General features: G+C 34.1%; 3 protein-coding genes across 6 annotated transcripts; all 3 read right to left on the reverse strand.

Moving 5' to 3' along the window:
* Positions 1-579: 579 nt before the first annotated feature.
* Positions 580-14,011, reverse strand: LOC106665747. The gene is made up of 12 exons (XM_014392438.2): positions 13,596-14,011; positions 11,197-11,361; positions 10,378-10,478; positions 10,204-10,310; positions 9,831-10,144; positions 7,329-7,619; positions 7,218-7,265; positions 2,218-2,289; positions 2,014-2,151; positions 1,651-1,808; positions 1,502-1,574; positions 580-1,437 (listed from the first exon to the last, which is right to left on the reverse strand). The coding sequence occupies exons 1-12, from the start codon at positions 13,597-13,599 to the stop codon at positions 1,289-1,291; spliced, it is 1,620 nt and encodes a 539-aa protein (XP_014247924.1). The 5' UTR covers positions 13,600-14,011; the 3' UTR covers positions 580-1,288.
* Positions 14,012-20,104: 6,093 nt separating this feature from the next.
* On the reverse strand, positions 20,105-28,620 carry LOC106665718 (peptidoglycan-recognition protein SB2-like). Of its 4 annotated transcripts, none has more exons than XM_014392370.2 (4): positions 28,105-28,620; positions 22,571-22,723; positions 21,743-22,206; positions 20,278-20,689 (listed from the first exon to the last, which is right to left on the reverse strand). In XM_014392370.2, the coding sequence occupies exons 1-4, from the start codon at positions 28,421-28,423 to the stop codon at positions 20,591-20,593; spliced, it is 1,035 nt and encodes a 344-aa protein (XP_014247856.1). In that variant the 5' UTR covers positions 28,424-28,620; the 3' UTR covers positions 20,278-20,590. The 4 variants fall into 4 exon arrangements, with proteins under 4 accessions (XP_014247859.1, XP_014247857.1, XP_014247856.1 ...); XM_014392372.2 differs by lacking the exon at positions 28,105-28,620 and adding an exon at positions 26,172-26,530; XM_014392373.2 differs by lacking the exons at positions 21,743-22,206; positions 28,105-28,620 and adding an exon at positions 26,172-26,502 and having other exon boundaries at positions 20,105-20,689.
* A 5,407-nt stretch (positions 28,621-34,027) lies between these two features.
* Positions 34,028-42,627, reverse strand: LOC106665595. Its single transcript, XM_024226497.1, has 4 exons — positions 42,494-42,627; positions 42,235-42,384; positions 36,754-36,915; positions 34,028-35,156 (listed from the first exon to the last, which is right to left on the reverse strand). The coding sequence occupies exons 1-4, from the start codon at positions 42,624-42,626 to the stop codon at positions 35,128-35,130; spliced, it is 474 nt and encodes a 157-aa protein (XP_024082265.1). The 5' UTR covers position 42,627; the 3' UTR covers positions 34,028-35,127.
* Between the last annotated feature and the right edge of the window lie 29,462 nt (positions 42,628-72,089).

The following is a 72,089-nucleotide window of genomic DNA, read 5'->3' on the forward strand; positions in this document are numbered from 1 at the left end:
ACCACATCCAAAGCGACCTCAAAATACTCTGCAAATAAATTAAGCCCCACCAAATTTTCTAAGTGTGGGCTTTGGCCCGAAAGTAAGTCTCTGTGTGTCAACCTTGCCCGATCTATTTTTTACTCATGTAAGGATGACCCTTCTATAAGTTGGGTCCTCCTAGGGCTATCGATCATGCTCTTGATACACATGAGATTTTCTGCCAATCTGGCCCACCAACTCTAATTTTTTTTATTGCATTTTTAACGGCAGAGGGCTGGTGTTTTAATGAAGTGCTCTAAGTTTTTCTGTAATATTGAGTTTTATAGAATCCATGCCCTCTTTTTCAACTGTTTATCTTTAACCTTATTCAAATAAGAAGCTTTATCAACCTCAATCGTACCGGTCTCTGATTATTATTTCTGTCTCTTGGTCAAATGCATTTCACCATTTTTCGTAACCAATCTGCATTCTTGAGAAAATATTAATTAATTAAAGAATTCAAAAACCACCATGACAACTTGTCAAATAGTTTGTTACCAACAGATTCAAATATAAAATGGGATATTTTCAGAAGAATAATACATCAGATATTTTTTAAAAACATTTTTTATTAGAGGAACCGATTTTCTCATGTGACTGCTCTTGGCAAAACAGCACAAACTTTCTAAATTTTTACATTAACATTACAAAAATACAATTTGTCTTCAACAGCAAAAAGCACATAGAACTGTACTAATTTTAACTCAGATTGACCTTAAATAAATTATTCAATTACATCAGATTAACAAGAAAGACAACTTAAAATGGATGAACAAATAAGTTAAGTTGTAATTTTATTTTAAAAAAATTATAAATGTATTTGTTTGTTGTAAGTAATATAAATAAATGAAATTTAAAAAATATATATATAATTACAGAAATTCCAATGTCAATTTTTGAAAAATTTAAAAGATTTATAATTTGAGCCTTACCGGTAATCTTACTCTGTTCCATGCTGTGATCGTAATTTAAACTTCAAAGGGTCTGCAGCGAGGATAGAGGACAAAGATAAGGTAAGGATCAAATTACGTTTTCATCATCCTCAACAGGAAATCTCATGATTTAAAAACATTTTTTCTAATACCTTAATTTATTTAACTTTGTTGTATTATCTCACATGGTAGAAATACATGCACCATGTTCATACTAAAAATTGACAATGGATCCTAAAAACGAAAAAACAAGCAGTACGACTTATCTTAATGATGGAATAATAATACAATTTTGTTTTTATGGTTAAAAATGTCTTTGTGTATTATTAACGCTTTCAATCACCTGCAAGTTGTTTTTCTAAAATTCTGTTCTGTAACTTTAACCGTTCATTTTGAAGTTGAATTTGTTCATTTTTTAATCTCAGGTTTTTAATAATTAAACGTTCTTTTAAATAATACAACTTTCTCTTCTGCTTTTTAATGGCTAAAAAAAAGTAAACTCATATTAAAGCCAACTGATAAAATTGCTGATAAAAGTAAGTACATACTTCGCCTGTCACTAATTCCACTAGACGTTGGAGTATTTTCAGCTGGTTTTTCAGTGTGAATCTTAAATGGTTTCTTGTGATCATAAAAAAAATAACATTAATTACATTTAATTAGGCCATAAAAATAAAAATGCACATGTACAACATACTTGTAGTTTTTGGATAGGAGCTAGTTTTTTCAAACGAACAGATGCTACACTAGGACAGGCGTCTAATTTTAAAGTTGACCCGGCAGTTCCGGATACAAAGTCATTTGGTTTTCTAAAATGTGACAAACAAACGACAAATCTATCGGAGTCCCAGTTTTCTGAAATCAATTTGAAATTAAATTCAGTAGAAATTATTATCAATTATATATTTGAATGTATATCTTATTTTTTGTATGGTAAACTCCGGGATAAGGAAAATTTGAAACAAAAGAAAAACACTAAGTCTTCAAGCTTTCAAAGAATGTATCATCTTAATCAGAACTTTGGAACTTTCTGATTTTGTAAGGTTTTCTCGGTTCTTACCTGGTTTCCCCAGTATTTTCTTCCATTTAGACTTTATTTCTTGTACCGTTGGGAAATAAACATAAGAATCCTTCTTGTCATTTTTAGTATTGTACAACTGTGAGCAAGATCTAACAGCACATGCTACAAACCCTAATCCTAAATTAAAGAGAGAAAAAAAGTGTTATAACAATGTAATATATTAAAAATAATTTAAAAACAAACCTGCACATGACACACATATAACTTGACCTTCTTTACAAAATTTTGAGCAATTTGGCATTGCAATACACTGAACTGGAAAGAAAAAAAGATTGTTTGATTAAGAATCACAATACTCGTACAACATATATAACACCAGAAGGACGATAAAACCATCGAGAGTAATCTGACTGAAGTACACTTCACTAATGCTCTCCATTGCCATTTCATTTGTCGTCGAGAATCCAATCCGATTACACGACATTTGAAAAATGGCAAAAAGGAGGGAAAACTCATAAGGTGGGGTTGAGATGGGAAGTTAGTGTCCGAGTGGATCGAGGTCACGATAGCTCAAGTGGTAGAGCAGCGGCGTATCTAGCTGAAGATCATGGGTTCGAATCCCGCTCGTGCCATTAACTTTTTTTATCTCAACTAAAAACCTTAATTAATTGTAATATATTAAAAATTGGCCAAGTGGACCAGGAAATTAGTGAATTTAAGTAATCTGAATATTTTTTTTTCTTTTTACTCTAGTTGATCTGGTTTAATAATAGTTACAATTAATTAAGGTTTTTAGTTGAGATAAAAAAGTCAATGGCACGAGCAGGATTCGAACCCACGATCTTCGGCTAGATACGCTGCTGCTCTACCACTTGAGCTATTGTGACCTCGATCCACTCGGACACTAACTTCCCATCTCAATCCCACCCACCTTTTGAATTTTCCCTCCTTTTTGACATTTTTCAAGGGGAGATGGGGTTGAAATGGGAAGTTAGTGTCCGAGTGGATCAAGGTCACGATAGCTCAAGTGGTAGAGCAGCAGCATGTCTAGCCGAAGATCATGGGTTGGAATCACGCTTGTGCCATCGACTTTTTTATCTCAACTAAAAACCTTAATTAATTGTAATATATTAATTGGTCAAGCGGACCACAAAATTAGTGAATTTAATGAATTTAAATGAAGTATATCTCACTAAAGCTCTCCGTGGCCATTTCATTTGTCGCCGAGAATTTAATCCGATTACATGACATTTTAAAAAATGGCAAAAAGGAGGGAATATTCAAAAGGTGGGGTTGAGATGGGAAGTTAGTGTCCGAGTGGATCGAGGTCACGATAGCTCAAGTGGTAGAGCAGCGGCGTGTCTAGCTGAAGATCGTGGGTTCAAATCCTGCTCGTGCCATTGACTTTTTTATCTCAACTAAAAACCGTAATTAATTGTAATATATTAATTGGTCAAGAGGACCACGAAATTAGTGAATTTAATAATAGCATTCAGTCGGATATGGATTAGGACTAATTAGTGTGTCATTTTAAGTCAGTAGTATTAATGGCATCTTGGAAAACATGGTTAAATTTATCGCTCATCTATTGTCAACATAGCCACTGCAGACAAGAAATAATTCAGAAAAAGTTTCTTGGTGGAAGCCACTTCAATATTTCGCCAATTTGCATGTTTTTTCATATGGTCTTTTTTCTCCTGATTCTTCGTCATGTCCTTCCCATCATTGACATCGCCTAATTACCAGGGCTACTCTGACAAAAGGAATCATCTATCTAAACGTTCACCGTATTTAAGAGAAGTGGTACCAGTGGTATTTTTAATCTCATATACTGGTTTATATAATTAGTAATTGTAATGTACATAACATTAATTATTTAATTCATTCATTTATTACATTTAACATTAAATAAATGATTAGATATTTTTAATTCAACATTTTCCAACCATTTGTTGTGACCCACGAGCGTGCACATGGCAAAACGAAACGCCATATCTCTCATGTTGAGCATGTTCAAAATGAAAAAACCACAACTTTTATTATGCACCAACTCGCTCATTGCAGTCAGGAAAACAGCATCTGTGGACCCTTTAATAAATAAGACGCTACATAGAGATAACTGGGAACGAATATAAGACTTCATGCTTCTGAAACCGTATGCCCAGCAGATTTAAAACTATTAATTTCAAAGACAGTAAAAGAAGAGCGGCTAGCATTTTTTTAGGCTAGGTTATCGACGTAGTATACGTATAAAATTAGAGAGTCGGTAACCACATCGAGAAGCTCAAATGGCTGCGGTTGAAAAATAGCCATGAACAACCAGAAAAAGAGGAAAACACACAGAGGGCCGGAGATGACCTCACCTTTTTGTCAGCTCCTAAACTTCCCACATTATTATTATTTTTGTAATTATGAAGTTATTGAGTTCAACCAATAACCACAATTAAATATAAATTTTGGTTATTTTTGTATTTCTTTATTTTTATACACCTGCATGTTTGATTTTTTTTACCGAATTATTATTTTTTAAATTTTAATTTATTTACATCTAATTTTAACACATTCACCTAGTCAATTATTTATATTACTTTGATAATCAAACTATTTTGTAAACAACACCACTTCATCAAGGTTTCCTTTTGGGGTATTAAATCTATATTTGGGGACAGCAGTCTCTCCTCTTGGCTCTGGGCTTTTTTCACGATACTTCCCCCCCCCCCCCAAATACACACACGCATAATAATCGTCTCCTTCGCTAATATGCTCGATCTAAGGCCATTAAAAAATAACAAAATAAAAAACTATATTTTTCATCACTTTCTGCCACTTTGTTCAAGTCATCATGGAAAACTAGCAGCTTTGTAAAAATTTGCTCTAACAAAAATTTGAAAGATGAAAGGCCGAAGATTGTCAAAAGTGACTCGACCCAGTTCTCGACAAACTGTGGAAAATGCCCCTTGGAAGGGCCTGATCCACTCGTGAGGTGTTTTTTTCTCTTTTTTCTGCTGTCCGAGGGTATGACTAAACCATAAAACGTGAATTACTACGACTAAGCAGTTATATGAATCTAAGTAGTCATATCAACCCTTGGGGTGTCAGTGTTTTTTGAGGGGAGGAGGAAGCCCGCTAGTAAAGGTACATTTACATCTGACTGTTTTGTATGGAAATATATGTTGAGTGTCATACAGAAAATTGCTTTGACTGTTTACATACTGATAGAAATATATATCATGGATATGTATATGACAGTTCTCAAAATGCAAAACTTGGAATAAATATATAACCTGTCTACATACAAAATAGATTTTTGTATACACTGGTGTACTATATACTTGTATCTCTTTCATTCTGTCCACAGTTGATTTTATGTTGACATGATGAAAGCACCGAATTTGCGTGTAATTATTCTAAAGATAAAAAGGAAGAAAAAACATTCTGTATGGGTTCGAGAGCGGGTTTTGAGACGTGGAAAAGTCGGTGCCTATATCAATTAACGTCTGAGCTCAGTATTGAGGATCCTGTTTAGTTTTCGAATTTTTGAAGAATGAAACCGGCTGAAAATTTTGAGAAGTTGCTTATAAACGGACCCCTTATATCAAAGCAAGATACCAAATTCAGAAAAGTTATTAGTGTGTCACAAATCATTTTCATAATTTATGACAATAAAGTTTGTGTAAATAATTTTAAAAAAATGGCTAACTCATTTTTAATCAATCTTAAAACTTAGCCTTTTAAAAAATAAAATATATTATTTTTAATCATTTCAGCGCACTAAGTATTTAAATATGCATTTTATTTTAAATATAATTTTAATAATTTCTGAGTAAATCTATTTTTTAGCATAATGATTTAATCTAAAAAAAGTATATTTTATAACAACTGTTTAATCCTCAGTATATCTTTGTTTTTTTAATTCTTAATATAAATAAAATAGTGAAATAATAATAAAAATAAAATACATTATAACAAATAAAATTACTCTCTCATAATAAGGACTGAATGAAGGTAGACCTATGCCACTGGTGCGGACACGTGAGTTAAGCCATTTTTTCCTGTCCTGTCTGGTTTACAAAATTTTGAATTTGTTAATAGTTTATTTCTCTTCAGAAATTTTGTTATTTAGAGATTATAAAAAAAATATAAAAAATTTCACTATAACTTGTTTTTAATAAAAGAAGATTTGTTTTATTTAAAAAAAAGGAATATAATAATTTATAGAAATTTTGAGGTTGTAAATAGTTTATTTCTCTTAGAAATTTTATTTTTTTCTGATAAAAGAGTATATATAAAAATTCAGTATATCTTTGTTTTGTTAATAAAAGAAGATTTGTTTTATTTGATTTTATTCGTTTGACAACAAAAAAAGTTGTAACAGTGTAACAGAACAACTTGCTGTAACTTTGTCATTTTTAAAATCTGGTAAGTAGGTAATTTTATTTGATTTTATGTAATTTTACATTTTTTTAAATATTAAACCACTCCTTTTTATCAATTATGTTTACGCGACACTTATTGCAATGTTAGAAAAGTAGATGAATGGACAACTTTTGTGACAAATAGAGAGAGGTTGAATATAAATCCGACATAAATTCTTCACTGTTTACATTAGCCACGATTTTGTCTGAGATAAATAACTGTCAGGTGTAAACGTACCTTACAGTGCTGAGTTTGTATATAACCTGTTGTGGCCACAAGAACCTCTAGGCTTTCTTTTGGCTTTTCTTTTCTTCCAGTAAAATAATTTTGAAAAATAATAATTTTGTCTAGTCAAAAAATTTTAAATCTACTTCCAAAAGGTCCTTTTTCCATGTTTTTGTATTTATTAATTTAATTGAGTATATTTACTAATTATACCTTTATTCATTATTATACATTTATTTCTTCATGCAATATTAAATCCCATTTCAACATAATTTCTTGCAGTTAGTTTTTTAAAAACAAATTCATGCATGTTGATCTGATCTACACTCGATCGGATCAACATGTTTTCACCAACTTGCAGACCAACAACTGCCACCAAATGCGAATGTAATAATTATTTGAGTGTGTTGCTGGTTAGCATTAATCGGCATAAGACAGGCCCCTATTCAAAAATCCCCCAGCATTCGCATGTCAAGTAAGATTATATAATTTTTGAATAAATGTAAATGTACTCAGTAAAAATAGAAATAAAAATGTGAGTAATATTTAAGTTGAAAATTAAAAAAAAAAAAAAAAAAAAAATAGAAATGTTTAGGTTTTACCTGGCATTTTTCTATTTTTCTTCAATTCACCTTGCATTTGAGAAGGCACTGCAAATATAACAAATACTTAATTAAAGCATTTAATTTGTTTTTCAATGAAAATTTAATTACCTTTGTTTCGTCTTTTCTTTATCAGAATTGAAGATGCTGCAAGTCTCAAAATTTTATTATTCACCTTGTTTTTGTTCAGAGGTCGGGTTTTATCAATCTTGTATTTAGCCGATGGTTCCACTTTCGTTTTCTCTGCAGTCTTACTGGCATTACTACTCACATTATTTGACATTAAATTTTGTTTTTCAATCTTCAACTGATTGTCAATGTATTTACTGTCAAATAATTTGGTTTCGACAACTTCATCAATCACATCTTGACATGTCGTTCCTAGACTTTCTTCCGTTTTGTCTGTAAACAAAGTAACATTTGTTGAAGGTAGTTATTATCTTCGGTGAGGTTAGCCAAATTTAAAATATTACAGTTTTTAATCGTTGACAATGTTTATTGTTACAGTGTAAAAAAAAAGAATAGAAAATTCAATATAATAACATTAGAGAAAAAGGTTGTCAAGTATGTTCCTTTTTTCCTGATTTGGTTTACAAACAAATGTATTTATTCTCTATTCAATACAGATTAATTAGATTCCACTTTCATCCCTAAAAAGATTTACTTCTTAGAATTAAAAATAAAATAAATTAAGCTGTCAATAATCTCTTTGTAAACAATTGTGTAAGCTGACAGGCACTAGAAAATTTATGATTGTGTAACCAGTCCCCGCCTTAGCATAAGTAAGAAATAGCTACTAAAAGAAATTAAAAATAAATAAAAATAAAAATAAATGTAGCAAGTTCAAACATTTGTTAGAAATAAGGGTCACACATCCAGTAAGGAGCAATGAGACGTTTCCCAAACCTGGAAATCATAGACAATTAGTCTGTCGACTAAGTAACCCAAGTTGAAGAGTTTCTGATAGTGTTCTTCCAGTTGTGGGACACTATAAATTTAGGGCCACGTCAGCCGGAAAGATATTGACTTAGACTGGAAGGCTACGTAACAGAAACTCCTAATAATTGCAAACTTTGCAGAAGGAAGTTGGCCATCTGGCCTAGTAGTTTTTGCTTTTCCTTTCCTCACCTACTCTACAGTATAAAAATGGGATGATTTGGAAAGTCAGTCAAGACAAAGAATCAAGTCAAGATGCCACACTTCGTCTGGTACCAGCAAGGATTGGCCATAGCGACAAGTCGAATAGTAACTGTCAAGGTAACTGCAGGAAGAAGATCAAGAAAGAGGCTGAATGATGTGAAAGTTGGTATTAGCGAGCATCGTTTGGAGTAAGTACCCTTGTGAATAGGCTCATCCCAGAATCAATGTTGTGGCTGACTTGCCTTGACTTTAAAAGTCGTTAAAAAGCTACGTTCCTCTACTTTCAAATGGTATGTTTGAAAATGAAATCTTTTTCGCTGTTTTTGAATTATAGCCGTTTTAATCAGATCTTGCAATAATGACTTCTTAATAATTGTAAACATTTTAGTGATCAAAAAATCGATAAATTTAAATTCAAACAAAAATTTATATTTAGGTCACTAGAGGTGCTAAAACAAAATTTCATATTAGTTTCACAAAGAAGAAAAAAAAAGAAAAAGAAAAAAAAAGACCTAGTTTCCTTTGAATTTACTTACGTATATTTACTTTTGTAATCTCCATAAAAAATGGTCTAAAATCTTATGTTCACCTAATTGATTTGAGCAAATAAAAATATTAAAAAAAAAAAAATATATGAAACCAGGGCCAATATTTTTGGGCGTAGAATTACAACAAAAAAACTAGTTTACTTGACAAATATTTTGATTTTAGAATTTTTGTTATTGATAAACTTTGATAGCTTTTGCAGATTTTTTTTTTTTTTTGTAATCTCCATAAAAAATGCTGTAAAATGATATATTCACATTATTGAGTTGAGAAAATAAAAATATTAACAAATGAAAAATATGCTCTAAAAAAATGCTTTTTTGACAAAACCAAGGCCTATTCATAAGAAGTCACATGTCCAATATTTTAGTGTAGAATCACAAAAAAATTGATAAATAGCTTTTACCCTTTTTTTAAAATCTCCATAAAAAATGCTGTAAAGTGATATATTCACTAGCTGATTTGAGTAAATAAAAATATTAAACTGTAAATCAACTTAAATTCTTTTTGGCGAAACCAGGGCCTATTCATAAGAAGTCACCTGTCTGATATTTTAGAGTGCAGAATCACCAAAAAATTTTGTTCTAAATCCATGACACACCAACCTGGTCTCACTCATCCCCTTGTAAGACGGGCCAGTGTAATAAAAATCTTCATAAATGGAACCCTATCTATCCCTTCACAAAAAGAGTTAAGTACATTTAAAGTTATCTTATCTGTTAGCATTAGTGCCCACTTACAACTATAAAATGACTTGTGAAAAAAATAAAATAATTTGTACAAAAAAGCTTAATTAAAATTAATGTAATTTGAAACCGATGCATTCTAATTGTTTATTAAAGCAACATACAATTATTTGATAGCGATTCAAATTGTTCTTTGTCGAAATATAATAGATGATGAACTAATAAATGTTATACTCCTTACCTACTGCCAAGGACTGCACATTTTCAACACCCAAAGGATCCTCCAGATCAACTCCCAGGGGATCGTAGTCTAGCATATGGAAATCATTTTGGTTAGATGGAACGACTGGCGTACTGGCGTTCAACGTCTGAACGGGATCTTTTCTTATTATGAGCGACGGAACCGAGTCCTCTTTAAGCAGTTTATATTCTTTGTCTAAGAACATATTGTCGGCAAAGTGAAGTGCACAAATTAATGTGTACTTTTTTGCAAACTCGATTTTTGCTGGATCTGCCCACTCTGGTTTGCCGCACTGTTTGGCCCAGTTGGTCGCCCTTCAACACATGCAAAAATTGTTCATTTCGACCAATAAACAGTTTATTTTATGGCTTACTTAGTGTTATTGTTGGGAAGTCTAAAAAAAGATAAAGTTGTGTCCTGCGTTGAATCACTGGAGCAATGAGGTACTGAACAAGATTTCCCAGATGAGTCTGATATAGCCTACAAAAATATCTTATTTATGGAAGTTTTCAATATAGGAACGTAGTCGATCAGAAATGATAATTACTTCTATCACACCACTTTCATTATTTGACTTTTCAATGTTTTTATCCGGCTTATTTTTACTACCTTTTTTTAGAAAGTGTGCAAAATCATTTCGTTTCAAACCTAAAATAAATACAATTAATTTTTATTATTTAGTTACATCAAAAAACTAACAAAGCAAATACAGAAACAACTCTATTAATGTACCCCATAATTAAAATATATTTTATCAAACAAAAACAACTAGAATTATTTCAAAAAAATATTGATAGAATAAAAATAACGAGAAAAAAAATCCTAGTTGTTTTTAAATTCACTAATTTCGTGGTCCGCGTGACCAATTAAAATATTACAATTAATTAAGGTTTTTAGTTGAGATAAAAAAAGTCAATGGCACGAGCGGGATTCGAACCCACAATCTTCGGCTTGATACGCCGCTGCTCTACCACTTGATCTATCGTGCCTCGATCCACTCGGACACCAACTTCCCACCTCGTGCCATTGACTTTTTTATCTCAACTAACAACCTTAATTAATTGTAATATTTTAATTGGTCACGCGGACCACAAAATTAGTGAATTTAAAAACAACTAGGATTTTTTTTCTCGTTATTTTTATTCTATCAATATTTTTTGGATTATTTTAAAATGGGATTTTGGCACTGGTTAATAATTATAATACTGTAAAGAGCCGGCAACGGCTTCAGGAACAGTAGAAAGAAAGAAGGCCAAGATGGTTAATAATTATAAAATGGACACAGAAACATAGTTTTTTTAAGTATTGTGAGCGCTGTATATTCTCCCTAAAATAACTTAAATGCAAATATATTTATAAAAATTACCTTTCCTACAAGCAATTTCTATTGGTACACCCAAATGAACCAAATTGCCCCTTCTTTGAACTGTACTTCGTGGGACTTTGAACCATTTTTCAACAACGTTGAGATATCCACCATTAACCATATGCTCTATCGCCTTGTACAAAGACTCCTCAGACCACATTTGAGCTGAAAGAAACAATATATGTTGTAAATATGTATACTGACTTTAGCTACCTAAAATACAATGGACATATGTCTAATATATATAATTAAATTAGAGCAATTTAAGCAACAAGCAATTTAATGCAAATAGCATCAAAAGAATTTTTTTAGCGTCTGTATTTAATAGATAGAACAACTCGAGCTACAAGTGGTCGAACATGTTTCATAATCATGAAGTTCCAGAAGAACTCAAGATACCTTGAGCTCTGCGGTCAAAGAGCCATTCTGTATGATCATCAGTTTGGTATTGTCATGGACGCTGATTCTACCCCATACAATAACTGGTCCTGAAAAGATCATGCATGGCACATGAAGCAAGGCATTCTTCTGTCTTCACGCATGGTCCCATCATATGACTGCCTCAAACCAAACCTGACGTCTGCTTAGAAAACAGCCCTTGTTCAACTGTCCAATGTTAATTTGCAAAAAGTCTTCCTTTTTACTCAATGCCTCTCCAGTAGCTGAGTACCCGATGTCAGTCATCTAGAGACTAGGCTATTCCTACGACTTTCTCATGACTGTTTTAGAGTCCATTTGTAATTGACTACTATTGATCTTTCCAATAAGTACAATAAAACAATCATCTGTAGTCATACATCGTAGTCAATCACAACCCTCTCTTTGACTGAGATTTCCGATGGCTCCAAAACTGCTATAGATCATGGATGGTAGAGTGCGGCAGGCCCAGGACTTGGGCAATGTAACAGACACTCAGATGCTACATTGATTTAAAATGCTTTGTTGCAATAAAAATAAATAATAAATAATTTAAAACAAATAACATTCGACTAGTTGGATACAAAGGATGAAAATTAACTAATTTTCTTTATTTTTCATCTTCAGAGTTTACAAGGATTAAGTAACTCCATAAAAAAATGATGTGGTGGTATATCACTCCTGTTCTCCAAACCTTTTCAAACAAAACCTTGACTCATCCGAATTAGTCCATTCTTGCTGAGACCAATTGATGTGATTTATTGCGAAACTTAAGTGAGCTACTCAATGCCTTGTCAGAAGTTCTGGACCAGTGGCAGGCCTTCTATCATGTAAGCCAGTGCTCAAAAGTCTTCGCCTTACGGAGTGTAAACTGACATTAACATATCTAACTTGTTGAAGTCATTATTTAGTCTCAGCAACGGAAGAATGTTGAATATGGAGTACATTTGAAACAATAAAACCACCATCTTTCTGAGGTATCACGACGGTGACCTGATCCTTCTTGAGTTACCTACGGTATTTTGGTAGCGATGGAAGACCCTGGGACAGTTGATACGCTTGACTTTTTTAATCTTCCAAAAATGCTATGATTCTAGCCGAATCACTTAACACTATCACCCCAAACAAACTTGAAACTTAAAAATGGTACAAGTTAAAAAAATCAATTTGTAAACACAAGTGGGAGATTTTATCTGTTTTATTTAACTCTATTCCTTTAAAATGGACGTAATATTGTTGTAAGATAATCACTCGAGAATTGTCTAAAGATGGCTCCAGACATGCGGTATTCACCGAATGTCGATTGCTGCCGAACATTTGCGAAGTCTCAAGATGCTCGTCTTGACATTCGCCAAGACAATGAACACATACGGGGTTTGTATGAGCCAGTTTGTGAGGAAGAAGCGAATATTAGCCAAATGCTGAGCTCAACTTACTATCAATCGTGATGGACAACAGTGAAACTTACTGTTTCGTGTAGTGGCTACAAACTCAGTCACAGCGTACTGTTACCCCATCTTTTTTCGATACGTTTCCACGCATCAAAAATCTCGTTCCCATTTTTGTGATTCAGAAGAGAACCATTCCAAATATTGGTTCAGCTTGGTACAGATCGAAGAACTCCAAGACTGTCAAGTTGGGCCAACAGAAACCCCCATCCCTAAACACCCTCTCACTAGTGGGATTGCATTGCTCAGCATTTGGCGAATCCCACATGTCTGAAGTCACCTTAAGAGATAATTAAAAATATTAAGTGACCACTTTTTTTTTTCCTGTCAATATATACAACGTTACGATTTATGTATGTCAAGGGAGTTTCGTAAATCACCGGACATAATAATGAAAATTGTTATTGAAAAAATAATATCAATTACTTGGTTTGTTCTATTTCCGACTCGACAAGGGAATCCGGTAAAATGGAAACCATCACTATTTAAAAAGATTTTAAAAATAAAAAATAAAAACTGTTTACATCTACTTACGCATTATTATTGACTTATATGGTTTTGTATTTAGATCCAAGAAGTCTCGAAATAAATTTAAAAAATCACAAGAGTAAGCAGCATTGATTCAAGAACAGCACCGAATAGAAAAATAACGTTACAAAATAAAATACAACGCAAAGTCTGGAATGGGTTGACGGTCCATAGCAATTCACAAACGAGAAATAACCTCGAGATCAAAACATTGCGGCGCGAGAGACCGTTCAGCATTTGTACGATTAGCTACAGCGTCGTCACAGATTTCGTTGACACTTCGAAATCTCTGTTCAAAAATAAATAACTCAACTCTGACACAGTGCTAAACCGAAAAATGTATTTGTATCAAAAGTTACAATAACCCGTTGATTGTTGCGACACGACGACGATTTGGCGCCGTGCAACAAGCAACAATTGGCGCCATAGTTCACGAATGTACGGCAAGCAACGAAAACCTTATTCTTCACTTTTGGTAGGTGGCTGAGTATTGTACTAAACAAATAAATCAAAAACTTATGGAGAACTCTATTAACAATTTTGTAAAAAAATTATGAACTATGATATAATAGAGTAATAGACCTCTTAAATAACTGATGGGCCAAATTAACACACCATACTTAAATTTTTATATTAGGTTTTAGTATTGAGTGAAGAACAAAAAACAAAAATTAAAAAAAAACTTGTTTGTCCTTTTTAATATTGTACAAATCGGCTTTGCATTCCTCGGAAAAGGTTTCTGATAAAATCCTGAAGAATTCTTTCACATTCATAACCGACAGCCTATTCCAGCTCTTCTAAGGTGGGACCTGGGATTCACCGTTGTACTTGTACTTTAAGTTGGTCCCAAATATATTCAACTGGGTTCCAATCTGAACTTCAAGCTGGCCTCACCAAACACCCAGTTTCAACTTCATTAAGGTAGTTAACAATAATAGTCAATATTCTATAGGGCCTGGCATTAGGAAGAATCTCTCACCGATGTGGGGGAGGGCAAATGGTAATACATGTTCTTCAGTTATGTCTTGTAAGTTGTAAGTACCTCTGTGAAGTTAGAGATCTTCCTTGCACCACTGATTCAGTGCGGGCGTTCAAGGAAATGCCACCCCAGAACATCAATGACCCACTGTCGAATGCCACCTGAGGAACCATACATCTTGGGGTAGACCTTTCTCCTGAGCTATATGAAAATGACCATCTGAAGTTTGTGGCCAACCCTCACCTCATCTGTAAATAGAACATCCCCAATCTTCCAACATCCAATTCACATGTTTCCATGCGATTTTTCTGAGCTTTGGTAAGAAGAGGTCCACAGAAGCTGAATCGTGAGGTAATTTTCATTGAGCTTCTTCTTACAGTTCTGGAGGAAACATTTCGGACTTGACATCAGATTTCTTATCCCATTTCTTGAAATGCTGCTCGTAGATAGTGATGTTGGATGGATCTATTGTTTCTTCCATCTATAGACCTAGGTCGACCCTGCCCTGGCTTTCTAGTGTGAAGCCCTGTTTCTTTGAAGCACCAAAGAACTCTTCCTGTCTCCTGGCGACTTCACGCTGGCTGAATCCTTCCTCTAATAATGTTACGACCCTGACACTGCTACACTCACTCAAATGCCTGACTGGAGCCATTGCAAAAGGTTTAAGAACAAGAATAATTTTCAAATGTAATCAATGAAAGGAAAAAAATTAACTGAAAGCAATCCGTAGCTGTAGCAGAATGGAAGAGCATAATGCTACTTTGGGCAAATGGGATTAATCAGTGCAAAAGTAAATAATGAAAGTAAACAAAACATTATTTAACGTTTATTTAGACTACGATAACTCCTAATTACCTTTAACTAAGGTAGAAAGATAATGGATTTAATTTTAAACTAAATAAATTGATTGGTCATTTAAATCTTGGCGCAGAGGGACAACCAACCCCTCCTGGCGGACGGAAAAGGGAATGAGGAGCGGGGATTCTTTTCTGGAGGCCTCTTCCTTTTGAACTTCTGGACGAGAAGGAACGAGTTTTTTTATGAAAGGTCAGAAACATTTATTTAAAAATTCTATTTAAAAGTTTTTATATAAGTTTTTGTTTTAAAGTTTTTATATGACTTTTTAAAAAATTAGAATAGCTTATTGTTTTTCTGCCGTATCTTTTTCAGTTAACTTTTTTAAAATTTGGTTTCATACATATTCTTCGCTAATATCCTGTTAGGAACAAAGACTGCGTTGATAGAAACACTGACTACATATTCAGGTCCATGAACATATTCAATTCTACACTATTTGCCTACTATCTAATTACTGAAAATTTAATGATAAATTTTATGAAATGAAAGGGTTACCGAGGGGCTTCGATGGCCGCAATATGGCCGTTAAGATATTGACATAGTGCTCACCACTGTTCTTCTTTTCAAATCTAATAATAAATTAATTAAATATGCCCTTTTTTTTGGAAACGCTATGTAGACGATATTTTATATATATGGTCGAAAACACTAAATAATATAAAACAATTCCTCCAATTAATTAATTATTTACACCCTAGCATAAATTTTACATTGGAGATAAAAAAAGACGGTTGTTTAAACTTTGTAGACTTAAAACTATACATAATAAATATCCTAATTGAAATAGGTTTTATATTTAGTGGCCTAATTGACCAAATTACTTCTTTTAATTAATTATTATTTTTATATAAGGTCTTGGTTGAGATGATAAAAGTTAGTGTCACAGGCACGATTCGAACCCACAACCTTTGGTTCCATCCATATTGCTCTAACCACTTGAGCTATTGTGACTTCGTAGCTTTGAATCCCGCTCGTGACACTAACTTTTTCATCTCAACCAAGATCTTAAATAAAAATAATAATTAATTGAAATAATTAGTATGGTCAATTATGACTACTAAACATTAACGAATTATTATTAATGGAACCAGCTCATAGCATCGAATGCTTCAGAATGTTTTTTTTCTCACTACCTATTAAAGAGAAAAAAAACGACTAAAAATAATGAATATTAAGCTATATTTATTGATAGTAAAATGAATTAAAAAAAAAAAAAACTTTAAAAGAAGCAACAATCAGTCTCAGCTACACCACCAAAAATGAAATATTAGGTTTTCATTGCTTGGTGAACTATCAGAAAACGTAAGTAAAATTCTTAAAAGAGAATGTTTTATGGTAGCTGTTAGAAGTAATATACCGTCCAAAAATTGGTTGGGGTAGAAATCACAATGTTTGCAGATAACAGGGATAGGATAGGGGATAGGGATAAAAGAGGCGGCCACAAGGCCTACTGCACCTCGACCTGAATAGATCTATTGTCTCCCCTGTTATTTATAACTCATTGGCCAGCTTCTAGTTATTAATCAGCCTCTATAACTTTGTCAGCAGCTCCTTAGTGTAGGATCTTACTTGTGGTTTTTCTTGTCCTAGTTGCAAGAACCTGCACAGACCTTCACAGAATCATAAAATGTCTTCTGCCGTCTCCTCCTCTTCCTGGCAGTGTTTCTTCTGTTTGTACTCATAACTAGTGCATGTGCTTTCTTAAGTGGTAGTGCCCTGTTAGGAGTCCAACCAGAATCCTGGTTTGGTTGCGGTTACCTTCCAGTAATTCTTTGTGGATGGTCCTTCTATGAATCTCTTTGCATGCCTCTTATCTGTGGTATTATTCCACCAGGTTTTGGACTCATTAAGGATCCATTTTAAGATGTATCCTCTTTTGTGGCAGGATGCTAAGCCACAGTAGGGTTCAGGACCCAGAGAGTCCATGTTGGCCCCCTTTTTGGTTAACACATCAACCTTTTTGCTGCCTCTATACCCCGTGTGTCCAGGGACCCATGACAGGATCAGGTCTTTGTGTTTTGTAGTTAATTCACTTCTTCCACAATTCCTCCAAAGTGTATATCAACATAGAAAAACGGAGAATCAGCTTAAATATACACATACATATAGATTTCACAAATATAAAATTGGACTATACCTGTCTCTTATAATGGATGGAGCCATTATATCATACTGATAGCTAAATATTTGAAGACCCCTAGTTGCTATGCTGTGATGGAAATAGTACAAAGAAAAAAAGCACATAAATAGATTTAAGGTATAATAATTGTTTAATGAGACATGGCTCAAACATTAATGTACAAACAAGTACTATGTGGACGTATGTTATTATTAAGCTATGGGGTTTTACCGACATAGTAATACCAAAATTAAAGAAATACTACAAAATAAATTCTATATAAAATAATGGAGCTTGTCCTACGTTTTGAATTCCCTTCCGATAAGTAGGATTTTCCAGTATTTGTTGTGTTCTTTTAGAAACACAAGATTCCAGTCTTTTCAATAAGGCTATAATTTATGTTACAAAATGGATTTAGAACTGCTCCAAGATTCTCTTTTTTAGCTGGTATGTCTGCTGCCTGAAGTTCCGTCATGATTTGAGACACACTTTAATGCAAGGCTATTTTTAGGTCAAATTTCTTTATGGTATTAAGGTAGTCCCAAACAAGTTTTGAGATGAAGTCTCAAAACTCTCATGGTCTCGTAGGCTTGGAGCGCTTTATGCAAATACAATGCATAATGTGTTTAAAATGATTGGGTTGACTGAATTGATGCTAAATTAAAAATTATTATTTGGAGATCATGAGATGCGGTCTGGTGTGATGTAAGTTTAGAAAAACATTTTTTTTATCGTGCCAACGTTTTGATTTTTATTGAGATCATCTTCAGGGTCTGGGATTTATAAGCATTGTTTAAATTATACAAATACAAGTAGGATGTGAAAAAATGAATTTATACAATGCCAGAAATTTTATACTCAAAAGTATTTGTACACACTTAAAGTGTTTGTTTTCTGTATATGTACACTTTGATTGAATCTAAAATTGTCTTACTATTATATCCCCCCAGTTTGTGCAGGAAAAGTGAAAATTTGCCCACTTTGGAGCGAACATGGCAATCAACAATAGCCGAGCATTGACTATTGTTGCTTGGCAAGTAACCGAGTGCCCAACTCCACTAGACGGGATTCGGCTAACCCTTTGTTTGGCATTCAACGAATCCCGGAAATCTGGAGTCACTTTTATATTAAAAATAAATATGATTTATACTGAAATACATATTAAAATTGTTTTCCAAGCTTAGTATTGTCACTTTTTCAATTAATTATTGTTGAACTGGCACTGGGTTACCTACTGAGTCCATCTACTCTTGCAGTTTTTGATGTGACTCAAATGCATTTCAGCTTTGTGCCATCTTCAGTGGGAAACTGTCTAGACAGATCCAGTAGGTGACCTGGTGCAGTTCAACATTTGTTCACGAACTCACTGATCAACACCAACCAACTTTAATTATTTATTTCATATTCAGCTTGATCTTTCCGACTCTCCTGGTATCTTATTACTACAGCCTCTCTCAGTCAAATGAGTTCGGTGTTTCACCAACTTCGGTTGTCCGTCTAGAGATAAATGTGTCAACCACTTGTAGACCCAATAACCAAGCTTCGCAATGATGTATCTATTCCCATTCAATAGTTCTAATAAAGAAATAATTTGTACCTCGGTCATTTTAGTCTGCCTAGTTTCGCTGTTACCGGCAGTTCAGTACGTTATCTTTCTCATCTTCTTTTAGCAAAATTGTGTACTTTTATTTAAAAAAAATTCATTACATTCAAATTTAGAATTGTGTCAATCTTGAGTTTAGTTTAGTAAATATTATGTGCTATATTTCTTCTCTTGGTTGTATTGTTACATCTTAATCAAAATATAGGTATATGCTTAATGTAAAAAAAGTAACTTTCACTTGTCAAATAAGAATGAAGTAACAATTTTTTCATGATGTAAATTAATTGAGGAGTTGTAATCTAGAACAGAATGGTTAAAGACCTGGGGTCCACTCTTCAAAACAAAACAATTTATTACAGCTGAAAACATAATTTTGAGTATCATAAGTAGATGTTTTTATTTGTAAAACATTTAAATCATTAGTAATATAAGAATGGATGTGTGGTACTAAAAGACAATAAAATTTTTATTCAAGATCGATTTCAGGGGCTTCACATCCCCTTATCTGTCTTTTGTTTTAAAAATATAAATCGATGTCGAATAAAATTGTACAAGCAGACAGGTCATTTAGTTCCACACATCCATACTTATATTATGAAATACCACCCCGAAAAAGAAGACTTATTTCATTAATAATAGTGTCAAAGCCCTCATGATGGGTATATATTCATCAAAAGCATGACGAAAGAATTTTTTTTTCTTGCTTTCAAATTTGATTTATCCCTGAGTTTTTAAAAATATATAACTATAATATTAAGTTAATACATATATATTTAACAGTCATAATTGAGCTATTTAATGATTTCAATTAATTATACTTTTTATCTCAACCAAGACTTTAGATAAAAAAGTATAATTAATTGATATAATATTAAGGTTGATAATGTCAATAACAACAAGAAAAATTAATTTGTTCTAACTCTTTGGAAAAAGTATAAACTTTCATTTTAATTTTATATAAATATATACATATACATATGTACATACAATTATTTAAGAGTTTTTGTTTCTTTCAAATGATTCCCAATTAGGCCATTTTCTGATTTCTTCCATGAGCATTTCACCAGGCGAGAGGGTGTGTTGCAGTTGTTTTTGTCCATAAACTTTGTAGAATTGAGCAATTTTTCCTGCGGCATGTCCGGCTTCGATAAGATCACGGCCTGCATTGACTTGTTTTTTCGGCGGTTTTATATTTACAAAATTGCCTATGAATGCAATGCCTATGGACCGGTTATTATAAAATCGCGTGTGGGCTCCTTCAAGGCCCCATCCTCTGCCAATGTAAACATTACCATCTCCTCCAACAAGGAAGTTGTAGCCTATGTCATCAAAATCCCTTGATAAATGATCTGCTTGTATCGATCTGACCTCTTCAGAGCATGAATGAAACGTGGTACATGGATTACCAGCAGTATGGCCTATAATAACCATAGCAGGTGGGTTTATCGCCAACACCTGGGGTGGTCCGTTTGCTTTGATTGCACCCCACTGTTGTCTAGTAACCAATCGAAATGTTGCATTGGAATTGATATGTTCATCATCTGCAAATGAAGAAATTATTAAAATATTTTATGTTTTTGTAACACATAATAGTAAAATGCATATGTCCAGGCACAAGTTCGGTTAGTAAATCTGTTTTATAAACTGAAATTAGGGGGATGAAATATTCATTCTTTTCTATATAAACGCAATGATATAAATACATGTGTATATATATGATACATACAGAATGATGAATGGATGAGGAATAAAGAAAACCACCAATAAGAGTTTAAAAAAAAGATCAATATTGTTCATGAATAATACACTGCTCCATAAAAAATGTGGTACACTTTGATATTTTGATTTATTTTTTAATTTAACAATGTTTTGCCATATTGTTTGTTTTACTACTTGAAAAATGATTTAATAATTTTTATTAGTAGAGAAATATTAGTTGTCACCAATTGTAAGGTAAAAACACTTAATTCCAAATTTGATTTAAAGTTCATCAAGGTCATTTAATCTTTTAAAAATCATGAACTCTTTGGATCAAGATATGGTCTTGAAGAAAGAAGCAAATTCGGTTGTTACTGCCAAGCTTTCACTTATTTTAAGTTCATCATCATGGCAAAACCATCTTAAATATATCTACAGATTATTAAGTTTTTTACAGGCAATCTCAAATTTCCTTAAAGACCTACTCAGTCCTAAAATTGCCAAGGACTGTAACACCAGTCCTTTAAAAATGGTTTTATTCTCTGTTACATTGATGGCATGAGAACAAAACGATTATGAAAATATCCATAATCAGCATTACGTGGTGCTGTTTTAGGCTTGTCTAAAATGACGCTCATTGAGCATTCGTGATATCGCAAGAGTGCATGGTGTATTCAGAGACCCGGAATGGGATGTCAAAGAGCGAAGGGACCAACTGATGAATTTTCATTAACCAAATCTCTTAATAAATCCCTCAATTATAAAAAAAAGATGATAATAAAAAATACAAAACTTTCAAAGTGCACAATTTTTTGTTTTTTTAAAGCAGTGTAGTAATAGTTCATTCACTTGCAGACCATTTAAACCTAATCGATTAGTTTTGTTTACAATATTACCTTATTATGATTGTAGATTTTATAAGTTTTCGCCAGTGCATTGATTTCGAGTCCTTTCTTGATTAACAGGGCAAAACTTGATGCCATCTTAACAGTAACACGATTTTGGTTGAGCAACACACCAACGAGTAATGAACAGTCTTGCTTTAATTTGTCTTTAGGATCACCTATTTTATAAGAGTAATTATACCATCCAGTCCCTTCATAAATCCTTCCATCTCCTCCAATTACAAAATTGACTTTGATGTCAGTAAGGTTTTTGCTGAACCCATCAGCTTGATAAGCTCTTACTTGCGACTGGCAACCCCTTTCTGAGGAGCAATCTAGAAAAGCGCTCATAACAACACCCATCGAATCATGAGGCATGTGAGTATGTTGGGGCAGATTATTGTTCACTTTAGCATACCAGTAACCTCTGCCAATGAAGATGTCCCAAAAGTTTTTATTTGGTATATCATCCGTATCTGTAATGTTATCAATTAGAGCAAAAGTTTATATTTAATTAATTATGTAATGAAAATATATAATACAAATCTAGTAATTTTTACTGGGTAGTCTGCAAGTAAATGAAATATTTAACTTAATTAACTACAAATATGTTCTTTTATGCTAATTTGCCATCTGTGATTTTATTTCAATGAATTCCTCAATAGTTAACTGTATAGGTAGCTGCAATGGCTATCAGTATAGATGTCAGAGGGGAAGTCAAAATTAAATTTCAAAATATCTTCACAATCATTTAAATATTGATTCTATCCTTATTAAAGCTATTTCATTAAACTTAAGTATAGCGTTGAATTTTCAAGAATCATACAATAGAATAATTACTTGTGTTGATATTATCGTAGGCATGAGAATACCAAATAACAGCACCAAAAATCAATCCTGTGATCATAGCCACTGTGAAAACAGTAATGATAGTATATTTGAGAATTGTATATTTGAGTAACTTGATCAATTTCTCATTTTCCTTCAGCGGTTCTGAAAAAATTAGACATTTATTTTATATTATCCAAACACACTGGTGATATATGTTATGAAATGTTTACCGGTGTTACATCACCTCCTTAAGATATTCTCAAATTTTACTTTCTCCCTGTTAAATTTCTTCAATATATTTTTAACNATATATAATACACTGATAGACAAAATAAATGCACCACCCTTAGATTTTAATGTATTTATGTTTAAAAATAGGTTTGGGTGTAAAAATAAGACAATTAAAAAGAAAATGTTTATAACCTAATTTTGAACTAACAATTATTGAGTAAAGAACAAAAAAAAAAAAACCAGAAAATTCAAAAACAAATAAAAATGTATAACCAACCTTTTGTGTCCCCTTTAACACTGAATATTTTCACCTCTGAATCGTGTCCATTAAACGCCTTTGCATTCCTTAGAAAATATTTCTAATAAAATCCTGAGGAATTCTTTCCTATTTATCAAGAACAGCTGTTTCAACTCTTCTATTTGCAATCGTACTTGTCTCTTAAGTTTGTCCCAAATGTGTTCAGCTGGGTTCAAATCTGGACTTCAAGCTGGCCTCACCAAGCACCCAATTCAACCTCATTCAGGTAGCATCCACAATACGTGCTTTAGGGGCCCTGGTGTTATCCTGCATTACCAAGAATCTATCATTGATGTGGGGGGGGGGGGTAAATGGCACTACATGTTTTTACATTATGTCTTGTAAGTACCTCTTTGAAGACAAGAGTTCTTCCTTGCACAAGAACTGTCAGTTAAAAAAAGTTCGAGCATTCAAGGAAATGGCACTCCAGAACATCACTGACCCACTGTGGAATGCCACCCGAGGAACCATACACTCTCTTGTGCATCTTCCTCCATATGAGATTATGCCCATCTGAAGATTTGAGGCCAACTCACCTCATCTGTAAAGAGTACGCGTCTCCAATCTTCCAGTGCCCAATTCACATTACCCTGACATTGTTATATTCACTCAAATGCCTGGCTGGAGCCACTGAAAAATGTTTAAGAATAATTATTCACAAATCATAAGATGCGGTCTGGTGTGATGTAGGTTTCAGAAAAACATTTTCTTTATCGTGCCAACGTTTCGATCTTTATTGAGATCATCTTCAGGGCNCATGTAATTGCATCAAATTGTAAATGAATTATTTTTAATTGTATATCAACAGGAACGTCATCAACTTGTGTGATAATGTATGGTGATTAGTGACCGTTTGTCAATGATTATTCAGAAATCGTGAGATGCGGTCTGGTGTGATGTAGGTTTCAGAAAAACATTTTCTTTATCGTGCCAACGTTTCGATCTTTATTGAGATCATCTTCAGGGCCTGGGATTTACAATCATTGTTTAAATTTAACAAACCATCCCTAAATTTAACAAAAACATGTAGGATGTGGAAAAAAGGTGAATTTATACAATTAAAAAAATATTTTGGTCGTGTTGAGAGTGCCAGTGAGATACTCTCAACACGACACGCAAGAATGGCACCCTTACGCAGAAAACAAACACTTTGAGTGAGTAGAAATACTTTGATTGAATAAAAAAAAATTTTTTTTGAATTGTATATAAATTCACCTTTTTCCACAACCTACATGTATTTGTTAAATTTAAACAATGTTTGTAAATCCCAGACCGTGAAGATGATCTCAATAAAGACTGAAATGTTGCCACGATAAAGAAAATGTTTTTCTGAAACCTACATCACACCAGACCGCATCTCATGATTTCTGAATAATCATCGACTAACAGTCACTAATCACCACACATTTCTACACGAGAAGAAGGTTTAAGTATAATAACAAATGAAATCAACAAAGGAAAATTGTTAACTGAATGCAATCTTTAGGCATAGGAGAATGGAAGGGCACAATGCTACTTTTTGTACAAATGGGATTAATCTGTACAAAAATAAACAGAGAAGTAATCAAAGCATTATTAACTTCTTATTTTATTTACAATAGCAATGAAAACTAAATAAATTGAGTGGTGTGTTAAATTTGGTCTTCAGTGTATTAATATTATAATTATTATTAATTTAAAGGAGCACATAGACAATTTTTAATTTTTCAAAATCCTCACGGACTAAACATCTATAACCCCCATTTTCCTACAAAATTGTAATGGATGCTACAGAGTTAATTATTATACCAAATGTAAAGAACCAAGAGATTCATGAAAATTACTACATTTATTTATTATTACTATTACAATTAGGTGATGAGGGCCTTTTGATAAGCAGATCCAGCCCACCGACTACCACTTTCTTTTATTCACGTTTTGTAATGCGTTTTTAGTCAGAGGGGCGGATCATGGTGGTTATATCAGTAGGTTGGAACAACCTGGTCTTAGCCGTATTTCCATGATTCTTCCGACTTTTTTGGCTGTATCTTGTTCATTAGAATTCTACTATTTCAACAATTTCTTACCAACTTTTACTCTAGAGTTAAAAGTATAATAAATATACTTAAAATTTGTATAAGGGTACCTCTTAAATTCTATTTTCTAAAGAAGGAATCAAAATAATTTGGAGTTTTGCCAGTGACATTTAATGGCAAATTTTAAATTCTAGTTGCTATCACAAATTGCCATATTTGTAGTTATAAATGAAATAAACTAAAAACAACATTTTTATTGTTCCTGGAAAGACTGTTAACTTTTAAAAACTTTCAAAAGATTAAATAGTTATAAATTTATGTATGTAAATAAGTAATATATTGAATTTTTTAATAATAATAAAAGAAAACCCGTGGAAATGTTTTTCAACATAAACAAAATAAATTCAAATAAGACAAGTCAGTCTTAAACATTTTATCTCATTAAAAGATAGTTCTTACTCACAGTTTTTTTTTAATAATCAAGTTTTTAAGCATTAAATTCTCAACATCAGGTTGAAGGAGTTACAAACACATCTCTCGATATGAATTATAAGAGATACATCTCAGATTAGCTCTTCATGTCGAAAGAGATGTTTGTACCTCCTTCAACCTGATGATTTAATGCTTGAAAACAAAAAATTGCGAGTAAGAACTATCTTTTAAAGAGATTAAACAACATACCCAAACCACATTTATTATTTCTATTAAAATGAATGATAAAATGCAGCTTTTGATCATATTACGTAGCAAGTGGTTCATAATCTAATATTTGTTTGCACATTATCTGGCAATTCTAGTATCTTATCATAATTATTGTTTTTCAAATGACTATAAGAGGATCGTTATTTCTTGCATTGATAGAAGAAACACATTTTTAACGGTCAAACTATTTATTTTTTTAAGATACGTTTTGAACAGAATTGAACTTTGTACATTATGAATGCGTAGGTTTTTCCTGATGATAGTCCAGTCATCATGTCAAAGCTAAAATGCCGATTAATTTTATAATATCTGGCTGTAGTTAAGTTGGTTAGTTGTTGAGAACAACTGCTTGAAATTTACTTACCGTCAGTATGAACGGAACCGGTGTTTTTAAATACTTCAATTAAGTACTTCATGAAAGCCCGATCGACTGGGCGGTCCGGATGAACCGAGTTGAATTGTCTTTCCGGGTCGTGATAATTTCGGCTGGCTCCATACAAAAAGACCAACTCAATTTTGTCCATTGTTGATCTATCATGAAAATTCATAGTTGACAGATTCTCAGAAACAACTAAACAGAGGAAATACTAGCAAACTACAAACGAGATCGTGACCAAGAACAACTGGTCTTTGAATCTATCCTCTTAAAATTATTATTTGATTCACTTTGTCAGATACGTTGTTAAGATTGTACAGAAGAAAAATCAAACAAAAACAACAAGTTATCAAAACTGATAAAACAGTGATATTATATACATATAATTTTTTTCCACATAGTTATCATAAAATGATCTTTTTAAAAGCAAAATATTTCAGCGGAGGCTCCGAAACACCGAACATGTTTCGGCGGGTGTATTTTTGGTTAACAAAAAAACAAAATGTTCTACGAATACGCCGTAGAATATTCTACTTTGGTATGCTTTAAAACGATAAATCAACAAAATACTTCTTTTTTGCATATTTTAACAAACATTCTGTAAGAATAGATCAGAAAAAGGTCAAACTTGGATTTGACCTCATTGTCACGATTATAGCGTTATAAAAAAACCTTTGTTACCGTCTTTCGCAGAAATTTAATTTTTTTGGCTGATAATTTCGACGACCTTCGTGCATTCCTAGTGCGAGCTCTAATATCACACATTTTTCTCAAAAGCTTGTGGACCGATTTTCATGGTTGATAATCCGTGTTAAAGAAATTTTCAAGTGCATTTTGTAACTGTATCAAATATTGAAATCGGACTATTATTTCCATTAAAAAAAAGAAAGTTAATTTCTGGTACCAAAGTCGTTAAAAAGCTTTCTTGACGTTGAAATCCTTTTAGCAGTTTTTGAATTATATTCCGATAAAGAATTATAGAAAATCAGAAACAATTTAGGGGTCAAAAAACCGATAAATTTAAATTCAAACAAAAATTTATATTTAGGTGTCTCTACGAGGTTCTAAAACGAAATTCCATATTATTTTCACGTAAAAAATTTACCTAGTTTACTTGAAAAATATTTGATTTTTACAAATTTTTTGGCTATTGATAACCTATATTATTATAATCTACATAATAAATGCTGTAAAATGATATATCCTCATGTTTGCTTTGAACAAGTTGAACGGCGAAATAAAAAGTATTAAAAAAAGAAAATTTCAACTTTCAATAAGTGGCTGATATATGTCCGCTATTTTGTAGTTTTGAATTACAAAAAAAAGTTCGGGCCAAACCCCATTCAGATTCTACGTAAAAAATTATGTAAAGACCAATGCTATTTTTTCAAGTTATTTCCAAACAAAGGAAATAAAGGGGGGGTATTAACAAATAATTACCCGGTATGTTACATATATAAATATATATTTTATTTCTTTAAATGGTCGTTTTTCAACTTAAAACATTTCAACGTAGCTAGAATAAGGAAAAAGCTGGGCAATTATCGGTTCTGTGCTACCTTCTTTAACGTCTAGCTGTTTATTTTATGGTCGAATGCAAATAGGCGGTGATAAAAAATATAAAAATTATATTTTTGATAGTCAATCGCCTATTTTTTTGTATGGGTTAAAGAACTTCATAAATCCCGGGAATTGTATTCACACATGCGTTCATAAGTAGACTAAAGTTTTGAAGAGGATTGGTGTTTGAGAGAAATATTTGAAACAAAGAAAATAATTATGATCTATTGCTGGTTGGTTGTGGAGACAAAGCATATTGCGCACGAGGAAAAGAAAAAACGCGAAATTCTAGGGTTCATTTTCAATAAACAATTTAATTAATAATTTTTAAATTTCAAATAGAAAAAAAAAAAAATCTGACCTTTAGTATTAATAATCACAGTATTGTTTAATTCCGTATTCAAACGGTCCAGCTTGTTAATGGCGTCAGGTACGAATTGTTTATCTTTTTCGGAATCTTCGCTTGTGAATTTGTTGAAGACGAAGACGTCGCCAATTTGGACGACGCTTTTGTTGAATTTGGCGTTTTGAATTTTTGCAGCGGGTCCGTCGACGGCGATGCACGCAGGCAGTGGCGAGTCGTCGACTTCCTCCAACGCCGCCCCATCGCCGTCCTCGAGCTGTTCTACAGCCAGATTGCCCTTGCCATGTCCCACTATCTGCAAATTCTCTCCTGACATCGGCAGACGTTCCGACACTCCGTCAAACCAGTCGTGACGGACGACTGTCAACTGATCAGTGATCACACTGTTGATGTTAAAACGCTGAAACTTGCCTCTTGGCTCTTATCCTGTTGAATCACAAGGATTTCACATTTTCACCTTCACGAGCAGAAGTAGGGAAACAAGGAAACTCAACCAGCGCTTCACTCGGCTACAGCATATATTATTGCTCACATTATAAATTTATACGTATGTGCATACTGCATAGTATACAGGGTGTCCTTTTCAGATGGACCGGCTGAAATTTCTCTTGTACCAATGACGCCATCAAAAATACAAAAAAATACATATTTAATATGTTTTGTCCAGTTTAAAAATTTTACCTTTTTGGGGGAAAAATTATGCAGGATACCTAAGGCCCAATTCAACTTCAAAATTTCAAATACGACCTATATATCCTGACACATAATTTTAAAGGATTTTTTACGCTGAAAACAATGGTGCAATCGCAATTTAAATTGATAAAAAAATACAAAATTATAGCACAAAGTTGAAGAAAAAAAATGCGTTTCGTTTGTTTTGTTGTTAATTCCGATAATTTGCTTCTTCACTAAAGTAAACATTAATTGCCTTTATTGTTGATATTCTGTCATTGTCCAGCTCACATTTAGTTTTCTTCAGCCTCCCATATCGACATTTGTGCAAGGAACTTATGTTTCAAGATTATATATTACGAGCAGATCGAAGGCACGATAGCTCAAGTGGTTAGAGCAGCGGCGAATTGAGCTGAAGGTTGTGGGTTCGAATCCCGCTCGTGACACTAGCTTTTTCATTTCAACCAAGACCTTACATAAAAAGATTAATTAATTGAAAGAAGTAATTTGGTCAATCAGACCACTAAATGTAATGAATTATATATTACGATCTTTTTCTACAAGGACTACAAGTTGATTGTATGTACACTGACTTTTCAAAAGCTTTTGATTGTGTTGATCATATGAATCTACTACAAAAATTTGACAAATTAGGCATACATGGTAACATATTACACTGGTTTGCATCTTATTTAGAAGGTATTATGGTTAAAATAGAACAGTATTGTCGCCATAGTTTCCTAGCAATTTCTGTGGTTCCTCAAGGTTCGCACTTAGGGCCTATTCTGTTTAAAATCTATATAAATGATATCTCTTATTCTCTTCCGTCCGTTATGACCTTACTTAATGCAGATGATTTAAAAATATTCCAAAAAATTAATTCTGTTTCTGACTGCTTACAACTTCAACATGCCTTAGTAAAACTTAATAATTGGTGTGGTGTTCAGTGACTGCTAGTTAATGATTATTTGGAGATCATGAGATGATGTGTGATGGTTCTGTGATGTGGTTGTGATGAAGGTTTAAGAAAAACATTTTCTTTATCGTACCAACATTTCTATCTTTATTGAGATGATCTTCAGGGCCTGGGATTTATAAAGATTGTTTAAATTATGCAAATACATGTAGGATGTGAATTTATACAATGCTAAAAATTTTAGACTTAATCAAAGTATTTGTACCCACTCAAAGAGTTTGTTTTCTGTCATTATTGAGTGTTGTGTTGAGAGTGCCATTGAGATATTGATGTTTTATGTTTATATACGTTGGATTTTGAAGGGGTGGGGAAGGAAGGTTGAACAGAAATTTAAACAATGTTTATAAATCCCAGGCCCTGATGATGATCTCAATAAAGATCAAAACGTTGGCATGATAAAGAAAATGTTTTTCTAAAACTTACGTCACACCAAACCGCATCTAACGATCTCCAAATAAGTAATAATTGGTATTGAACTAATAATATTGTTTTAAATTCTGACAAATGTTCAGTTATGACTTTACATAAAACAAAATATCCTATCAAATTTAACTATATCAGACTCACTTCTAATTAGATATGAAATTGTTAAAGATCTTGGCATCATTATTGACAGACAAACTTTCACACACACATTAACAAAACTATTGCTAAAGCAAATAAAACTTTAGGGTTTTACGTCATACTAAACATTTCCATGATCCAGATACATTAAAATTTTATATACACCCAATATAAGACCTTTTATTGGATTACTGCTTTGGGCTCCCTTTCAATCCACCCATATCAGTCACATAGAAGACACATTTTTTAAACTCATTCAAAAATATAAGATATATTCAATGTCCAAATATATTAAAACCAATAAAACTATTTTTGAACAAATTATAACTTTCAATAAAATTCTCAATTACACTAAAGTTATGACTCAAGAGAAATTTGACAACCTGATCATAAACTCGAACGGGGAAAGACAAGGACTGGTGAATGGACTTGGCACAGCAACAAAATGGAAACTTTGATGATGCAGATGACACAAATTAAATACGATTATAGAACACATCAACACTAACCAAATTGCACTTCAAAATGAAATAAAATTCATGTATTCTCTTAATGAAAGAATAATCAGAAATTTAATGAAACAGTATGCACCTTAGAGAGTGAGTAATGGAGAGGAATTAGCATATAAAATAAATTTGCTTGGGAGAAAAATTAGAAGTAGTCAACAATTGGCCTCAGTTAAAAAAAACTTTTAATCAATTACATTTATCAGTTTTTTAAAATTTATTTTATTTATTTAAATGGAGGTTCGCAACAGCAGAGGTCGTATCAACCCTCAGGCTGTCGGTGTTTTTGAAAAAAAAAGAAAAAAAAAGAAGCCCATTTGTAAGTATGTCAGGTTCAAATGCAGGGCCACTGAATTCAACCTTGGGTCTTTACCTTAGAATAATGGCTAAAAAGACAGGTCCTTGTCGCTCGTCAGAGACTCTCTGTAATAAGTGCTCCAATTCAACTCGAATCCTCCTCTTTCTACTCCAATTCAACTCGAATCCTCCTCTTTCTAACAGGGCAACTAATTCAACCTGGAGACGTAGGACTTGTCAAGAGAGCATGTACTGGTTGTTTCCATAAGTGTTTGGTTAGATTGGTCATGATAGATATTTGGTGAACGACCCATGATAACATACAATAGTACCACAGCCCTCGTGAAGGTATATTCATCGAAAGCTTGATGAAAGATTTTTTTTCTTGCTTTCAAATTTGATTTATCTCAGATTTTTAAAAAAAGATATAATTATAATATTAAGTTAATCTATATATGCTTAGCAGTCATAATTGATCTATTTATTTCAATCAAGAGTTTAGATAAAAAGTATAATTAATTGATATAATATTAAGGTTGATAATATCAATNATATATAAATAATACATACAGAATGGTAATGGATCAGGAATAAAGAAAACCACCAATAATAACTACAAAAAAAAACCATCAATATTGTTCCTGAATAATACACTGCTCCATAAAAAATGTGGTACACTTTGATATTTTGATTTATTTTTTAATTTAACAATGTTTTGCTATATTGTTTGTTTTACTACTTGAAAAATGATTTAATAATTATAATTAGTAGAAAAGTATTAGTTGCTGTCACCAATTGTAAGGCAAAAACTTAATTCCTAATTTGATTTAAAGTTCAACAAGGTCATTTAATTTATTAAAAATCATGAACACTTTGGATCAAGATATGGTCTTGAAGAAAGAAGCAAATTCGGTTGTTACTGCCAAGCTTTCAACTTATTTTAAGGTGATCATCAGGGCAAAACAATTTTAAATATATCTACAGATTGACATATTTAAGTTTTTTTACAATCTCAAATTTCCTTAAAGGCCTACTCAGTCCTAACATTGCCAAGGATGTGTTACAGTCCTTCAAAAATGACTTTATTCTCTGTTGTGTTGGTGGCACGAAAACAAAACAATTTAGAAAATATCCATAATGAGCATTATGTGGTGCAAGTTTTAGGTTTGTCTAAAATGACGCTCATTGAGCATTCAGTGATATCGCAAGAGTCCAAGGTGTATTCAGAGACCAGTAATGGGATGTCCAAGAGCGAGGGAACCACCTGATGAATTTACCAGATTGTACAGTTGCTTCTGCTTCTGAAACATCTTAAAAAAATTGATCTGTCTGGGATGTGTCTGTTAATACTGGAAAAGTAAGGAAACTCGCAGAAATGAGACTACATCCACAAGGCTAGCAACATGGCCCAGTGATTACGAGAGATCATTGTTGGGATCAAGTTTGCAACGGAACACTGACAATGGATAGACACTGAATGGACGAATCAATTGAATGGAGAGGGTTGTTCGGGTGTGGTTCAGTTATAGTGTGGAGTGGAATTTGTTTGGGGTCAAAAACTGAGTCAAATGTTTTTCATAAGACACTTAATGCAGAAATCTACATAACAGATATTCTTGACGGATATGTGGTACCATTTGCTCCTGTTATTGGTGAGCAATTTTTATTTATACAAAATAATGCATGATGAGTGTTGCCACCAGTGTAATGCACTACTTTAACCCTCCTACAACCTTATCTGAGTTGAAAGTTAAATTAGTTGAGATTTGGGATGAAATTCCAGGGCAAGGTTAATGGCTTAATTATGAGTATGCTAAAAAGATTAGAGTGGTAGAGCAAGAGGACTCTACTAAAGATTTTGAAGTTTGTATTATAATGTTTTTTGTTCTTAATCAAAAGTAATATCTTTTTAAAAATTAATTTTGGTTTTTGAGAAGTAGTTTTATTTTCACACTAACTAAATCTTTTAATAAATCCCTGAATTATAAAAAATATGGATATTTTTATTAAATATACTGAAAAGGCAAGTTCTTAAAAAATACGAAAATTTCAAAGTAAACTTTTTTTTTTTAAAGCAGTGTGTAGACCATTTAAACTTAATTGATTAGTTTTGTTTACAATACTACCTCATTGTGATCATAGATTTTATAACTTTTCGTCAGTGCAATGATTTCGAGTCCTTTCTTGATTAACAGAGCAAAACTCGATATCATCTTAACAGTAACATGATTTTGGTTGAGCAACTCACCAACGAGTTGTGCTTTAATCTGTCTTTAGGATCCCCTAATTTATGAGAGTAATTATACCATCCAGTTCCTTCAAAAATCCTTCCATCTCCTCCAATTACAAAATTGACTTTGATGTCAGTAAGATTTTGGCTGAATCCCATCGGCTTGATAAGCCCTTACTTGCAACTGGGAAGCCATATCTGAGGAACGAGCCAGAAAAGCTCTCATAACAACAATAATTTTGGGGAAGTGGTTCTCTTCTAGGGTTTAGAGAAACACATCTTCAAGAATGGACCACATTGGGTTTCTTCAAAGACCGTCTTTTGAGGTGTATATGCCATTGTTGAATTCACCGATTCGAGACAGAATTGCTGAACTACCGTAAACCTTTAAAGTTTGATGCTCGAGGAGAAAGTAAGATATTCCTAAAGTTAATAGTCTATCGCATTGAAGTGGAATTAAAAAAAAATATAGGAAAGAAAAACTTTGTCCAAAAAAACAGTCCCTACCTCTTAACTTTTAATGTTTGGTCTGGGTACATGGGTCTTCCCATTTTTAATGGTCTATTCTACAAATTCATCCAACGAAAGACAAATTTTGTACAAGTTGTCTTCTCATCCTTTCTTGCTTGATGACTAAGGATAGTAATTTCAGCTAAAAGGTAAATAAAAACCACATTTAAAAAAAAAGATTGACTTAATTTTTATTATTAATATCTATTACATCCACAATAACAAATATATAAAGATAGTACTATAAGATTGTTACAAAAATCTGACCAATGGAACATCCTATTGGATTATGTTTTATGCTTTTACAATCTAATGTTTCTAGCCAATTGTTATTCCAATTGTCAGATCTTGTACTCAAATGTGAAGATTACACACAATTTAAAATTAATTATATGACATGTTTTGTTGTTTTAATCAAGAAAATAAAAACAAGATAAAAACTTAAGTTTCATCTGATTAAGTGGGTAAACAGAAGACTTTGCTCCTTAAACATGTATCTTAATAAACACTTAACATGTACTCTACAACACACTATATATACACCAACATTCTTTTCTTTTTTCATTTTATGCTTTTTTTATATCAGTAATTAAGTGTAATGATCAATTAACGAGTTCTAAGAAACATATACGTTAAATATGAAAAACGTTTGATTTCTAAATGTATTAATGCAATATTAACTATTTATACAGCTAATAATTTTTCTAGCTATTTTCATTGGGAAATTGTTCAACTCATGGAAAAGGGAATCTCAAAGTATGGAAGCCACTTTGAAAAATATGTTGAAAATCATATTTTTTAAAGAGAAGAAATAAAATCTAGCTGAAGCAAAATGTCCAAACTTGCTTTTCTTTTTCTATGAACAGGACAAACACCTGGGATATAATCTTCTTCAATATCAATATCAACATGATAACTTTTTATTATAGGAAAGGAAACTAAGTTATATTTTTAAAAGTTAGATAGAACTTGATTTTTTTGTGTATTCCTTTATTGTTATATATAGTATATATAAAAATTTACTTTCAAAAGTTATATTACTTGTTGCACGTATATTCAGGTGAGTTCAGTTTGATTTCTGTTCAAATGCTCAGGGAGTTGCATAAGAAAGAATTTATATTACTGGCTGTAATTATCATTTAAAAATATTTATGATTTGAGGAAATATAATGAAAGGTAAAAGGTAACGTGAAAGATGATTAGCGTTAATTTGAAAATTACTGTTTATAATGAATGGCTTTATCACTGCTTCTCAGTTCTTTCTTCTACTGCCTGTTGCGCCTTGAACCTGAAACTGGTAAAAATTGGCATCACTTTTATTTTATTGATTTTAATATATAGTTACAAATTGGTACATAATTGGTCCGGTTAATCAGAAATTTATTAAAGTAAATATGACAAAAAATTATTATGCAATAATGAAAACATATGGAAAAAAATGTTCAACTAAGTCTAATTTCTTAGAAGCTGAGATTAAAATTAGATAAAATTAGATTAAATCATAGAAATAACGAAGGTGGAGAGAGAATGGGGATGAATAGTACCAGAAGATAGTTCTTACTCACAGATTTGTTGTTAAGCGATCCGGATTTCGAGCATTAAACGCACATCATCAGGATGAAGAAGTTGCAAACACGTCTCTCGACATGAAATGAAGGGTGAACCCGCCGATAATTTTTTACAAATTCGTATCGATAATTTTGAAAAAGTATTTTTGAATCTGTCCTTTTTGTAAATGGTATTATATCGGTATATGGTGTTATATTTTATGTAGATGGTCGGGAGCTTTAACAAGTACGTTGCGAACTTAAAAACATCCTCTCAAAACCTAAACACGGTCGACAATGACAATTTGTCAAAAAGCGCGTTTTACTAACTTAATTGTAATGATTGCGGTATTAAATATATAGGACAAAGCGATAGAGAAATTAAAATGTAAAATAACATTTGCCTAAATCGAATAAATTTTCTGAATTTAAAGACCATTTAAGTGAAACACAATTTAAATTTAAATTTAAATACAACAGTATTACAGATTTCAACAAAGGGAGGAAACTAGATTGGTTTGAGAAATTTGAAATAAAAAATGTAAAATTGCCTGAGGATAGATGCATAAATAATAGATACCACACCAAAATGACAACACAAGAATAGCACCACACTTTATGTGAGTATGAAATAATTATTCAGAAATCGTGAGATGCGGTCTGGTGTGATGTAGGTTTCAGAAAAACATTTTCTTTATCGTGCAAACTTTTCGAACTTTATTGAGATCATCTTCAGGGCCTGGGATTTACAAACATTGTTTACATTTAACAAATACATTTAGGATGTGGAAAAGTTAATTTATACAATGCAAAATATATTTTTTACATTCAATCAAAGTATTTCTACTCCCTCAAAGAGTTTGTCTTCTGTGTACACACAATCCTGAAGATGATCTCAATAAAGATCGAAACGTTGGCACGATAAAGAAAATGTTTTTCTGAAATCTACATCACACCAGACCGCATCTCACGATTTCTGAATAATTATCGATTAACGGTCACTAATCACCACACACTTCTACACGAGAAGTATGAAATACTTGGTTCAACACTTATATTTTCATCTTAAATTGTATTTTTTCCAATCAACATATGTTTTGTGGTTTACCCAGGCCCTTAAGATGACCCGAATAAAGGTCGAAGCGCTGCAAAAAATGGAAAAGATGTTTTTCTGAACTACCCCATTCTTGATCGCTCCTCACGACTTCAACAAAATATAATACTCATACCGATAGAAGTGTTTATAACTCCTTCAACATGATGATGAGCGATTGATGCTCGAAATACGGATCGTTGAAAACGAACTGCGAGTAAGAACTACCTTTTAGAAAGATTTAAAATTACCTTTGTTCGCCTTGTTAGGACGGCCGGCTTTGTTCTTACACTTTTTAGTTGTTATTCTCTTCTGTTCGCAAGATGGATCGCTCTTTTCCTTCAATGTGTCTGTGCGGACCATCTCATTCTGTGGATTGCATGTGCTCCATGTTCCCTTCTCGTATCTGCAGGCTGCATGCAACAGTTTGTTCAACATTCAATATACATTTTTTATGGCAGTAAAAAAATAATTTTTCAATTTAAATTTAGTTAGATGTAACGGTCTTTGGCAATATATTCAAAAGGTATTTCAGATTAACAACTTAATGTTTTGACAATTTATAAAGCAATAATTGGAAATGAGTACGTTTCCAGTACATGTTTATTGGGAGCATGAGAGGAAGAAAGAAAGAGAGACGTTTATGTTGTACAATGAGGAAGAACTCTTTTTAATCGGATAACACGAAAAAGATTATTTCAAGACATTTATAAAATAATATTTGTGTTCAGTCCTTGATCCAAATACTCAGAACTCATGGGAAAACACACCAGTTTCCAGGCTGAATACATTCAATTGAGAGATGTGCCCAGTTCAATTTGAACAAATGGTACAAAAAACAAGAATATAGCTCTGCTGTCAAATAACCAAGCAAGCCATCAAAGCACTATATTTAAACATCATTAGACCGAATTAAAAAAACTAAACTAAATAGAAGTCACCGCTTTGTCTCAAGACAATGAACAATGGTGGACTATGTTAGAGACTGGTGTGTATCCTGAAAAGGTAATCGGTCTTACCTCGGGTCTCGTCACGTTTTTCTTTCAATCCGTTTCCCCGAGACTGTAGGAGACTCCTACAGTCCCTTCCCAACCTTTGGCTGCAAGGGGGGTTTCCAGGCAAAAAATAATGGTGTAGCCTTGATATCGTGACGCACTCACTAAAGCACCCTCCGCGTGTATATGGAAGATCGGACGGTATAGCATGCGAAGACTACGCCTACAGAGTCCCCCGAATGCGTTAAGGGAGTTGTTGGCTTGTGAGCCAGCCGCAGACGGGGCGTGATCAATGGCACACGGGGATTAGGGTACCAGATCCTCTCTGCACAGACGTGGAAGGGTTCATAACCAGCTGAACGAAGGGATATCACTGTGTTTCAAGTTCCAAGCCCATAGCGTGCTATGTGGGAATGGAATCGTAATTGGGCGTAGGTGAGACCTTGAGAGCTGAGCCTGTTGTTCGGTGGTGCCTATATAGGCTTCCTTTACCGAAGGCCCGTTCCTCTAGGGGGCGTTAGAAATTCCTACTTTAAACGAAACCACGGCCGAAGTGGATCCGGTAGTTCCGACGCTAGCAGGGACCCTACACTTAGGATGATACAGTTGTCTTCTCTATCTATGGAGCGCGGTGGGCCAGCCCATTTTTTAGATACCCCTTTCTGCGCCGCATGTGGTGCTTGGATGTTAACCCACCTCCTTAGAAGAGACAAAAGGGAGAAGTCGTCATGTCTATGTGATTAATCTGTGGATTTGGTGGCTTCTACACCACACCTCACGATAGGTAGTATCTACCGTGAGCGGAAGTGAGTCGCTCCTAACTTGAGAATCTAAACGTGTGATAAGGCCTATGGGCCAGATGCGCATGTTAAAGAACCTCATTGTCTAAAGACATCGTGACATTCAACGGAGGCGGATAAACGGCCTACGACGTGAAACACTTGCTGGACAGTAGAATGATGGGAAAATCTAAAAGTGTGATAAGGCCATGTGCCAGACACGCACATTAATGAACCTCATTGTCCCAATGACATTGCGACCCTCAGTGGGAAACATATATATATCCTAAGACATGTGGAGGTAGAGGGCAAAAGAGAGACGACGCCCTTGCACGAAAAGGAATTGCAGTATCTGAGACAAAAAGAAAACATGAAAATAAGGAAATAGCGGAATTCACTCATTGGCTCTCAGAAGGCTCTGTATATTCTACACCCCCAACATTACACGTTACAAAATAATATTTAATTATTAACAATTTAATACATAATATATAAGTATACATAATGCTTAATTTCTTGTTTATTATATATAATAAACAATAACTCGCTATTTGTTTACATATTGCTAATTATCTTCCAAATAATTATGTTTGTTTGTAAACACATTCCGATTATATTAATTCTTTGTTAATAATTAAAAAATAATGTAATTTTCCGATAATGACAGGCATGGAGAAAAACATACAATGAGTTAGCGTAAGTGCTAGTTTTAGACTTGTATTTTATCACTCTAGGGATAGATGGATGGCTTTCTAAGCCCCATAATAAGGGCTTGAGAATTACCCACCTGTCTTTTCCGTCCAGCCATCGGAGGTTGGGCTCGGGGGGTGTCAACAGCTCTCGATTCAGCACCCAACGTAATCAGACTCCAATTCGCACTCTCACTCACTCTTAAATATATTCTTTTTTTATTTACATACCATTCACTCAGTTAGGGAGGTGAAATACCCGATATTACTCCATCACAGTTTACATGCAACATAATTGACCTAATTGAGGGTTAATGGGGTATCCCACCCTCTCACACTACACATTCATGCAAATAAATACATTCATTCTCAACACACGCTTGGACAGAAAACTGCCTTACTTAATACAATAACCCAAGGAGAGCCAGATACTCGCTGCCTTGCCCAATCTCAATTCTCATATCGGGTGTCATTCTTATGCGCTTTCTATAAGGAGCCAAGGAATTGCACACTCGACAATAAGGATCCATTTGTTATAAAATTAACGACGGCAGATGAAAACTTGACATGGTGAAATTGCCGGTGTTTGGTGAGGTTGGACTTGAATTTACAATGAACCCTTTTTAGAAGACAGTTAAATACTCAATTACGTAAATGCAGCAACAAGGAAATAACGTCTGCATTAGTGTGAAGAAGTGGGGTCATTTTCCCTCGGGACAGCGGCCGTAAATTCTTTGACGACGAGGAAAAATTGTGGGACATACCCGCAGTTCCTTCAAATAATAACACAAAAAAGACTAGATGAAATGAATGTAAAAAGATAAAATGGAAAGAACTGTCATAAAGATGGTTTAAAGATATAAAATTTAATCAACTGCGCTTTATGATTGATCTTATCTTGACTTAGATGACTTCACTCATCTAGTGAGTAACAATATGCAAAATAGTATGATGTACGTTAAACTTTGCATTTTTGCCAATTTTATTTAATTTTCCAAATTTAAATATTATATGATCAAAAGTTTAATCTGGCATTTCAACGAATGAAAAATTTGATGAAGAAGATACTCACTGACAAAAGAAAAACAAAAACAAGACGGTTATTTAAACCAAAGCGACAAAGTAATGTAATAATTGTTAAAGTTTGATAATTTGTTATCAGTTGCACGAACCGCCATAATCATGCCAAATTTCGCTTCATATCGCAAAAAGGACAATGTTATCTTTTGGTTTAATTTCTTCTGTTCATCTGATATTGTTTTTTGATCCACTCAAGGGAAAAAGGCGAAGAAACGAAAGAGGAAATAATCTGATACGACCCTAAAAAGCTGAAATGTCCAGTGGCTTTTAGTTGGAAAAACTACATATTTACAATCTGTATTAACGGCTTTCGAAGGAAATAAAGCATCTTACGTCATAAAATTTTTAATTTATAATATAAACGAACGATTTTATTTCGCTCAGAATTGGACTACAATCAATGTAAGAATTTTTCGTACTATTTCACATATTCTCACATGAACTCATAGTTTGATGTTTCTGATAATTTTGTCCTGCCTATCAAGCCTGACCAAATCGGACGACAAAGACTGAAGGTTGTGATAACCCGAAACGCGTCGGACAGACCAAACCAACGAGTATAAACAAGCAAAATCAAAGGAAACGATCAAACTAATGGTAAAAATCGGTGAATAGAAATTTTCGCGTTATTTGATTCCGTCCGCAGGGTGGTCGTGATTTTATTTTTTTAATTAAAAATAAAAAGATATCTAGCAAATAACAGAAGGTTCGAAGAAGGAATTTTAAATTATCGGACAATTAATTATTTTAATGATAAGTTGGACACGATTCAGGATGGTCTGATGTCAAAAGAACATGCTTTCCGCCATTACAAAAATGAAATTTTATTTTTTGGTTAACTTTTGCAGCAAAATTAAGTAATTTAAACAAAATTAAGTAAAAATGGTCCCTTTTTTTGATTTATAATTCCTTTTTCCTCGGGGGCCTCTGTACTAAAGCTTATCCTTTCATACAACTTCTACTTAATCCTTCGTTCCTAACCAAACGATTGTTCAAGATCGGCCAGTACCGACTATTGCCCTCTGGGAGCGAGAATATCACAGGGCAGTGTACTTGGACCGATCCTTTACCTCCTTTATACGGCAGATATACCAACTTTATTCTTTGCCCCCCTCCCTTTGTTGACAAGGCTATGTTATCCACAATTTCTCCGGAAGAGCTTCAGGCACATGTCCTACAAACATGGAGCATACCCGGCGTATAAAACTTAATGAAAACAAAAGACTATATCATTCACTTCAAAGCAAAACCCATCATACAATACTCCTAAATAATACTCCAATCGCAAGTACAGATTACGTCCGCTACCTTGGATTCCATCCAGATACAAGTCTAACCGGAAACGAATAGGCTCAAAACGATAGTTGAACCGGTACACTGCCACTTACTGGGTATACTAGGAACCTGTTCCCTAGTTCCTCACTGAAGATGGTACAATGCCGAAACCCGACTAACTCAAACAAAAAACCAACGAGTGGGGACAGATCTAGTAAGTAAGTGGCCGTGTGCCGGTCCAACATGATTTCATTGGCCTGCAGACCAAAACCCATCTTCTACTAAAACGATAGTATTAAACCAACGGTCTATTCTACCGAACTCTGTCAATTCCGTTTCCGCAAAAAACAAACTGACAAGACTAAAACCAATCTGGCCGAACTAGAACTGTGGGGCACCGGTAAACCTTCCAACGTCCCAAGAATACAGTCCTTCCAATCTAAAGTCTTCAGAACTCAATCTACTACATATCCAATATAACACAATGGCTTCTAAATCCCTTGCAAAAAATAATCTCCTAAACACTTCTCACTTTTTATAATAAACTCCTTCTCACTCTAATCGAGTTGCCCAATCTTTATCCAATAAAAACCGTCCCTATAATCCCACCAAACGACCGATACTAAACGTGGTTTTCTCCTCGCGTATAATTGGGAATACAACTATCGTTCTTAACTCTTCTAACGACTCATGATCCAAACCATAAGTAAATATTATAAAACCAGCTAAATACACAATATAATTAAGGTACAGATTGTAATAAATATAAAATTAAAAAAAAAATCATTCCTTTTTAAAATTATTGCAAGACTTCTGCATCAGTACTTTTCATTTTTATTATATGTCTAGAGGTTTGTTTGTAGTTTTGTTTCAAATTTATTTAAATTGATATTAATTTAAACGAGATAAAATACCTTTTTTGCACTTCTTTTGGATTGTTTTTGTTTCCTCGCAATTCGGGTATGTGGATCCATCGGCTTTCTTTTTCAATGTCAGCTGCCTTGCTCTCATGTTACTCTTCTGATCACACTCGCTCCACGGTCCTTTTTCATAACGGCAAGGCTCTAAAAAGAGACATAATAAAAACAGATGGGGGTTAGCCAATTCCGCTGACCCGCTCCAGACCCGCACCGCAGGCGAGTCTTGCCGGCTGTAGCCTAGTTTGGTTTTTACCTTTTCCGTTCTTCGCACCCCTTTCACTCCTGATCAGCACCTCCTTTTCGTCTTCTTCCCAAATTTCTCCTTCGGCCAATACCAACGTGGCTAATAAAACGACAGCCAAAAGTACCAGACACCTGCACTTCATCTGAAACATGAAAATCCAACGTTAAAAAATAAATCTATAACTTTTGATCAAAGAGTTTTGTTAAAGCTGCTTTTGTATTGCATTTTTTTAATCACTTTTATACTACTTGCCAAAAACAGTATCTCTACGACCATCATAGCTATGAAATTATAATTTGGACTAGTAGTAGTAGTAATGTCTTAGTTAGCATCACTGGGGCAATGAGGACATCTTCAAGGAAGCCCTGGAAACCCTTATAGAACTACCACTACTACATATCTTTATCCAGGAAGAGGCCGGGGTCACAATTCACACAATTCATTCAACTAATGAACAGACACTCCAGTGGCCTCACAACAAGGAGCAACTAAAGCTTCGAGGGGAGCTTTAGCTAGACAGAACTCTGGGGATTCCTGTTGATGCCTTAACCACTAAATTCAGTTTTGACAAAAAATTCTAGTCAAAAATACCTTGTAGAAGTCTGACAGAAAGGGATCTTGTTAATGCCGACCAAATCTGGTTTACAGATGGGTCCTAAACTGAATATGGGCCAGGAGCTGGCATTTGTGGAAATGTATTGTATGGAAATTTCAGTATTAGAATTATCGATCACTTTTTCACTCGCGAAGACTCTAGGTCAAGGTATGATCTTGAAAAAGAAAACAAATTCAGTTGTTACTGCCAAGCTTTCGACCTATTTTAAGGTCATCATCACGAATAACAATCTCAATAATAAAAACAATCCGTGGTCTGTGGGTAATAAACCTATAGTTTGGTAGTTACTTTTTATCATCTTGGTCTGCCTATCCGCCCTGATTATTGTCAGTCAGTCGCTTTTCGCCATCTTAATTCGTTCTTGAAGTTGGATGATTTTGGGTGATGCGATGATCCTTAACGTAGCTAGCTAGGCCAAGTTAATACAAATAATGTAGATAGATGTGAATGTATTTATTTGTGCGACTGTATTATAGAAGTAAGTTAGTTTTAGGCTAGATTACAATTTGAATGCGTCAAGGGCTGAAACGTCCTAACCCCGTCTGCTGCTAATCGACCATCTCCTGAACTTCTAGCGATCCAGCCGCAAAACGGCGCAGTGAGCACCCCTGAAGTTATGACCCTCGGGTCAGCACATTAGGGAGAGAGCATCTTTCCGGTGAAAGTTCAATAAAGAATGACAAGGTTCGTGGATATAATATTTTTGAAATTTTGTCAAAGTAGGTAGATCGAGTTACCAAAGACAAAACAATGTTGCCAATTGAAGTCTGTTTTGTTATTTCATTTCGTACGTACCTTAACTATAAGACTAACTAAAATAATATTAGTAAAGTTACACTTCTTCACTAGAAAGTTCAAGTGGAAAAGTTTCTAGGAAAGAAAGCGGTATCCAACACCCGGGAAAAGTCGCTAATGAACAAATATTGTCCTCGTCTGGCAAAATGAGTTCGAGTTTGCCCGAGAGGGTTTATTGAAATGGATGACGCTCTTTCATTTCTTCAGAATTGGACCACTTAAAAGTTTGACATCCCAATATATCTCGATCTGTCTCTCATTGTATAAGCAGAAAACGCCCCCTTCTATCAAAAGGGCGAGAGATGTGGGAGAGGAGAAAAAAACCCAAAAAAATCCTATGCAATCAGAATGTTATATCGCGATGGCAATCAACTTCCTGGGCAAGTGCTCTAAATGTAATTTACAACTCCATTGTAGCTTTCCTCATTGCTATTCGACCCGGACGCTTTTCATATTTGATTTAAAGTTATTTGTACAATTTTTTATAAATTCTGGACAATTTTTCCTATACATTTTTATTCTATTGTATCAACTCGTTTAAAAAGAACTGAATGAATTCACCATACGTCTAGTTCGAAGGGTTATTACATACCGAATCATAGTAAATTAAAGGAAGATTTTTGATAAGGTTTTTATAGTTTTATTGTTAGTACTGAGTTTAATTGTTAGTATTGAGGTCTGAATGCCATACTGCAATTCTTTTTTCACTTTAAAAAGGATGTTTAACCCGACGCGACCTACAAATTCGAATTTCCGGATTGGACGAGTACACCGACGAAATCACGCCCCAAAAGCTGTTTGTTTATATTCGAGGAGACTAAGTAACATTGTGATAAGGAGTGTGCTACAACTAATCTTGAAATTCAAGTGTTTTTCTTAACTCACTAATATACGAGGCGGTAAATTTGAAAAAAAGTTTCCAATTTTTTCCATTTTCTTAAAATGTCGCGTTATCTGAGGTCAAAGGTCAACCGGAGTGACAAAAGTCTGGAACGAATTCCATTGAGAATGACACCGAACACCAGGGGGGACCAAACATAAAACTTAAAAGGGAACAACTGATTCACTTCTCCTTATCTAGTCTTATCAATAGCAAAATTAACAGTCTCCAATAGTTAAGCCTAATCACTTTCAATATCAGCTCTCAAAACACTCGAAATCCCCTTTCCTTTCTCAGTCTAAACTCAAAAATATAATTACTTAACTCTGGCATTTCTCGAATTTTAAATGTTAGTAATAAACACAATTGACTTGTTCAACGCAACAAAAACTTGAGATCGAGACATATTTTCTCTGACTATACAATTGTGAATATTTTTTTAATATCACTCTTCTTATATGGGTACATGATTTTTAAAAAAAATGTTTATATTATATATACATTTCACATATATACCAGACATATTTGTAAAAAATCATATACCGACATGTAAAGAATATTATCTATCTTCTTATGTAGGTATATGATTTTTTAAAAATATGTTAATGTTATATATGTTAGATGTATAAAACATTATGTATATGTATAAAAAATCATATACCTACATTAGAAGATAGATAATATTTCTTTCTTGCTGGTATATTATTTAAAAAAAATATATTTATGCTGTATATGTTAAATGTACATACGATATTACGATATATATATATATATATATATATATATATATATATATATATACATTTAACATATACAACATATTTAAAAAAAATCGTATACCAACATGAAAGAAATATTAACTATCTTGTTATGTAGGCATATGGTTTTTCAAAAATAAGTTTACGCTATATGTGTTAAATGTATATACGATATATACATTTATCGTATATAACATATTTTTAAAAAATCACATACCAACATGAAAGAAATATTAACTATCTTGTTATGTAGGTGTATGATTTTTCAAAAATATGTTTATGCTATATGTGTTAAATGCATATACGATATATACATTTAACGTACATAACATATTTAAAAAAAATCACATACCAACATGAAAGAAATATTAACTATCTTGTTATGTAGGTATATGATTTTTCAAAAATATGTATAAATTAAATGTATATACGATCTATACATTTAACGTATATAACATATTTAAAAAAAATCATATACCAACTTGAAAGAAATATCAACTATCTTGTTATGTAAGTGTATGATTTTTCAAAAATATGTTTATGCTATGTGTTAAATGTATATACGATATATACATTTAACGTATATAACACATTTTTAAAAAATCACATACCAACATGAAAGAAGTATTAACTATCTTGTTATGCAGGTATATGATTTTTCAAAAATATGTATATGTTAAATTTATATACGATATATACATTTGACGTATATAACATATTTTTAAAAAATCATATACCAACATGAAAGAAATATTATTAATATTATCTTCTTATGTAGGTATATGATTTTTAAAAAAATTATGTTATACGTGCTAAATGTATATATTATATATTTAAAAAAAAACATATACCTTTATAAGAAAAGAGATATTAATAAAATTATTTACAAATGTATAGTCGTAGAAAATATTTGTTTATTGCAAGTTTGTTTGCGTTGAACATATCAATGGTGCTCATTACTAACACTTAAAGTTCTAGAAATGACAGAGATAAATTGGTAATTGTACGCTTAATAAAAGCGACTATGGTCGTTTTGTTAGGTTAATCCTTAAAACCAGCGTTTTTTCACCATTCATCCGTGATTTTGTCTTTTTTGTAAAATTTCTTCGAATTTATCCCCCTGAGGTCCTGAGTCTCAAGCAGTAGGTCTACTGTTAGGCTCCACAGGAGTTGTGATAGAACCCCTGGCATTCTTTGGTTGTATTAACTTGTATAGTGTTTCTTAGACTTGTCTCAATTTTCCTGGTTCTTAACATTTCTTCAATCCTTCTAGATATGGTGTGACGTGTTTTTTCCTCAAGGGCCTTCGAAGATTGCTGTTTGATTGAAGATTGCTATGTCCTTTTCTTCTAGTGTTTCCTTCAGGTCCAGGTTAACCGGTACAGTTTGTACTGATCATCCTGCTCTGTATGGATGGTAGTAGCGGAGTGTCAGTCTGTCCACACTGTTATTATTATATTTTTATAAGCTTTTCAAGTGTTTTTAATAAGGACTATGTATATGCATGTGCAGATTTGAACTTGTGATTAGTAATCAGCAATCATTTCAATATACATAGTATACACGTTTTTTCTCAAAAATAATTTAAATTTAATAAATGTTAATATAAATATTTGACTTTTGACATCGAACACCAGAAAAAGGATGATTTCTAAAGATGCTGAGGTTGAACGAACAGTCCCTTTAGTTTAGATTATTCTTTTCATTTAATAAATACAAAAAAATTGAAACGGCGAGGGCCCGAATATTCAGGTCAACTGAAAAGTTATACTGCAAAAGCCGATTACACTTCAGATGACTAAAACCGTTAATGGAATCAGTTTGACCGAAGGGCGGGGGAGAAAACCTGCTAAAAGGGGAGAGGATTTAACCATTCGCGGAGGAAACCGTTTAACAATTTAAATGCAGCCACCCTGGGAAAGTTGTCGCCCTATAGTCATCTACTTTCTCTCTCTCACACACTCATTCTGTCTTTCTCTCTCTCTCTCTCTCTCTCTCTCTCTCTCTCTCTCTCACTATCTCACTCACTCACTCGTCCTGCATAATGCATCAATCTGTTCAGTTAATTCGGCCCAAGAGGTAACAAAGTCACCGGGACCGAGGAGTCCGTGCACCTAGAAGTTTATTATTCAATTTTTTTCTGTCTCTCTCTTTCACTCTGTCTATATATAAAATCTACCTAATGTTTAAATCCAAATGGTACCTCAAAATCAAATGCCAATCAATCATACTCAAACATTAAGTTATTGACACGCAATAATTACAATCAACTGAGTAAATTAACTTTTTTAATCGAATGAATTAAATTGCAAATATTTGCACCAGCAACGTAGTACTCTGGATACAATTGGTAGCCAAATCTAAAGCGATTAATTGAGTCAACGTTTTTTTTGTTTGGACCGGAATTGCTGGGACTTAGATGATTAAATAAAGGGGGCTGAAAACAGGTTCAGCTCATAAATGAGTTAGAAGGTTGATGTCAGAACACTAACCTGCTTAATCCCTACTCGTCTAACTCGACAACCATCCCTTCCCGACCTAACTATCTACCTGATTTACAAGCTAAATTCGGAAGGAAATTCAATGAAGCACCGAGTACTTGCGCAGGAGTGCAACCGGAAAATCATGAATCGTGCTATCGTACAAAGAGCGTTAAAATCCGATTGACATTATCGATATTGAACACCGTGACATATTAGCTGATAGTGATGATAAACCTAATCATATATACCTTCCTTTCCATGCTGGAACTATTCAATCGTTGAGGTTTTTAGATTTACTATATTACCTAGGTAACAGCACCATCTGCTAGTACACTGACAGATACAGAACGCAACAAGTTAGGAGAATTAGGGAACCTGGGACTAAATATTCAGAACTCTTGGGAAAATACAGAATCTTCCAGGCTGAAGTCCATGCTGTAAATGTACTCAGTTTCAATTTGAACAAAGGGTACATGAAGGTAGCTGTCATGTCAGATAGCCAAGCCACCAAATCAATAAGCTCAAACATCATCATAACATCACTAAACTAAACAGCTTAGACGTACAAAACTAAGGTAAACCTCTGCTGGGCCCCAGGACATGAGGGACTAGAGCGTAATAAAAGCGTGCTGCTAGACCGACGATAGGTCCTGAGCCCTTCCGAAGCAGCCATTAAAGCACTCTGTTCAAACATCATTAGTGTGAATTAAAAAACTAAACAAAATAGATTGGGTATGCAAAAACAAAGTCAGTGCTTTGTCCCAAGACTTGTGGGCATAGAGATTCACAGTATGTGTGTAAATTGGATAAAAAAGAAAAACGATGAAGAAACAATGGAATTCATTGGACTTAACATCCAAGAAACTACTAGCAAATTTTGGAAGGAAAGAAACAACAGGATGTATCAAACGAAGCAGGCTGAATAGGCATTCGAGGAAGATTGCTATAACCTAACACGGCACGTGCAGATTCTGCAAAGAAGCAGAGGAGATACTAGCACACCTGTGGTGCCACCTTTGCGCGCAGAAGAAAGTCTTTCAGGATGTACAACATAACCGTAGAGTAAACCACTGAAACCGGGCCTACAAGTCAAAATTCGTGAGAGACTAGGACTCAACGGTGTGCTGTAGGTACAGAACGGGGGGTACAATAGCTCTCAAAGGGGTACACTACACACTCCGAACATCTGCATCAGACGATCCATTAACATTTCTTTGCCAATATGTATAATCTATATGATTTTTTTTAGTTATTATTAGGAAGCAATTTTTTTAAACTTTAAATTTGTGATATCCTTTGTATCCGGAAGTTTTGGTTTAAAAAGATGGCCGTTTGGTCTGAAAAGCGTTCCAACATAACTCATTCTCCTGGGATGTGGAAAACGACATTTACATTTTGTGGGTTGTTAATGTAATAACTGTCAAGTTCTAAGAGGGTATCCGAAGTTGGTTAAAGAGAGGGTAAATTTGATGTCGCTAAACTCAATACGTCAACTTTTCGTATGTTTGTAGGTTTTGCCAATGATAAAGCGAAACCAAAGGTGTTACTTTAATTAGTCAAACCCAACTTTGAAAAGTTTAATTTCAAGTTAATTACTCAAACGGTTTTTTTAAACATTTTTTAATCAAAAGTTTTACCCCAAGTTTGAGGAAGGGGCCCTATTATAGCAATGGGAACCATCTAACCACCCCGCACTCTACCTTCCATGCTTATGTATTTTTGCACGAAAGGTGGATTTTGAGAGTGCCAACAGACTCCTGACATCAGGAAATAAAGCCAGATCTAAGAAGAGCCACCATAAAATTCTGGAGAGAATTTAAATAAATGAGGTGGCTATAGCGGTACATGACAAAATGTAGAAACTCAACAACCCTTCCAAGTAGTCATAGATAATAGAGACCTTGGGAAAAAAAGGAAGCTCCAATTTTCAGGAAGGGGCAATAACATAGCTGGATCAAAAATGAAAAAAGGGAGAACTATACTATCAAAGCTCCTTGGACTAATTCCAAAAATTTTCCAAGCTGAGGTCCGTGCAATACAACTCTGTGGACAGGAGTTAATAAAGAAAAGTATGAAAGGTATACAGATTACTCTCAGACAATCAGGCACTAAATGTGTATCCTTTCAACTCCAAACTTGTCGGGAGTGCCTAAACTGCCTAATGACTGGGAAAACACAACCGCATTACCTTAAAGTTTGTTGACAAATTAGCCAAAAAAGGGGCAGCCCTCACGCCCAGAACCAATACTAAGTGCACTGGAATAATGAATGGCTTGAGAAAGAAAAACTCCAACACTGTACAAAAGCTCACTCACTTACTCTCTCTCTTCTTCTGCAGAGAGTATTTAAGGACAATTGTAGACATCTACATGGTGTCCTTTTTAGATGCCCCGGCTGAATTTTTCTTGAACCAATGACGCTATAAAAAAAGTGTTAATATTTTTTAGTTTAGTTTCAAATTTTTACCTTTTTTTGTTGAAAAATTATACAAGGTACCTCAGGCCCAGTTCAACTTCAGAATTTCAAATACGACCCTATATGTCCTGACATATCATTTTAAAGAAATTTTTATGCTGAAAACAATGGTGGATTGGATTTTAAATTGGTCAATGGTATTTATTAATCAAATTTCACGTTCGAACTGCCTGCCTTGCGCAAAGCTGCAAAGATTTTCTCTTTGTAACTGCTCTTCACCGATCCTCAGAGCGATAGAGTTAGGGAGGTGGATTGGCAATCATTTTCTTTGACGCAGTTCTTCAACTGACGTTGCTGGGTCATGTTTATCATAGACACTGTTTTTTAATGGCCCCACAGAAAATAGTCAAGTGGAATTAAATCGGGTGACCGAGGAGGTCAACAGATCCATGATTCTACACTGGAACTGACAATTCAAATAACGTCTCACTTGCAAAGAATGCACGAAGTCCGGGGCAATCATCAATGTTTGTCGTTGTTGCAGAGGAACATCATCTCCTAATGTTGGTAAAACCTCCTCAAAAAATTGAGGAACACTACGCACCATTTAAATTATCTCCGAGAAGTCCACATCAAACGTTAAAACTGTGAACCACTGATGATGACAAGAGTACAAAATTTTCGGATTTTCCTCTGCCCACGCTCGAAAATTTCAACGGTTTAGTATGACATTAGAGGTGAACTTGGACTCATCAGTCCATAGGATGCATGGAAGAACGTTTTATTAAGCATTTTTCCAAGGAACGTTAGACATTTGACAATCAGAGCCTTCGAAGTCATTGGACAAGACGAGATCGATTAAAATTGTAAGTCCAGAGTACATCTCTAATTTTTGCAAAAGCTAAAACCCTTCCAACGTTACGGAGAGCGATTCGGATTTTCGCGAACATACAGTAAAATTCACTAGTTTCGCGGTCCGCTTGACCAATTAATATTTTTCAATTAATTAGGGTTTTTAGTTGAGATAAAAAAGTCAGTGTCACGAGCGGGATTCGAACCCACAATCTATAAAGATTTATAAAGGTTTTTAGTCATGATAGCTCAAGTGGTAGAGCAGCGGCGTATCTAGCCGAAGATCATGGGTTCGAATCCCGCTCGTGCCATTGACTTTTTTATCTCAACTAAAAACCTTAATTAACTGAAAGATATTAATTGGTCAAGCGGACCACGAAACTAGCGAATGTAATAAGTTTAAATGAAGTGTACCTTCACTAAAGCTCTCCGTGGCCATTTCATTTGTCGCCGAGAATCAAATTGATTACACGACACTTGAAAAATGGCAAAAAGGAGCGAAAATTCGAGAGATGTGGTTGAGATGGGACGTTGATGTCCGAGCGGATCGAAGTCACATGGCTCAAGTGGTCGAGCAGCGGCGTATCTAGCCGAAGGTCGTGGGTTCGAATCCCGCTTGACTTTTTTATCTCAACTAAAAACCTTAATTAATACAGTAAAATCCATATTTGTTTAGTGGCCATAATTGACCATATACAATAAAATATTCAGCTCCTCGTCGAAATTATTCTGCCGGTTTCTTGGTGATGGAACAGCAACTGATCCGTTTTCTCCTCATATGTGAGCACCACGAATTTGTGGTTGGAAAAAAATGTACATATCAACTAGCTGTTGATCGGAAAAATGTGCTCTTCGGTTCATTTTGAAAGGAATATTGAATGTAATCAATAGATACCATTGTAAAATGTATTTACTTACAGGATTTAAAATTTGCTCTCATAATGCGAGTTTGACATATAATTACAGAATGTAAACAATAAAGTTAATTAATGTTTACTTTACTGAAGAAGTAATTGGAAATTATTGGAATTAACAACGAAACAAACGAAATGCGTTTTTTTCAAACTTTTTTCCATAACTTTGTCATTTTTTGACCAATTTAACATCCGATTGCACCATTGTTTTCAGAGTAAAAATCCTTTAAAATCATGTGTCAGAATTCGTATTTGAAATTTTGAAGTTGAACTGGGCCTGAAGTACTACCTTGTATAATTTTTATCCCAGAAAAGGCAAAAATTTGAAACTAGATTAAAAAATACTAAAACGTATTTTTTGATAGCGTCATTGGTTAAAGAGAAATTCAGCCGGGCCATCTAAAAAGGCCACCTACAGGTAGAAGTGGAGGAAAGAACTTTTCCAATCCATAATCAACCCCTCCCCAAAAAAAAAATCAAAAGTTTAGAGTGTTTGTCCTAATAACAATAATCGAGATGTCAATATGGAAATAAATCTGCCCGTTGGGGGCGGATCAATTCGAAAGAAATTTTTCTTTTGGTGGGAACGGTTCTTTTTGACTTACACGATATTTTATATGTGTCATTTATGTTTATCGTTAAATGAAAGAATCCCCTACGGTTCGGATACTTCTTAGGGTGGTAGTCACGTTCGTTCACCGCATTCCATTTAAACAAACGGAAAAGGAAGTCTGGCATTGCAGACGTCAACCGCTACGCACCACAGCCCCGGCGGACCCGAGCTCGTATTTCACCCCTCTTTTAAACGTTTTCCACCGACAGAAAAATTTATCTAAAATTAGATCGTTTACATTATTCTTTCCAGGACGAAAATCCCGGTAGAATGAGGAGACGGCAAAAAGGGAGCTAATTAAAGGGAGTACGGTTAATTGGATGGCAAGAGACGGGAGATAATAACGACACTGAGGCCCCTTCAGTCACAAGTCGTCAAGGCATCCTTATTCTTAGGTAGTCCTTTCAATCTCTTTTTCTCCTAATGAGAAGAGGGTGCATATCAGAAAGGCCACTTTATTTAAAATCTTCTTTTTAAAAGAATCCAAGCGTAGATTAGTGACGAATCTTTCATTTTTGATAGCTTTAATTTCTTCAGGCCGTCCAGTTTGTAGTAGCGACGGAACTACCTCGCAAGCCTTTTTAATTTTGTAAAATCTTCACGAATCTTTGTAGAATTGAACAAAATTGCCAACATTCATACAAAATACATTCTTTCTTTTTTTTATTTTGTTTAAGTAAGTAATTCCTGTGATAAAAGAGACTTTAACCCTTCTACCAACTACTTGTCGCGTGTCGTGGACGAGGATTAACCACTTAATAATACTATTTTTTCAATTAAAATTTCATGGGCTGTGCCGGGATTCGAACCCAGAACCGCTATTGTGGCAAATATGAGAGGCACACTTTAACCACTCGGCCGCCGCCGTTCTGTCGTTAATTTGTTCTTTTAGAGGTTAAATTTTCACAACAGATCACTGAACAATGAAATGCATACTATTATAAATTGAACAATCAAAGGAATACTTGATAGGGACAATACCCTTGATACCCTACTTGATAGGGAACAAGGAAAAATCTTTTTCTGTACTATGAACGGCTTTTGGATTAAATTTTCGACCTGCAGATGGTCGAATCGGATCCTATTTCAGAGGGAAATTACGAATGAACAAAAGAACGATTGAATTCATCTTTTTAGTCCCTAAACAATTTCGAGGTAAGGGATGTACCCTGCTCTAAGATTAAAAAGAGAGAGATGTAGATAAATTGAGAGAGGGAAAGAAAAAGAGATAGTAAGGAGAAGAGGAGACAGTCACAAAAGAGAGAGAGAGAGAGAGAGAGTGAGAGAGAAAGAGAAGGAGAGAGAGGGAGAGAGAGAGAGAGAGAAAGAGAGAGAGAGGGGGAAGATAGACATAAAGAAAGAAAAGAGAAAGAAAGATAAAGCAAGAAAAAAGTGATAAAAAGAGATATATAAAGAAAAAAAGGAGAAAGATAAAGAAAGAAGAGAGTGAGAGGGAGACAAAAATAAGTTAGAGAAAAGCGGTAATAAAGAGAATAAAAAGAGATAATAAAGAGGGGAGAAAGAGAGAGAGAGAGAGAGAGAGAGAGAGAGAGAGAGAGAGAGACAGAGAGAGAGAGAGAAATTAATTATCGAGATCAAGAAAATTATCGAGATACATGGTGGTTTAAATATATATTATGAATTGTACACATGAATTGTTTTTAATGACAATTTTAGCAAAAATGCAACCATCATGAAATTCTTAATTTAATTATTAGATGGTATAAATTTTACATAATTTAAAGAATTTTACAATTGTATTAAAAAAGTATCAGATTTATTTAGATTAATATTACGTTTATTAAATTTACATTTCAACCCTGTGGTCGAGGGTAAAAGACATGAGCTAAAAATAAATTACCCAGCTGTCTAAAAATAACAAAACCTACACTGGAAGTTCCAGCAGTATTACTGAGCTTTTTTTAAAAATGATTTTCTAGAAAAAAAGAAAAAGTTAATGGTAACATTTTCCATTTTGTATTTAAAATTAGATCATGGATAAGATCAGTTAAAAAACCCAAGTTCTTTCCTCGAGCTTTCGAGTAATGAATTCTCTTTATCGGTACTATGAAACTATAATTATTAATTCAAAAGTTCAACAAATATGAACACCTATTCACTATTTTGAATCTTCGACTTCAAGATCTAAATTCCATTCAGTACTCTTATCTCTCAAATGTTTCTGTTTTTCATTAAATAAGAAAAGTTGTAAAGTCTTGAAGAACAGATAACCTGTGTACGATGAAAGAAGGTCTATAAAGATTTTCCCCATTTAATGGTAAGACGTTCGACGAAGTTAGTGAACGAGGGTTGGAACTTTTTGTCTCTGATGTAAAAATGTGCGAATAGTGCTTTAACGCGTTAAACTTTCAGAGTGCCGGCTAAATTTCAGGCCGTGCCCCCGACTCTTTTACTACCGCACTTAGAAAGAGTCGCGTTTTCAACGATTTTCCCACCCTTAACGTACTAATTCGTGCTAAAAGGCGGAAAAAACATTTCTGAAATGGAAATATCAAAAGTATTTGTAATAAACTGTTTGCGACCTTTTATAAGTCAGCAGTCTGTTCTATACTGCCAACGCATTCCCATGAAATAGGCGATAGTATCGAAACTATGGCAAGTAACCAACATTTAACATAAGTGATGAAAACCTCACCGTTGTCGAGATCTCTACGTTCCTCATCCAACATAATAGGTGCGCAAATTATTGGTCAGAAGGTTATAATATAACTAATAATATAACATGGTTATATTTCTATCCGTAACAATATCATACTATCCTGAAGTCTGTATAAAATCTAAGACGTTGAATTATGTCTAATTACGTTTAATGCTACACAGCTTACATTATCAAACATTCACAAAAACATTGAATTTACATCACAACTAAAACGTTTTGTCGTGAAATTTATTAATTCTAGATGGATCAAAGATGTTGACCATATTTGTCCAATTTTCTATTTGCAATGGAAAACCTCTTAAATATTCAAATTAATTATATAAGGTTTTTGAAAGATTTTTTTTGTCACTATGACTATGTAACAACATTTGGCGACCTACCATGTAAACTTAAGTCATATTTCAATGTAAATATGAAATTGGCCAAGTACCCGACCATAGAACCACAGTTCGGTAACTTTCCATGTAGAAAAATTAATACTTTTTAATGTAAATATAAAATTGGCCAAATTCCATGACCATGTAACAACATTTGGCGACTGCCATGTAAAAAACGTAAGACATTTTTCAATGTAAATATGAAATTGGCCAAGTACCCGACCATAGAACAACAGTTCGGTAACTTTCCATGTAGAAAAATTAATACGTTTTTAATGTAAATGTAAAATTGGCCAGATTCCATGACCATGTAATAACATTTGGCGACCTGCCATGTAAAAAAACGTAAGACATTTTTCAATGTAAATATGGTATTGACCCCAAATACCATGGCATTGTACTTGAACTTACAACAACAGTTGGCGAATTTACCATGCAAAAGACAAGACATTTTCTAATGCCACATCTATGATCCACATCTAGAATTAACAACGGCTAGTTGATAACTTCATCCCAACTTAAATGCTTGTTTATAAGAAATTGTGTTTCGAATTGTGAACTGTGTTTTACCTCTTTGTTTTCCGGATGTTGAACATGAAATATAATTTAGTGCTGTAATATTTTTAATATTTGTTATCAGAGTTCACTTAATTTACAACGAGTCGAAAAAAAAAAATCGCTCCTAAAGGCCACAGTCTAAAAAAAACATCCAAATAATTCTATATCAAGAGTGCGATAAAAGATAGACGTCAAGATCGCAGTTAAATTCGATCTTCCAGCTGAAATATTTTCTAAATAAAGATTCGTTTTAATTCACACCTTCTTGTCATACTTTCATGTTTTATTGTTACTAAAAAAAAAAAAATTCTCTCCTATTAAACAACATACAGCTCTTTTCCGGTTTAAAAAAGCCGAAGCCAAATATCGAAGATCAGGGTGGACCAAACCGCTTACAAATAGGAATTATAATTTCATATTAATGTGTTTAATGTCTAAATAAATAATTTTAAAAAAGTCAAATATATTTTCAATGCGGACAATTATATTCCAACAAACAAAATCTAAATACAGAGACATGAAATATGAGAAAAAAGCAGTATGTAGAAGTAGTATTGCTGTCGAAGTAAGTCATTTAATGGATGGAATATTGTGGCACATGGAATTTTTAAAACGGCGTCGCTAGTTAAAAAAGGGGTCGACGAACTCTCCAGACTAATTGCAATCAGCAATAAAAGCCATTTGCGAACGAATATAATTAATCAAGTAACGTCATAACGGTCGAGGACCTCGTCTTTTTATTTGCCTCTTAATCGTTAAACTGTCGCCTTCCCTTCCCCAAAACAAAATGCGGGGAAATGTTGTTTTACGGAGGAATTAATTTAAATAATTACAAAACTTTGGTGTGGTCTACTCGTACGACAAATTTCGTCAGGTGTTTCTACACCCCAAATCCAACAAAAAGTATGTACGATCTTTAAGTCCGATTCTCAACTCTTTCGCAGTTCTTCAATTTTTTAAAACTGCCTGAGGTTTTCATCATAAATCTATTGCAGCTCTTCAACTATTCTAAGGAGAAGATAATAAAAAAAAAACCTTTCAAAAAAAGAAAAATGAAGCAAAATACATAAGAGACAATAAACCTAGCGAACAACCAAAACAGAAAATTGGACAAATATCTACATTAAACACACACAAAAAATCATCTTAATTTTTTGCTTCGGTTATTCAATATGTTTGTTGTCTCTTTCTTATGTTTGTGCTTAATTTTCCATTCTTTTTGTTTTTAAGTTAAAACGGGGAAATAAATTTTGCCCAAGGCAAAAAGTTGAATTACTAGAGTAACCACTTTTTCGCACCGTCAACACTTTTTTTCCCATTTAACATACAATTTCTGCATTTCGGTTCGATATAATTAAAGAAAAGGATGTATCTATAGAAAATTTAATAAAAGAAAAAGTTGTTATCAAATTTTCTAACCCCTTTCGCGGATTTTTCCAACAATGATCCAAATTTAAGTTTTTTACAAGTTTTAAATTTAAGAATTTTTGAAATGTTTATTGTTTGTTTTTATACAAAAACTTAAAATTAAAGTTCTAGAAGGGTGATGTCTTAAATGAAATTTTAGGCTCTTTTCAACGCTTTTGTTGCACTTCCCCAATGAACTGATCAAAAGCTATATGACGAAAACCGTAGATAGTTGAAAAAAAGCATAAAATGTTGAATATCTGCGGATGGGTTGAGAATCGCACTATGGTTCCTAGAAACTTTTTATTGTAATTGAAGTCTAGAAACATCTGACGATTATTTTTGCCTGTGTTTAGTGTATAAAAAAGAACAACAAAAATTCAACGTAAAACATTAAACAAAACTAATAGAAAAGAGACAATAAACATAGTGAACATTAAAAGAAGAAAAATTACTTCATTACGCTTTTTTTTATTAGTTTAAAGTTGGGTTTTACAATTTCTTTGGAGTTGCACTTTTTTTGTTTTGTCTGTGTTTAGTGTAGATATAAAAGAACATAAAAAAAGAAAAATTCAACGTAAAAATCGCCCGAAATACATAAAAAAAGTAAAACATAGTGAACAACCAAAGCTTATTCAATATTACGCTGAATTTTTTTCTTTTTGGGTGATTTTTGTGTTAGTTGAAAGTTCGTGTTATAATTTCTGTGTTGTTGTGCTTTTTTTGTTTTATCTGTGTCTAGTGAAGGGAAAAAAGTCCAAAAAAAGAAAAATTAAACGTAAAAATCGTCCAAAATACATAAAAAAGATAATAAAAATAATAAACAACCAAAGCTTATTCATTATTACGTTGAATTTTTCTTTTTTTTTTGTGTGCTTTTTTATTAAGTTCAAGTTGGGTTTTACAACGTATGTATTGTTCTTTTTTTATTTTGTCTGTTTAGTGTAGATATTTTATACAATTTTTTTTACTAGTGTTGCCCGCTATGTTGTCTCTTTTTTAAGGGTTTTGTTTGATTTTTCTTTCTATTTGCGTTTTTTTTATTAAATTAAACTTGTGGAATAAATTTTGCCTTCGTCTAAAATTTTAATTCTAGATTAACGCCACTTTCCCTTTTTCATACCGCACCACTTTTTTTTACCATTCAGCAGAAAATTTCAGCATTTTGGTGTAATTAAAGAAAAGGATATAACGTTAGAAAGCTTATTAAACGAAGAAGTTGCGAAATTTGCCACGCTCTACCGTAATTTTTCCAACGACGTTGCACAATTAATTTTTGAAAATTAATTTAATTTTTTAAAAATATTTTTTTAAAATTAAATATGTTTATTAAAACTGGTCTTATTAGGCCAACCATTAATTTTACAATAATATTATAGAATAAATAAATATTTACATTTTTATAAACCCATTGGTACAATAAAATTTACATTTCACTATTCACTATTCATTTTTAACTAAATAATTTTATTAAATTAAATTAAATTAATTGTAATTTAGTTTTTACAAATTTAAAATTTAGGAGTTAATAAAAGAAATGATGAAATGATATAAATTTTGCTAAAGGCAAAAAGTTGAATAATTTAATTATTCATTTAGTAACCACTTTTTCGCACAGTTACCACTTTTTTCCCATTTAGCATAAAATTTCTTCATTTTGGTTCGATATAATTTAAGAAAAAATGTATCTATGGAAGGTTTATTAAAAGAAAAAGTTATGAAATTTGTCAACCCCTATCGCAAATTTTTCCAACAATCAATTGATTAAGGTTTTTAGTAGAGATAAAATAAACAACGTTGCAAATTTAGTTTTTTTTTATAAAATTTAAATTTAGCAATTTTTGAATGATTTAGTGTTTGTTTTTAACTGAAAATTAAATTGAAAGTTCTAGAAGGGTGCCTTCTTAAACGAAATTTAACGCTCTTTTCAATGCTTCTGTTGGGCCTCCTAAAAAATGAACAGTTGAAGAGCTACGAATAGATTTATGTCGAAAACCATAGATAGCTGAAAAAAAGCATAAATTGTTGAATATCTGCGGATGGGTTGAGAATCAGACTATGGTTCACACGAACGTTTTATTGTAATTGATGTGTAGAAACACCTGAATAACTTTGTCTTATCCGTAGTGAATCACTCTGTATAGTTTATCGAGGAAATATAAATTGTCTAAAACACGATAAAGCTTTGTTTTTCGGTCCAAAAGTTTTATGGCGTTCACAAAGATTTTATTTAAAAAGTTTAATGCTCAATTAGCAAGAAGAACATTGGTTATGATTCCAGACTTTCTTTGTAACGATAATCTACCATTTTCGAGGGAGGCCAGCCGGTTTAATGAATTTTCGATTAATCCTACATCCCCGGCCTTTAGGTTGGAAACGTAATTTATCAAAAAGACGCGGAAAGGGTTGAACATATCACAGAGGACTAAATCACTTCTGGTTATTTATGACTTAACTCGTGACAGAGTGGTCGAACCGAGTGAAGTAGAGAAGGGAACCTCTATGAATCTGATTTCTTTAAACTGTAATTGCAAAAAAAACCGATATCGCTTTTATTAACAATGGGAATCTGACGTTCAATCACTTTTCCGGTGTAAGGAGAAAATAAATAACCGCTGTTAAATATCCGAGCCTTTGGCCCGGCACTCGGAATCCCACGGCGTTTTAAAGTTTTACAAAAGCTCATTCTTGTGGCGTGGGGCTAACTGTAGACTACAAAAGGTATGAATAATTTTACAAAATTTATTGCCACCGTGTACAATGTGGCGAAACACCGTGTAAAGGACGTAGTTGAAATATAACATAAATTGTCGGTGGACTTCGTCAAGTCCGACGAATGTCCCAAAATTTCGATTAACGAGAAGTTGAATTGATAATTGTGAAAAAAGGCCTTTTACTCAAACAATAAATTACGACTAAGAAATGAATAAATTTATCTGCGATAATTCTAAGATGAAATGTAAGCTTTTTTCAAAAATCGTGAGATGCGGTCTGGTGTGATGTAGGTTTCAGAAAAAACATTTTCTTTCGTTTCGATCTTTATTGAGATCATCTTCGGGGCCTGGGATTTACAAACATTGTTTAAATTTAACAAATACAGAAAAAAGTGAATTTATACAATGCAAAATATATTTTTTATATTCATTCAAAGTATTTCCACTCACTCAAAATGTTTGTTTCTGTGTAATTGTGCTATTCTCGTGTCGTGTTGAGAGTGCCAGTGAAATATTGCTGGGACCAAACGTTGGTAATGCTTCGGCCAGATTATCCTTTCAGGATTATATAGCTGGGGATAAATAGGAAAAGGAAAGCCAAATTGATGAAAAATTAGACTATGTAAAAATGTTTGATGTGTGGAATGTGATGAATGTTTTATGTTATATTATACGTTTTGTGTGATGTGATGATATATGTATGTTATCGATATTGAATTTGATTAATGATATTGGCCTAGCTTCAACTGAGTTTACATGTGTCTATTCTGAAATTGATGCTGTGTTTATCTCGGTTGATGTAAACCATTTCTAACAAGTTAAGTTTGTTTGTTTCGTTCTGTGTGTAATATTTTTGGATTGTTTCAGTCGAAATTGTGTTTGGGGGATGGTTAGGGTTACCTTCCCAATCGCCACCAAGCTGTCTCCCTTCCCAATGACCTTACCTCCTCCTTCCTCCTTCTAAAATCTGGGATGCCCCAAGGCTCTAGCATCTCTCCTATCCTTTTTTCCATTTATATCAATGATCTGCCCGACTCCATCCAGTCCTGTAACTATCACCTATATGCCGATGACTCCCGAATATACATATCCTTCCACCCTTCCGATCTTCACTCGGCCACTCTCAAGATCCAAAAAGACCTAAACATTTAGGAGAGACCTCTCATTATCTCATTTTACTTTTAATTTCATAGAAGGAACTTCCTTTATTTATGTCATTCTTAGGGGGCACCAGTCCCAGAATAAAGTTATTTTTCTTCTTAAAAATTGTGTTTGTGTTCAAAATGGTGGGTAGTGAGTGTTGTAGGATTTGGCTTGGATTTTTTTTGCAATCATAGATATGCTGCTTCACTTTCTTATCCAGATATTGGGATGTGAGACCGATGTAAGTTGCCGGACAGTTTAAACAATTGATTTTGTAGATTACGTCAGATTTATTTGTTATGAGAGAACCACATCCTACATGTATTTGTTAAATTTAAACAATGTTTGTAAATCCCAGGCCCTGAAGATGATCTCAATAAACATCAAAACGTTGGCACGATAAAGAAAACGTTTTTCTGAAACCTACATCACACCAGACCGCAACACACGATTTCTGAATAATCATCTACTAACGGTCACTAATCACCTTTTTTTCAAAAATTATTTACGTCGCCGTCAAATTGCCCAAAATTTCCGCTCCTTTACTAATTTATTATATTCATAATCTTAATTAAGGAAGATTATTGCTAAATTTAAAAAGATGTGGTTGAGATGGGAGGTTGGTGTCCGAGTGGATCGAGGTCACGATAGCTTAAGTGGTAGAGCAGCGGCGTATCAAGCATAAGATCGTGGGTTCGAATCCCGCTCGTGCCATTGACTTTTTATCTCAACTGAAAACCTTTATTAATTGCAAGATATTAATTGGTCAAGCGGACCACAAAACTAGTAAATTTAAGTTTAAAGTGTTGTGTGTATCCAATTTTTTTACTCACGAATAATCCTGGATCAAGTAAGATCTTGTTGAATAAACTATTGTTACTGCCAAGGTTTCGGCCTAAAATTGCCTAAACATTGTCTTAATTAACGTATTAATAGATGGTTTCAATTATCTTTGAAATCATGCCCAACATCGACAAGGACTGTAAGACTATTGGTGTGTCGTCCAGCAGGTTGTCTTATCCGGTGACCTACACGCTCTCTTCATGGAGCCAAGGAATTGCACTCTTCAACAGTGGTACAGTCCTTGGCAATGCTGGGATTGACTGGTCTTCAAAGAAATTTGAACCATCTAATAAAAACTTATATTAATCGTAGACATTTTTAAGCTTTGCTCTGAGAGTGAAAGACTGAAAGTAAAGAACTCTTAAGATGATGGGTAGGAAATGAATTGTCTTTTCCTACACATCATCTTATTATGGAGGCCCACAAAATCAGGATGTACGCCATCAAAAAATTTGAAGAACTCTTGTCATGAACGGGCTTTAGAAGACGTTCGCCCCAAAGATCACATCATATGTTTTGAATTTGTCAATATTATTAAATATGATGTTCTGAGGCTATTTAGATTAAAACATTTCAAATCAAAACACCGAATAGAGCAGTCTAGGAAAAAGGTATCCTAGTTAATGTCAATTATTTCTGATATAAAATTAGCTCTAAGACCGAATATGGTTCAGGAGATGGTATCTATGGGAGTAAACTACGAACTAAGATTCATATATGCTTTGGGCAATATGCCACAGACTTTCAGGCCGGGACTTTTGACTAATGAAATCAAAAGGAAGGGTATTATCAACAAAAGAATAGCCATATACTTGGGCAGCCAACTACTTCATCCGTAGTAAAGAGCCGTTTGGGATTTCATCAAGGACCTGTCATTGGGGAAAAACAATTCAATTTCCACATTGTACCATAAAATTGGATACCAGGACAGCGATAACGATGCATTGATTAAGAAAAGCCCTTTAGCACCTGTCCTACCCTCAACACTTTCATGGTATACCAAGTTAGATAGACCCAATGAGATTGGATCCCAGGACAGAGTCATGCGGAAAAAAACGGCAGAACTATGACGTTTTATAAATAGAATAGGACTGCAGAATCCGGAGCAGCAGAAACAAGCATATGAAGATATTAGAAGTAGCACCGGTCCTCAGTTGGTGAAGTCCTATGCAGGCATAGTTTCCTACTCCTGAAAGAGGAAAATCCTGGACCTGATACTTACGGGGGGATTAAAATTTTTTGGGATAATAAGTCTTAAGCCGAACGAAGAGCTTTGTACATTGATGAAGTTTGAAGAATTTAAAGGCTAGGTCGTAATTTACAATTTGAAAAAAATGCTCGAACTTTTGAAATTTCCTGTGGAATGCAATCAACGTGTGCAAAATAGGAGGAAGCAGTAGGAAATGGATCGTAGGGCCGGGTTGCGCTACGAGTCGATGAAAAATAACCAGGTTTTTCCTTAAAAAGTGATGACCCGTCCCAAAGTTCACTTCCGTCCCATTTCCCTGCCCGTAGCCAGACAATCGGATGCCCAACGATTTGTCAGCCGAAAGCTTTACCCATTGCTGTCTTATTCTGGAATCCGCCAAAGCATTTTTCATTCCTTCCCCTGGGATGTCGGTTTCTCGGTTCACTTTTCGCAAAGCCATTCTCCGATTCGCTAAACTTTTCGATTATCATCCGCAGGTTAAAAACGAATTTTTAGCATAAAAATTTTAATTTGGTATACGACATTGTCTGATTATTATTTTATTTTTATTTTTTATTTCAGTTTTTTAAAGTGATGTTTTAAACCTACTAATTTCAGAGCCTCTTCAATCATGTATCAAATAATACAAATAACAAACACAAACACACAGAAATACTCCAACAAGATAAAAACATAATTGACTAGTTAGCATTCACACTATCCCACAGTACTCGATATTCCGGCGGTAATTGGGGATATACTCCTACATTTCACGCTAATAAATTCAAGGAACATACCAAAATTCATTTACATTAGCCCAGAGTACTCGACATTCCAAGGAGTAATTGAGGTATAAGCCCCTCCATTCACGCTAAAAAATTACATGCCCACTACTCAGAGTACTCGATATTCCTCGTAATTAGAGATAGCCCTCCATTCATACTAATAAATTACATGCACACACCCCAATTCATTCACACTACCCAAGGGTACTCGATATCCCACGGGGTAATTTGGGATATACCCTCCATTCACGCTAATAAATTACATGCACACACCATTATTCATTCACATTAGTGCAGAGTTCTCGATAATCCTTGGAGTGATTGGGGATCAGCCCCTCCATTCACGCTAATAATCACATTTATTCCATTAAATCACACATATTATATACGTGAAGGTACAAAGATCTATAATTATAGGTGAAGTAAGGTTGGACAAGACTTTTGACGCGATTTGAACCAACCGGTCATATAACTATCAAAGTGTCTTATGGAAAGTAGATAATAGTAATCTGCTGATGCCATTAATCTGTAGCTTCCATGAGAGGATTTCTCACAGAATCGTGAAAAAGAATGACGAGAATAAGGATATTATGAAGATCCAAATATTCGTCTTTGTTCCTAAAAGCAATTAAGGTCTGAAATTTATGAGGATTTATTTTATGTTGGTTAGGTAGAATGTTGACAATTTCTCCATTAATTATACCAAACCGCCACGAATCTGGTTTATACTGCATGTAACACTGAAAACCATAAGGAGAGGATAAAGGAAAGAAAATATATCATTTATGTAAAGGGAAAATAATAAAGGCCCAAAGACTGAACCCTGAGGAACACCACTGCGCAAAGGTCTAGAGGAAGAATTACCAATATCGTACATAATGGATCGTAGATCACGCAGAAGAACTCAACTTAAAAGTAGTGGATAGTTTTTTTAATGAGAATCTAATGCTGGGCGCACACTAGGCCGGTAGGGCGACGCGGCGCGGCTCGGAGCCGGAGGAAGTTGCTAGACTTCTTGTACCCGGCTCCGTGCCGCGCACCGGCCTAGTGTTCGGGTATATTCGGCTGCCCTCGGACGCCATATTTGTACAGACGAAGCCAACGATTGTGACCTGAGGACTCCTGGAAAATTCGACCAACGCGACCGAGAAGGCCTACATAGTGTGCGGACCTTCACAATTACGCTCCGCGTCGCGCCGCCCCTCCGACTTAGTGTGCGCCCAGCTTAAGTGAAATAAGCATTAGATAACTCAAGAAGTTCTAGGTCCGTTACGACTCAATAACATTCGATAAATTATTAACGATGATAGTAAGAGAGTGCCGATGGGGTTTCTTCTCGCGACGGTAGCCTCAGTCCGATTTTCACAGGACTGGAAATCCCATTTTCGATATCAGGACACCATTACATTTTCCCACTGAGAGTTGGAACGGTGGACAAAGCTAAAGTTGATTTGGACGTTACGTGACAAGACCGTCTCTTTTCGAACACGGGGGGAAATAATAAACGTCCAGCTCGATTTTACCTCTCCCAACGCAACTCGTTCGATTTACCGGACTATAATACGCTAAAAAACGTGATACGACCATATATTTTAAAGAGCTACGTGAAATTTTATTGTACTTTGGTTTTGGAAAAAAATACAATTTGTTGTAATGTTTAACAAAATTGAGTAATTTGGTTAAGTCTGTAATTCAATTAAGACAAATTGAAGTATGGTAATTAGCAATTGTTCTGTGCGAATCAATCGTGACAACAATCCACTTTCACAGTATAAACATGGGCCAGCTGTAATTAGTTAAATTGGACTAAAACAACAACGTTTGGATTATTAAAGTGAAGTTTCACGTGACAAAAGTGAAATGCCGAGTTGGTCAGAGAATAATCTCGAATATTTGGGACCAATTAAACCCTGTTTCACAATTTATCGCAACTTATTACCCATTGATTTCGTGTATCCACAAAACTTTTCGAACCGATGTTAGTGCCTTGTTACAGTTACGTGTTAGAAGTTGTGTCACAGGTGGTTGGCAAGTTTAGAGAAAGAGACTTTTTTTAGGAGACAGAAATCCTCAGAAACGAACTTAAAAGCTCTAATCGAAAATAAACACAGGTGAAAGATATTATACACGCTACGTTACGATCGAAGAGATGTCGAATTTATATTACTATCGTTAATAGCAGAAATATAAGTCGATCGCTTTAAAATACTGGCCGGGATGAAATGTGATATTGAAAGGCAAATAATCCACCACTGATAATTTCTAAGACAAAGGCGTTTATGGAATTCGGCGGAGAATCTCTAGCGTATCAAGAAGTAGATGGCCCTCGGAACACTCGTAGAAGGGTCTTCGTCAAACATAGACCATACGAGGTTGACACACGGACTTTGGGCCAAAGCCTGCTTAAGTGTCCGGCAAATAGAAATGTCGCCCGATCTGTCCCATCTAATTGAAGGATAGTAATTCTTCGGCCCCTTATAGAGAGCGTGTAGGAATGCCATCAGATATGAGGATTGTGCGTGAGCACCGAATATCAGGGTCTCCTATTACGATTCGGGTGGAAACAGGACTATTTTATAAATTTTATTCTGTAGGGTTAGTTTTTTAAATGCGCACGTAGTCCTTTTGTTGAAAACTTTATTTTCCTCTTTCCTGTAGAGTTGACGTTTCAGTTGGCTCGTCTGCTGGAACTTTTATCAAGTATTGTTTACCGCTTGGATATTTTGTCCAAGCCTGTCCTCGGATATGAAAAATAAAGTTTAAATAAAAGGAAAAGTATTCATTTAGGAAAAAAACTATGAACAAGGTTATTTTATATTTTTTAAATTTTTAAAATTTTTTTAAAGAGGGTTCGCAACAGCAAAGGTCATATAAACCCTCAGGGTGTCGGTGTTTTTGAAAAAAAGCCCATTTGTAAGTATGTCAGTTTCGAATGCAGGGCCGCTGGATTCGAACCCGGGACCTTTACCTTACAGTGATGAGCGCCGTGTCAACACCTAAACCGTTGCGGCCACCGACGCCCCTAAGGTTATTTTATTATATACAGTACTGATAATTTCGTGTATGTAGAGTGTGTTGAGAGTGATTGTAGTTATAAACACGAATATTTAGTGTGAGAGGGCCGTTGGCGATATATTGATTTGTAGTTGTTTAATAGTTGTAAAGGGAGATGGAGGTATTCCACCATTTTGATTGAGAGAATGGTAGTACAGCAATAATGTATTTAATTTAATGATATCGGTGGCCACAAAAGTTATGGTGTTGACTCGGCGCTCATCACTGTAAGGAAAAGGACCCGAGTTCGAATCCAGCCGCCCTACATGCCAACCCGACTAGCAAATGAGTTTTTTTTCTCAATAACATCGATAACATGAACTCGATGTTGCGACCCAGTAAAAAAATAGATTCATTCTTTGAATCTAGACAGTCCCAACATTGATAAAGAGTGTAACCCTATTGCAACGAACTATTACAGACCTTGGCAATGCTGGGACTAATTCTTCGAAGAAATTTGAATCCATTTATTAAAAATTGAATTATGTACATTTGTAGATATCAGCATGGCATATAATGACGAAACTGGTTTTTTCATCAATGAGACCAGATCTGAACTATTGAAATGAATGTTGTATTTATTGGCGTGAATGTGTAGTGGGAGAGGGCCAATGGCGGAATAATGAGTACCCCCATTGACCCCAGGTTAAGATAGTTATGTATTATAATAAGTGTAAAAGATGAAGGAGTAATATCGAATACTAATAAAGGTATAATTTATTTAAATGCGTGTGAGAGAGTAAAGGGTTTGGATGAAGGAACTGCGAGGTCAGCTTCTGTAGCTCAACCTCCGTTGCTGAATAAGACCCCCTTACTACCAACACCCGTGGTGGGTGATTCTCCAGGCCTAGCTATTATCATTATTGTAAATGACAAAAGCTGGAATTGCCGGTGGTCTGCTAGAAGTCCGAGGCTCAACTCTGAACACGGCCGTATGTGTATGCGTGCATGTGCACATTTGAGGTTATATAAATCAGTTATGAGCATTAAATTAGTTGTGTATAATGTATTGGATGTGAACTCATGGCAGATGGCCTCGGCTATTGTCTTTTTGGATACTTTTTTATTAATACTTTTATATTTGGTTAAAATACTGTAAATAAAATTATCTATCTACTTGTTCTACCAGATTATTAACAGCGTATTGTATCAACCGCACACCTCCAAGTCTCCAAGTAGGGCGGAGGGTGATAGGATATGCAAAATAAACAGGAATTTACCATGAGAATATACACAATATTGATTTGATGACTTATGATAACGAAGTCGCGCGCAGAGGGACCTGCAATCTCAAGTATGTGACCAGACACTATAATTCCATTTACGGGGATCGTTAATATTGTATAATATACGTCAATAAATTACAAAACACGGTGCAGTGTATACAACAAGAAAATGTTGTATATATATGAAATTTTTTTACTTTATCTTATTTGAAGTTTTAGATGTACCATTTTTTTACTCATGAATAATCTGTGTTTTGGTACTGATGAGAAAACAAATTTAATTGTTACTGCTAAGCTTTCGACGTATTTAAGGTCATCATCAGAGTACAACAATCTCAAAGATGTCTACAATCTCGCAGTCCACTGGCAATTCCAGCTTTTATAATTTTCAACAATAATGACCGGAAGGCCTCGACAATGACCTCATGGTAGTATGGGGTCAGACCTCTTACCCCCAGCAACAGAGGTTGATCTACAGAAGCTATCAGTAACTAGGCCATTTCAACATCCAACGCGTTCAATTCCTAAATCCAAACCCTTCATTCTCTCACTCTCTCTTAAATACATTCTTTCCTATTTCCTTCTTTCCTATTTACATGCCATTACTAGTATTCGATATTCCTCCATCACCTTTTATATGGTTAAGGATGGTGAGATTATCATCTTTTAGTCTCTTTTGGTTATCATCTTTTACACTTATTATAAATATATAACTAAATTAATCAATGGGTCAATGGAGTACTCATTATTCGACCATAGGCCCTTTCACACTACACATTCACGCCAATAAATACATTCACTCTCAACACAGGTTAGAGAGGCTCAAACCTATAATTGTATCTAGTAATGACCAGACAGATCTGGTCTCGTTGATGAAAAAACTAGTTACATTCCAAGCTTTCGACCTATTTTAAGGTCATCATCCAGGCAAAAAATCTAAAAGATATCTACAAAATGGATCCAATTCTTTGAACAAAGACTTAGTCCCAGCATTGTCAAGGACTGTCATAGTTCCTTGCAATAGTGTTACAGTTCCTATCAACGTTGACACTGTTTAGGTTCAAATAATGAAACCATATATTTTTTTACTGTGGTTCGCAACATCAGAGGTTATATTATCGGTGTTTTTGAGAAAAAAAAAGCCCATTTGCTAGTCGGGTTCGAATGCACGGCGGCTGGATTCGAACTCGGAACCTTTACCTTCCAGTGATGAGCGCCGTGTCAACAATAATAACTATTGCGTCCAGATAATTAAGACCATACCGATGATTATTCATTATTTGTCTTTACTAAAACAAAGGAGAATGAGTTTTGGAATGTACGACCAGTTAATTACATACTTACAACAGGGAAAATATAATAATAAAATTAAACGACTGTAATTTAGGAAAAAAAGATAGGAACGAACTGCTCATGCACATAGATCTCCATATAATCTTAATAAATAGACCTGATTCGTAGAGCTAAACGAACCTGTTGCCTATGGAAATAATTCCAATATTTGGTCAAACGATTAAATTCAAAACTAATGAGGCTTTTGAAATTCAACTAATCAGACTAAACAAACTTGGGAATTGGAGTTAAGTCAAACGGCTGTGTTAAATTAAATATTCTCTTGTGAATATTTCCTTCGGGGTGGAATTCAGATGAAGTGCCATTTCAGTATAAATCAGGGTCGTTGAAATCTAAATTATCTCCAGTGAAGATTTTAAAACGTCAATTCATTAAATCATGTATTGATCATTCACCCTATTGACTGTTATACTTACTGGAGTGTTCTGTCTTGAAACCAAATACTCATGGAAAATTACTGTATCTTCCAAGCTTTAGTCCATGCAATTGAGAGATGTGCCCAGTTCAATTTGAACAAAAGGTCTTGACAAAAACCAAGCAGCCATCAAAACATTAAGTTCAAACATCATTAGCTGAACGATGTAAAACTAAAGTAAACAGAAACAAAGTCCCCTGTGCCTGGAACACGAGTGAGTAACAGGAAGAACGGATCATAGCAGGAAAAGGGGCTACTATACCGCTGATAGATAAACATAGGCCCTTGGCATATTGATCCACACTATCAATCAGTATCTTAGGCAAAAAGACGAAACGAATCCAAGAACATTCTAGCATGTTTTGGAAGGGAAAAAAACAGAATGCATCAAAAGAAACAGGAAAGTACTCGGCACGTGCAGATTCTGCAAAGAAGCAGAAGAGATACTTACACACTTACTAACAAAGGGAGAGTGAGAGAGAGAGAGTGAGAGAGAGAGAGTGAGAGAGAGAGAGTGAGAGAGAGAGAGTGAGAGAGAGAGAGACAGACAGAGGAGGAGAGAGAGCGCATTGTGCAAGTTTAACTGAGTCCATTTATTCCATCACAAATCACCTTCTTTGCAGGATTTAAGATATTATGGATGATGCTTTTCTTGAAGGGCAGCCGGCCTTAGAAACTTTGGGTCATTTATCTTTGCACAGCCATGCCTCGAGCGTCTCCGGTTGTCTACGAAAATCCGACTGAAAGTTATAACTTATAAGATTCAGAAACGAATAATAATAATAAATACCATAAAATAATGAAATGGGTGGAGTGTTTTTCTCCACAATATTTTTTCCCTGGCCTTTCAATGTATTAAAATTGACAAATAAACTGTATACGTATATAAACAAATAATTTGGCAGTCATGGAAGAAACCATAAATCGACCATAAAATTTACAACAAATACCATATTTTGATACCTTATTTCTAAATAAAATATAAATATTCTAAAAAATATCATATTTGTTAAAATATTAATGGCCGTAAGCCGACCATCTAGTTATCTTTGCATGGCATATACAGGATTTGGAGTTTTCCATATGATTTCTGATCGAGTCGTATTTTCTTCTTTCCTTAATCTTGTTGTGTGCTATTTGGAGTGTCTGTTTTATTCGAACGTTAACAAAAATTAGTTGATTTAAAAGACACAAACCCGAATAAGAATAGGCCATGCGAGGTTGACACACGCCAAAGAACGCGTATGTGTCCAGCATGTAGAGTAACGTTGATAATGGGTCCTACATAATTGAATGGTGCAACTTGGCTCTGTATAGAGACCGTGAAGCATCACAAGATGCGAGTATCTGGATCCCGTTGTGATCTTTAGAGGAAACAGGGTTTGTTTTATTATAAATAGTTGATATTGTGTACCTAGAGTGAATGTATTTATTGATGCGAATGTGCAGCGTAAAACGGATGATGCCGGATATTGAGACGTGGACCATTACGTAAGGTTAGTTACGTAAAAGGGGCGAGTACTCCACCATCCTGT

The sequence above is a fragment of the Cimex lectularius genome, unplaced genomic scaffold, assembly GCF_000648675.2.
Source record: "Cimex lectularius strain Harlan isolate CLEC.00 unplaced genomic scaffold, Clec_2.1 scaffold129, whole genome shotgun sequence".
In the NCBI taxonomy this organism is placed as follows: domain Eukaryota; kingdom Metazoa; phylum Arthropoda; class Insecta; order Hemiptera; family Cimicidae; genus Cimex; species Cimex lectularius.

Excerpts from the sequence above, each read along its gene's own strand:
- LOC106665595 (XM_024226497.1), bottom strand. The coding sequence starts at position 42,626 with ATGAAGTGCAGGTGTCTGGTACTTTTGGCTGTCGTTTTATTAGCCACG. Across the intron at positions 36,916-42,234 it reads CCAAAAGAAGTGCAAAAAAG|CCTGCAGATACGAGAAGGGA; the intron begins GTATTTTATCTC and ends TGTTGCATGCAG. Across the intron at positions 35,157-36,753 it reads TCCTAACAAGGCGAACAAAG|TTTCAGGTTCAAGGCGCAAC; the intron begins GTAATTTTAAAT and ends AATTTTTACCAG.
- LOC106665747 (XM_014392438.2), bottom strand. Across the intron at positions 2,152-2,217 it reads TATATGTGTGTCATGTGCAG|GATTAGGGTTTGTAGCATGT; the intron begins GTTTGTTTTTAA and ends TCTTTAATTTAG. Across the intron at positions 1,438-1,501 it reads TGGAATTAGTGACAGGCGAA|CCATTAAAAAGCAGAAGAGA; the intron begins GTATGTACTTAC and ends ACTTTTTTTTAG.
- LOC106665718 (XM_014392370.2), bottom strand. The coding sequence starts at position 28,423 with ATGTCAGGAGAGAATTTGCAGATAGTGGGACATGGCAAGGGCAATCTG. Across the intron at positions 22,724-28,104 it reads TGTGATTATTAATACTAAAG|AACCGCTGAAGGAAAATGAG; the intron begins GTCAGATTTTTT and ends TAATTTTTTCAG. Across the intron at positions 20,690-21,742 it reads AAATCTACAATCATAATAAG|ATGATGAACATATCAATTCC; the intron begins GTAATATTGTAA and ends CTTCATTTGCAG.